This window comes from Somniosus microcephalus, chromosome 3 (assembly GCF_052327205.1).
Source record: "Somniosus microcephalus isolate GS21.2 chromosome 3, FLI_Smic_1.0, whole genome shotgun sequence".
NCBI classification, from domain to species: Eukaryota; Metazoa; Chordata; class Chondrichthyes; order Squaliformes; family Somniosidae; genus Somniosus; species Somniosus microcephalus.
Window position 1 is genome coordinate 22555442 of NC_140989.1, and position 71733 is coordinate 22627174.

Consider the following 71733-nt stretch of genomic DNA (forward strand, 5'->3'; position numbering starts at 1 on the left):
TGGAGTGGAACTTAAACCCACAACCTTCTGACTCAGAGGCGAGAGTGCTACCCAATGAACCACTGGCTGACACAATTCCCTCAAACTACTAACCATCCTGGATGGGTAGTAATTTGAGGGAATGTCCTTTTATTGGCAAGGGGTTGAAGGGGCAATTACAAGTCCTAGCCCTGTCTGGGCTACCCCAGATCTGGCGTATTCCCCAGACGTTCACCTTCAACTTAAGTTAGAGATAGCCGAATTCCATAAGACGCTTATATGGGTCTAAAGGTTCAGGCTATCTCTCCCTAAAGGAAAGGAATGACTGAAGATGTTACCGTCCTCCAGATAGCACTTTTAATAAGTTTAACTAGACTGTAACCTTCCGGATATTATGAGGGTCCGGAATACCCCCCAGAATTCTGCAACTCCTTACAAAAGAGTATACAGAAATTGGGTTTGCGAATTTATACAGAAATACTCTGAGACAATTCTAAAAATATATAGTTTTATTTAAGAGCCAACTTTCAGTTAACAGCTGTTGAATCAGTCGCAACATTAACAATTCAAAATACAAATATCTTACATTTTTTATTTCTCAGAGATCCTTATTCTCGAATCTTTACTTCATTACATTTCTATATTTCTTACTTATTTCTAAATCCAGAACATCCACCAAAATCAATTACTTTGATTACCCGAGACTCAAAGTTAAAAACTTACAGATGGTCTGTGAAGTTGAGAAATGCTTGGCCCGTTCAGCGAGTTCTGACTTTCTATTTGAAAAGCTCTTACTTTTATACCCCTTTTGCAGTGGTTCATTCCTTTGTTGCAGTGGTTTATTCTTTGAAGTTCTCTGCTGATGTCAGCTTATTGTCTTTATTGATACCTCTGTTTTAAATGCTTTCTATCTTACTGTTAATTCAACTATTGCATGCATAATTATGTCTCTACCTTTAGGTGTTTCAAAAACCATCATAATAACAATATGACAGCTAGGGTTTCTATTTGATGCCATTCTTACAAAATGCTTTCATTTAATTCTTAATATTGGCTTTACTGGTTTTTAGCAGACATTGGCCTAGAAATTGAGTTTTGGCGCAGCCAGGGCTTTAGCGCCGGAAGTTAGTGCCGGAGCTAAGTCGCGCTGGTCGGGCCCAAAATTCAATAGTTCTGCGCCCAAACGGCTGCCGGCGCTGCTGAGAGCTGTTTGCGCCTGAAAACTGGCGCTACGCGCTGAATATCGGCGCTATTCCGGCGCTGCGGCGCCCGCTGCGGTGCGGCAGGTTCGGGAAGTGCAGGCCTCCTCCTTCCCTTAAGGAGGAGCTGCCTGCACCCGGCCGCGGCCCGCGAAAATCTTTTTAAAAATGAGCCCGGCACCTCGGACAAGTGCCGGGCTTGCTTCTGTTCCGGGGGGGGGGGAAGTCCGGGGAGGGAGCTGCGGCCAGGCGGCCGGCGGGAAAGCGGCCGGCCGCCGCGGGGCCTTTAATGCGCCGGCGCAAAGTCATGTAAGACTCTGTTGCCAGAGTCTTAGTTGCGGCTGCCACGGGCGAGGCGGCCGCAACTGAATTTCGGCGCTGGGGCCCGTCGGCATGGCAACCGGGACGCTGCGCACACCGATGACGTCATCGGTGCCGGCGCAGCGCTACCGGTCTACCGCGGCGGAAGGGCCCCAGGCAATTTCGGCGCCGGCGCCAATTGCAGCGCTAGGCCCTCTAGCGCCGCAAAATCGCCGCTAAGGGCACTGAATTTCTAGGCCATTGTGACTCCGTGGTGTTCCAAGTTCAATACAAAAACAATGTAATTGCTCGGTGTACCTATTGAAGTTATATCTTCAAAGTGTTCTTGTTGGTATCATATTTACTATGTATATATTAAAGACACTTTGACCAGAGTGTTTCGTGCATTTCTAGCTATCTCAATTGGTTGCATATTTAATCGTGTTTCCTGTCTTCCAAGTTTAACATAAAAACTATTTGACCAGCAGGTGTTTCTTTTACTTGATGTCATCTTTTCAAAGGCACATGCCTCTTTTAATGTTTGTGTTTCTGTTCAACGTGTTAGCTTATAACACCTTAAACTGGGCATTTTCATTGTGTTATTCCCAAACTCCAGACCTTTCGGAAGCGCCAAACTGCCATTTCAATAGGGTAATTGTTTTAGTATATTTAACTAATTCCCATTTCAAAGCTTGTTTGGTTTTTACAACTTTGTTAAACAACTGATCTTTATCTCAGAAGCCTGTATTTCTGTTTGCAGCCTGTGTCTCCGAGGCTTTAGATTTTTAAACCTAGTATATCATGTATTAATAATGTCAGAACTCATAGGATGGTGTATTTTTCTGGATTATGGCTTATTCCCTCACAGGGTCTGGAAGGAGATAAGGTTGTGGTGACTCAGCTGTGATACCTCTCGCAGTGCATGCAGTCCGAGTCCCCTTTGCTCCATCCTGTGGTGCCGCCGCCTGTCCCTGGTAATGATATACAAGAGTTTGCCCATGAGGAAGGCCGTACCTGCTCCTGAGAAGCCTGACTGTAAGTCGGGGGCAGGGGGGGGTCTGAAAATGAGCTGGCGGGCTGCCACTGTGAGAAGCAGTCAGAAGTGCGGCAGTCTGTAGGCAGACTACAACAACAGCAAAAACACGACTAAAAAACGTTTCCTACCTTTGGAAATCAGCAGCCAAAAGCTGCAGACACTTCTGTGTCAGGAGCTCCTCACTTCCGCCAATATCAGCTGCTGCACCTCCTACAGCAACAACCTGTATTTATATAGCGCCTTTAACGTAGTAAAACGTCCCAAGGCGCTGCACAGGAGCGATTATCAAACAAAATTTGACACCGAGCCACATATGAGCTATTAGGACGGGAAAGAGGTAGGTTTTAAGGAGCGTCTTAAAGGAGGAGAGAGAGGTAGCGAGGCGGAGAGGTTTAGGGAGGGAATTCCAGAGTTTAGGGCCTCGGCAGCTGAAGACACGGCTGTCAATGGTGGAGTGATTAAAATCGGGGATGCTCAAGAGGCCAGAATTGGAGGAGTGCAGTGATCTCGGAGGGTTGTAGGGCTGGAGGAGGATTACAGAGACAGGGAAGGGTGAGGCCATGGAGGGATTTCAAAACGAGGATGAGAATATTACAATCGAGGCGTTGCCGGACCGGGAGCCGATGTAGGTCAGTGAGCACAGGGGGTGATGGGGGAACGGGACTTGGCTAGGATACGGGCAACCGAGTTTTTAAAAGGGAACTATCAGCGATTTGGGGGGAGGGTAAAGAGCCCAGAAGTGTCAGACATCATATTCATCATGACAACATGTACGAGCGACGCGACGATGCTTGTGGGATAATTAGGTTTTTGAATGCAAGTTACATCCTCACAACGCAAACTACATAACACATTTTTGAATCAGTGAGATAGGCCTTGCCTGACCAAGAATTTGGGCGATTACTTTGCGCTTTTACAAGGTCCCATTTTCAGATAGAAACGGCAAGTGAAAGGAGATTACAACTGTTCAACAAAACATGTCACATTTGGAACAGGAGTCGGAACATTTTGGAAACAACCCCTATCAACCAAAGTTACATAGAATTAACAGCACAGAAACAGGCCATTCGGCCCAACTGGTCCGTGCCGGTGTTTATGCTCCACACGAGCCTGCTCCCACCCCTCTTCATCTCACCCCATCAACATAACCTTCTATTCCTTCCTCCCTCATGTGTTTATCTAGCTTCCCCCTGAATGCATCTATACTATTCACCTCAACCACTCCCTGTGGTAGTGAGTTCCACATTCTCACCACTCTCTGGGTAAAGAAGTTTCTCCTGAATTCCCTATTGGATTTATTAGTGACTATTTAATATTAATGGCCCCTGGTTCTGGTCTCACCCGCAAGTGGAAACATCTTCTCTATGTCTACCCTATCAAACCCTTTCATAATATTAAATAATCTTACATAGAATTTTACAGCACAGAAACAGGCTATTCGGCCCAACTGGCCCGTGCCGGTGTTTATGCTCCACACGAGCCTCCTCCCACCTACTACATCTCACCCTATCAACATATCCTTCTATTCTTATCTCCCTTGTGTGTTTATCCAGCTTCCCATTAAATGCATCTCTGCTATTCGCCTCAACCACTCCCTGTGGTAGCGAGCTCCACATTCTCACCACTCTTCTGGGTGAAGAAGTTTCTCCTGAATTCCCTATTGGATTTATCAGTGACTATCTTATATTTATGACCCGTAGTTTTGGACTGCCCCTATAAGTTCTGCACTAAGTAGTGCTGGAACGCCTGGTTGGTCATAGACTTCATGGCACAGGAGGTGGCCATTCAGCCCATCACACTGCCAGTCAGTGCTAGCTCTTCATCTATCTACTCTAGTCCTATTTCCTTCTTTTCAAACACTTATCCAATGCCCTTTGAACAGACGTGATAATCTCTGCCTCAGTAGTCACCGATGAAGCATTCCAAGTTCTAAACTGTGTGAAAACATTTCTTCCAGCTGCTGAAATTTTTTCCAGCAAGGAAGCTGATGTGGAAGTCGATTCCAGTGTGCGTGCACCTTTAAAAGGCTTTCCCTTCATTTTTATCGTGCCTCCTGCAGCGTTCTGCCCACTGAGTCGCCATTAGCCTCATTTACACAGGTCACAGGGAGAGCCAGTGGTGTCGCAGCTCCGAGTTTCCTGGATCTCGACGTCTGCTGCTCCTTGGTGCTCCCTGGTGAGTTTAAGTTCCACCTGATCGTTCACCTACATCGGCTCCCGGTTAAGCAACGCCTCGATTTTTAAATTCTCCTCCTTGTTTTCGAATCCCACCATGGCCTCAGCCCCTCCCTATCTCTGTAATCTCCTCCAGCCCTACAACCCCCCGAGATATCTGCGCTCCTCTAATTCATGCCTCTTGAGCATCCCTGATTATAATCGCTCCACCATTGGCGGCCGTGCCTTCAGCTGCCAAGGCCCTATGCTCTGGAATTCCCTCCCTAAACCTCTCCGCCTCGCTACCTCTCTCTCCTCCTTTAAGACGCTCCTTAAAACCTACCTCTCTGACCGAGGGTCATCTGTCCTAATATCTCCTTAAGTTTTACTACGTTAAAGGCGCTATATAATTGCAAGTTGTTGTTGTTAAGAGGATATTCAGCAGCTTCCCTTGGTTGCATTTTGGTCCCTGTGTCAGCTGTGGCTCAGTGGGCAGCACCCTCTAGGTGGGAGGGGCTAGGAGTGAGCCAGGTGTGACTGGTTGCCTAATTGCAGCTGGGTGTTGGAGGGAGTTTTGTAAAAAGTTCGTGGAGGGTTTTGGGGTGTTGTTTTCAGGTTTTAGGGCCTTTTTGGCCCACAAAAAACAGCCAGATGGCTGCTGAGGGGTCCGGAGTGCCGGGCCCCTCAGAGGACAATATTCCCGAGAGGAATTTAATTCGGGAAGAAACTGTGGTGGGAAGGGGAAAAAAAAGGCCCAAAGATTTGGGCTGGGATCTCAGGAGGTTTGGTAAAGAAAATACGGTGGTGGTGCAATGTGAAGATAAGAAGATTTGAGCCTGGGATATAATCCAGGCGGTTCATGAGGACTGTGGTGAGGGAAGCTGTTTTGCCTGCCGACCAAAACCAAATGTGGGATTTGAGGTGACGGTCAGTGGCCGTGAGGAGGTGGAAAAACTGCTGCTCAGTCTGAAAGTTGGGGAGAAATTCTTGGAGGTGACTGCTATATTCAGAGGAGGTGGTAGTTTCATTTTTGAACTTGCCTGTGTACATCGAGGACGAAGTGCTGAGCAAAAAGTTGGAGTCGTGGGACATTAAAATCTGTTCTGAAATAAAGAGGAGGTACTATCCGGGAACATGGGTAGCAAACAGAACCCGGTATGTGAAGGTGCGGTTCCCAGAGGGGGGTGAGGTCTTTGCCGCACAGTATGAAGTTCGAGACACTGGAAGGAGTGCAATACTTTTGTGTGCTGCATGATAACCAAGTAAAGGTGTGTTACTATTGTCTGGGACATGACCATCTCGTAAGAAACTGTCCAGATTTGTATTGTTACAATTTTGGTGAGTCGGGACATATCGCGCGGAGCTGCAAGGCGGAGAGCTGTGGGGTGTGTCGTAAAGGCCCCACCCGCTGTGAGTGTGTGGCAGAAGGGAGCGAAATGAGTGATGAGGAGAGGAGATGGGAGAAGGAGCAGGAGAGGAGTGTGGAACGGCCGGAGGTGCGGTGCAGTCGGAGGACACAGCTGGTAAAATGAAGGAAAAAGGAGCACAGGCAGAGGCAGAGGATGGCGGAGCGGAGATCGAGATGGAGATGGCGGAAAACACGGCGAATGCTGTGGAGGGGAACAAAGACAGCAGCGGGCAGCGAGGGTCGAGTGCAGACTCGAGCCTTAGTGCAGTTCGGCTCCCCCTGGGGAGTCTGGTGTCTGCGGGGGGAGAGGAGGCAGGAGCTGGGTGTGTGGTGGAAGTGAGTGCTCCAGGGAGAGGCGGGGAGTCGGATATTTTGGTGAGCGGGAGGGGGCAGGACGGGGAGAGGGTGCAAGAGGCAGGAGCCTTAAAGGGACAGCAGGATGGGATCGGCGAGATAGAGAAGTCAGAAGGGAACAATTTAGGTGCACCATTGTCCCATGAAGTGAGGGAACAAGGTGCAAGGGTCAGAGGTGGAGACGTGGTCGAAGGGGGCGGCACAGTGGGAGAAACTGCGATAGCAGGAAGACTCTCTGTGGGAGATGAAGTATCTGACGGGGAGCAGGATTATGTATCTGATGGGGAGCAGGCACAGGGGGTTGCAGAAGAGCTTGAGTGTGAGGAATTAGAGGGGGTCAGAGACATGGAAGTCGGGGATGGGGTGGCATCATGTGGAAAGGGAAAGGTTAGTGAGGGGCAGAAGGAGGGAGAAAGGGCAGCTCCTGGGTCCAAACTTAATGCAAGGAAGAGGCTGAAACAGCAGGGAAAGTTTAAACAGGAGGTGAAAAAGAGTCGGAGGCTGCAGGAAAAAGCAACAGCTGCCCGAAAAGTTGAGAAGGAGCATGAGAGGAGGGAAGAGCCAGAGATTAAATGATGGGGAGATTATCAGGCATGCTTCCCTTCTTTGGAGCCATGATTACATTGGTCTCGATTAATGTGAACGGACTGAGGGGTGAGAAGAAATTGCAGCAGTTGTTGCAGGGTTTTAAGGGCACGGACTTGTTGTGTCTGCAAGAAACCTTTTGGGATGAGGATATTCTAGAAAGAGTTCAGAAGGTTTGGAAGGGAGAGGTGTTTGCAAGTTGTGCAAACACTAACCGTAGAGGGGTGGCTGTTTTGGTGAGTCCGTCCATAGAAGAGAACGTTGCCTTGGTGGACAAGGACACTGAGGGGAGATTTTTACGGCTAAGGGTAAAATTGGAGGGATTTAATTGCGATCTCTTTAATATCTATGCACCGAACGACCATTGCAAGCGTCGCGAGTTTTTTCGGGGGTTATTCACTGAAGTGGCAGACGTGGAAAATCCTTGTATAGTGGGGGATTTTAATGTATTTTTATCTTGGATGGACATTTCAGCCCAGATGACCTTTAAAGATGATAACTCCAGAGGGATGATTGTAAAAATGATGGCAAATTTAAATTTGAGAGACTTATGGAGGGACCGGAACCCCATAAAAAGGGAGTTCTCCAGATCAGGTTGGGTGGGTGATGTTTTAAAACAAAGCCGAATAGATTTTGTGTTAATGCGGGAAGGGTTACGTTCGGAGGTGATGGAGATTTATTATAAAAAAGTATTTTTTAGTGATCACTCGGCTTTGGTTCTTAGAATTAGGAACAGCAGAGTTAAGATCGGTTCAGGGGTGTGGATTTTAAACAATCAATACCTGAAAGAACGTGCTTATAAAGAAGGGATTATAAATATAATAAAGAATGCTCGGAAGGAACTTTTGTTCTTGAAAGAAAGAAGAGTTTGGTGGGACAATTTCAAATATGAGGTAAAAGTTTTTTCGGTACGTTATGGGAAAAAGAGGGCGGCAACTAACCGGCATCGAGAAGAGAATATAAACAAAAGGTTTACGGATGTCTGTAAAGCAGTTGACGGAGGGGATAAGGGAGCTGAGACTAAGTTCCGGGTGCTAAAGGAAGAGTGGGAATTATTGCAAGCTGAAAAAATGCAAGGGGGCCATTCTCCGTGCAAAGGCTAGAGATGCATTGGAGGGCGAAAGATGCACTAGATATTTTCTAGAGCAAGAGAAGCTGCGACAGAAATGATCGTTAATTGAGGAGTTGAAGGTTGGGGAGAAGATCATTCATGAAAGTGAGGAGATTTTGGAGGCGGCTAGCAGCTTTTATCAAGAGCTATATACAAAAGAAGACATTTCCAATTTGGAGATGGAGAAGGTTACTGCTTTTATTGAAGAGGGTTTAAAGGAGGATGAGAGAAGCATGTGTGATAAAGAAGTAGGATTAGCGGAAATAAAAATAGCAATAAGTGGAATGAAGGGGGGGAAAGCCCTGGGTCCGATGAACTAAGTGCAGAATTTTATAAGGAATTTTTTGAGATTTTAAGTCCATTGCTCTTAGAAGTTTTTAAGGAAATTAAAATTGAGGGAAGCCTGGCCCCATCTATGAGGAGAGGTGTCATAAGCTTAGCTTATAAAAATAAAGGGGATAGACGGGATCTGAAGAATTGGAGGCCCATCACACTATTAAATGTGGATTATAAGATCTTGGTGAGGGTTATGGCAAATCGTTTGAAGGTGGTGTTACCGGAGATAGTTTGGCCCTTTCAGTCCTATGGAGTCATAGGCCGGGACATCGCAGACTCTGTGGTCTCAATCCGAGATGCGATAGAGCTCATGGAAGAGAGTGGGAGGGAGGCTTATGTATTAAAGATAGATCAAGAAAAAGCCTTTGATAGGGTCTCTCATGAGTTTTTATTGAAGGTTTTGGAAGCATTTGGTTTCAAGGAAAATTTAATTCAGTGGATAAGGATTTTTTATTCAAACATATTTAGCTGTGTTAAATGTAATGGTTTTTTATCTAAGTATTTTCCAATACAGAGATCAGTGAGACAGGGTTGTCCCCTGTCCCCACTGCTGTACACATTGGTAGCAGAACCATTAGGTTACATGATGCGAAAGAAACAAGGTGTAGTTGGGATTATGGTTCCCAGTTCTGGGCTGGTGTCGGTGATTCACCAATATGCAGATGGCACAACCTTAACATTGAGAAATGGGGAGTCGGTGAGGAAAGCTATGGAGGTAGTGGAGGAATATTGTAGAGCTTCAGGAGCCAGAGTGAATTATAGTAAGTCCCAATGCCTGGTTGCAGGGAGGGGTAGGGGGGAATGGTTGGGGGTATGTCCCTTTAAGGTAGTGGAGGTTTTAGAAGTTCTGAGGGTGCATATGGGGTGCAAGAAAGATAGGGAAGAAGTGGATCGATTAAATTGGGAACCGAAGGTTATGAAAATTAAAAAGATTTTGGGAAGATGGGAAAGAAGGTGGTTGAAAGTGCAAGGAAGAGCGACAGTGGTGTCTGCTCTCCTGCTATCTAAGCTATGGTACTTACTGACGGTGGAGGATATTCCTGAGTGGGCAGAAAAGTCCATCCGAGAGGCTTGTGTGAGGTTTTTATGGGAAGGGAAACCAGCCTTGGTGGCTTACAATACCATCATTGGATGGAGAAATCAGGGAGGACTCAATTTCCCAGATATTGATTTGAAGAAAAAATCCTTTAGAATCAAATGGGTGAAGAGATTTCTTCAGAAGTCAAATACAAGTTTTTGGAAAAGTTGTTTTGAGCATTTTTTAAAACGAAGTGGGTTAGGAGGGCAGGGGATATTGTATATGGAATACAATAATATGTTTGTGAAATCGATTACATTTCTTCCTAGGTTTTATAAGGGGGTTGTAGAGACTTGGGCTCAATTTTTAAAAGTGTGCAGTTTATGCCCAAGGGGGCTGAGGAATTTTTAGAACAGCCCTTATTTTTGAATAGGTGGGTCAACATCGAAGGAGAGGTTTTATTTAATCAAGCTTTTATAAAAGCTGGGATTATATCTGTGAAAGATGTATTATACGAGGTGATTCCAGGTTGGTTGCCGGAAGCGATAGTGAGGGACATGGTGTGGGAGGAGGATCAGGAGGTAGAAGGAAAAGCAATAGGAATCATGTATGAGAAGATTATGAGGGCAATGCCATAGGATTGGATGGAAGAAATAAATGCGGAAATCGCCAAAGGAAGTAAAATGCGTCCCGCTTTTCCAAGCTTTGTACTGGAGAAAGGGGGAGAGTTAGTCCAATTTGACAACTGTAATACTCGAGATTTCTATGAGGTATTCAGAGAATGGAGATTCAAGACACCTGCTGGTCAGGAGTTTTGGCAGAGTATATACCCACAGCTGGACTTCAACAGGATTTGGAATGGAGTGTGGGCAAATTTTAAATGCCTAGAATGGATTGAACTGGATTTCAAATTGGCTCATAACCGGATTTTTACCATGACGGTCTTGTGCAAGATTGGACGAGTGGAGGCGGCAACTTGCCTAATGTGTGGGACACAGGATGAGACTCTGTCCCATTTACTGGTGTTATGTCCGCAGTTAAATGACTTTAAGTACTATGTTCGACAGTTGTGTGAAGCTTTTTTGCTGGGTGGGGACCAAAGAGCGAGAATGGGAATCCTGTGGGACTCAATTTTGAGATGGGGATTGCAGGAGAGTCTGCCCGAGTCTAGCGGAGTGGCAATTAATTTAATGTTCAGTTTGGCTAGATTCGTGATTGTGCAAAGAAGGAATGCTCTGTTTTTTAAGGGGAGGAGAATCAATCTAAAAGAGTATTTTAAATATAAGCTAAAAGATCATTATAAGGCTCTGTGGATGTTTTATTCAGAAAGGAATTTAAGGACAGTATTTTACAACCAATTTTTAAAGTACAATCGATTAATATATGTTACAGGTGACAAATTAAACTTCAGGTTTTGATGTTAAAATGTGGTGGCGGAATGGCTGTGCAGGGCGGTGGAATTGATTTGTATCATACAATGTAATGATCACGATGTTGTAAATGTTCTTAATGTTCAATAAAGTATAATAAAAAAATGTAAAAAGTGGGTAGCACACTCGCCTCTGAATCATGAAGGTTGTGGGTTCAAGTCCCACTTCAGGGACTTGAGCACATAAAGCTAGGCTGACACTCCAGCGCAGTGCTGAGGGAGTGCTGCACTGTCGGAGGTGCCATCTTTCGGATGAGGCGTTAAACCGAGGCCCCGTCTGCTCTCTCAGGTGGATGTAAAAGATCCCATGGCACTATTTCAAAGACCAGTATGTTCTTGCCCCAACTAGGAAGGAGGCATTCATTGCTGGATCTGGTGCTGGGGAATGAGGTGGGCCAGGTCGACCAAGTGTCTGTGGGAGAACACTTGGGTACGAGTGATCATCGCATCATAAGATTTAGATTAGCAATGGAGAGGAGCAAGGAACAATCTAGAGTAGAACTTCTAAACTGGAATAGGGCTAACTTCAATGGGATGTGAAAGGATCTAGCCAGGGTAAAATGGAACCAATGATTGACAGGAAAAACTGTAACAGAACAATGGGTGATCTTTAAGGAGGAGATGTTCCAAGTACAGGCTAGGTACATTCCAACAAGAGGGAAGGGTAAGGGAACCAAAGCAAGGGCTCCTTGAATGACGAGGGAGATTGAGAAGATAATGAAACAAAAATAGAGGGTGTATGATGCATGTCAGGTGAATTCTTCAAGGAAGAACCAGACCAAATACAATAAGTTGAGAGGGGAAGTGAAGATGAAAATAAGATGGGCAAAGAGAGAATATGAGAGTACAATGGCAGTTAACATAAAAGGGAACCCAAAAATCTTCTACCGGCATGTAAACAGTAAGCGGGTAGTAAGACAGGGTGGGGCCTATTAGGGACAAAGAAGGTGATATATGCTTAGAGGTGCAGGGCAAGGCTAGAATACTCAATGAGTACTTTGTATCGGTGTTTACTAAGGAGGTGGATGCTGACAAAATATCGGTAGAAGTGGAAAAGGTAGAAGCAATGGAAGGGGTGAAAATTGATAGACAGGATGTACTAGAAAGACTGGGTATGCTTAGAGTGGACAAGTCACCTGGTCCAGATGGCTTGCATCCCAGGTTGCTAAGGGAATTGGGGGAGGAGATAGCAGAAAGGCTTGCCATAATTTTCCAATCTTCCCTAGATGCGGGGGAGATTCCTGAGGATTGGAAAGTGGCAAATGTGACACCATTGTTCAAGAAAGGGTGTAAGGACAATCCTAGTAACCACAGGCCGGTCAGTTTAACATCAGTGGTGGGTAAAGTTTTAGAAACAATAATCAAGGAAAAAAATTAAAGGGCCCTTGGAGAGGTTTAAGCTAATTAAGGAGAGCCAACACGGATTTGTAAAAGACAGATTGTGTTTGTAAGCATCAGCGCAGGCCCCAAGGATTGTTTTTTTTGTGTCGGACATTTTGTATGATTGTTACTGCTGATGGACCAGCAGCCTGTTTGGAGAAGATGGGAGGGGCAAATTGGGGGGATCAATGGGTGTAGTGAGGGCGAAGCTCACAGGCTGTTACTATTTTCCCTGGATGGAAAATTGTACCAGGCCCTGTCCGCAGCCACCAAGCTGGGGCAGGGAACCACATCAGGTTTAAAGGAGGAAAGCCTGAGAGCCATGGGACATACCCAGGGTAGTCCGTTCTCCCGAGTGGAGAGAACGCTGCAGCCGGCTGGCGAAGCACCACGGGCTATGGCCTGTATACGAAAAGACCACGGGTGGGATACTAGACAGGTTACAGCTGCAAGGGGGCCCCAGGAATCACTGGCTCAGGACCCTCGTGGCAAACAGTTTGCCACGAATAAGGGCAAAAGCAGAAGCCTGGTTTGACTCTGGGGACCTCGCCCATACGGAGGCCGACGTGCTCCGTAAGGTGAACCTGGCCTTTAAAACCGGTTCAGGGGAGGAGGTCAAACCCAATAAAGGCAAGCTCCATGAGATAAAGGCCAGTGAGGGTAGCAAGAAGGAATGGCATCAGGAAGGGGTTAGTGCAGAAAAGGCAAGGACATGTTTCGGGTGTGGGAAGGCGGGACACTGGAAGCGAGAGTGCCCGACCCAGAAAAAGGGGCAAGGCCGAGGGGATCCTCCGGTGCAAAAGGCACAGACTGTCGAGGCAAAGGAGGCAACCGGGGAGCCGTTTGACATTCTGGTGGCTGCCCTTCGGACGGTTTTTGTGCAGGAGAAAGGGAGAGTAGACGCTGCCGCGAGCAGTGTGATCCCGACCGTTCCCATATGCCCAACACCCTGACTAGAGCGCGCCCAGCCTGAGTACCTGTGTCCGCTCACGTACGATGAGTGGGGCAGACCTTGTGTGAAGATGGGGGTGGAGACGGTACACGGGAAGTACTTGGTGGACACCGGGGCCTCGAGCACGGTGATCCATTCAAAGGACCCGACCAATTCACCCTGGTCTAGTCGGATCCCATTCAGACTCGTGGGTTTCACAGGGAACGAGCAGGCAGGGGCAGCAGGCAGGGGCAATGTCCAAACCTTTGTCCATAGATTTAGGATTCCTCCACACCAAGTGGAAATGCATCCTAATAAAGTGGGAACAGCCAGGGTCAGGAGTCCTAGGGGCCTACTTTATGTATTTTTAAAATTCGTTTATGGGATCAGGACGTCGCTGGCAATGCTAGCATTTATTGCCCATCCCTAGTTGCCCTTGAGAAGGTGGTGGTGAGCCGCATTCTTGAACCGCTGCAGTCCGTGTGGTGAAGGTACTCCCACAGTGCTGTTAGGGAGGGAGTTCCAGGATTTTGACCCAGCGACGATGAAGGATCGGCGATATACTTCTAAGTCAGAATGGTGTGCGCCTGCTGCCCTTGTCCTTGTAGGTGGTAGAGGTCGCGGGTATGGGAGGTGCTGCCGAAGAAGCCTTGGCAAGTTGCTGCAGTGCATCTTGTAGATGGTGCACACTGCAGCCACGGTGCGCTGGTGGTGGAGGGAGTGAATGTTTAAGGTGGTGGATGGGGTGCCAATCAAGCGGGCTGCTTTGTCCTGGATGGTGTCGAGCTTCTTGAGTGTTGTTGAGGCTGCACTCATCCAGGCAAGTGGAGAGTATTCCATCACACTCCTTACTTGTGCCTTGTAGATGGTGGAAAGGCTTTGGGGAGTCAGGAGGTGAGACGCTCGCCACAGAATACCTAGCCTCTGACCTGCTCTTGTTGCCACAGTATTTATGTGGCTGGTCCAGTTAAGTTTCTGGTTAATGGTGACCCCCAGGATGTTGATAGTGGGGTATTCGGCGATGGTAATGCCGTTGAATATCATGGGGAAGTGGTTAGAGTCTCGCTTGTTGGAGATAGTTATTGCCTGGCACTTCTGTGGCGTGAATGTTACCTGCCACTTATCAGCCCAAGCCTGAACGTCGTCCAGGTCTTGTTGCATGCGGGCATGGACTGCTTCATTATCTGAGGAGTTGTGAATGACACTAAACAATGTGCAGTCAGCAGCGAACATCCGCATTTCTGACCTTATGTTGGAGGGAAGGTCATTGATGAAGCAGCTGAAGATGGTTGGGCCTAGGACACTGCCCTGAGGAACTCCTGCAGCGATGTCCTGGGGCTGTGATGATTGACCTTCAACCGCCACAACCATCTTCCATTGTGCTAGGTATGACTCCAGCCAGTGGAGAGTTTTCCCCCTCATTCCCATTGACTTCAGTTTTACTAGGGCTCCTTGATGCCACACTCAGTCAAATGCTGCCTTGGTGTCAAGGGCAGTCACTCTCACCTCACCTCTGGAATTCAGCTCCTTTGTCCATGTTTGGACCAAGGCTGTAATGAGGTCGGGAGCCGAATGGTCTTGGCGGAACCCAAACTGGGCATCAGTGAGCAGGTTATTGGTGAGTAAGTGCCACTTGATAGCACTGTCGATGACACCTTCCATCACTTTGCTGATGATTGAGAGTAGACTGATGGGCTGGTAATTGGCCGCATTGGATTTGTCCTGCTTTTTGTGGACAGGACATACCTGGGCAGTTTTCTACATTGTTGGATAGATGCCAGTGTTGTAGCTGTACTGGAACAGCTTAGCTAGAGGCACAGCTAGTTCTGGAGCACAAGTCTTCAGGATGTTGTCGGGGCCCACAGCCTTTGCTGTATCCAGTGCACTCAGCCGTTTCTTGATATCACGTGGAGTGAATCAAATTGGCTGAAGACTGGCTTCTGTGGTGGTGGGGACCTCAGGAGGAGGCCGATATGGATCATCCACTTGGCGCCTCTGGCTGAAGATGGTTGCAAACGCTTCAGCCTTGTCTTTTGCACTCACGTGCTGGGCTCCACCATCATTGAGGATGGGGATATTCTTGGAGTCTCTTCCTCCCGTTAGTTGTTTAATGGTCCACCACAATTCATGACTGGATGTGGCAGGACTGCAGAGCTTTGATCTGATCCGTTGATTGTGGGATCGCCTAGCCCTGTCGATAGCATGCTGCTTCCGCTTTTTAGCACGCATGTAGTCCCGTGTTGCAGCTTCCCCAGGTTGGCACCTGGTAGAGTGAGGGATATGCCGGGCCATGAGGTTACAGATTGTGGTGGAATACAATTCTCAGATTCATCTGCGAGAATCACTATATACATAAGGTCAAGGCCCACTCTAAGACAGAGCCCAGAGGGGAAGAATAGCCCATCATATACAGGAAACTCTTTGGTATCCGGCACCGACGGGACCGGCGTGTTGCCGGTTGATCAAAAATTCCGGATGACGGAGAGGGTTATCTACCGAGGCTATTTTTAACAAAGAGAAATAAAAAAATCAAGAAATGTGCAGTTGTAGGAGTCTACGTACTCCTAGCAAAAAATACTGAACTCGGAGAGGTTCAACAGAAAAGGTTTAATTGTTGAGACTGCATATTGAACACAAAAATGGCGTCAGAGACTACACCAAGTCCGACTGCCTTTCATCAGTCCACAGCTTCGACTGCGCCTCCCCCACTCTGGGCTTAACTATGTTGCAGATCGAGTTTCTTAAAGGTGTGATCCTTCTTAAAGGCATGACACCTGATTTATAGTCTACGGACCGAAAAGCAGATTGTGTCCTTTCTGTGATCGGTACGCCACACAGCTCCCCCCAGAATCCGCTAGTAGGGAGTGTACGAACCGGCGTGGCGGCTTGATGGCACGGCCGGAACGGCTCTTGGCGGTTGGTGTCGGGAGCGGGGCGGTCGGACACGGCGGTCTGCCCCGCGGTGGGGGTTGGCCCACTTGAACGGGTTCGTCGGGCTCGAGGTGCGCCAGCTTGAGCCGGTCGACCGACACCTTGTCAGTTCTGCCGCCCACTTCGAGGAGGAAGAACTTGTTCCCCGTCTGGAGTACCTTGTAGGGTCCGTCGTATGGGGGCCGTAGAGGTCCTCGGTGGGCGTCATGGCGCACGAAAACAAATTTGGCCATGTGCAGGCTAGGTGGTACGCGGGTTGCTGGTTCGCCGTGCCGGCCGGTGGGTACCGGAGCGAACTGTTGTGCTCGGTTGGCAAAAGCGCGGCGTTGCTGGTCAGCCGACCAGGGGGTCGTGGCGATGGGCAGGAACTCTCCGGGTACGCGCAGCGGCTGGCCGTACACGAGTTCCGCCGCCGAGGCTTGCAGGTCTTCCTTGACCGTGGAGCGTAGGCCAAGTAGCACCCACGGGAGGCGGTCGATCCAAGCCTCATCCTCGAGGCTGGCGCGGAGGGACACCTTCATGGACCTGTGGAATCGCTCGCACAGTCCGTTGGCTTGGGGTGGTAAGCCATGGTGCGGTGAACAGCCACCCCGAGGTTTCGGGCGATGGCGGCCCACAGATCAGATGTGAACTGCAGGCCTCTATCCGACGTCATGTCGGAGGGGACGCCGAACCGAGCGACCCAGGTACCGATGAACGCCCTCGCAATGTCGGCGGTGGTGGTGGACGTCAGTGAAATGGCCTCGGGCCAGCGGGTGGTACGGTCCACAATTGTCAGCAGGTGCGTGTGACCTTGTGATGGCGGCAGGGGGCCGACGAGGTCGATGTGGACGTGGTCAAACCTTCTTTCTGGCACGGTGAACTCGAGTGGGGCTTTGACGTGCTGGTGGATTTTGGCACGCTGGCAAGCTATGCAGGATCTGGACCAGACGCGCACATCTTTGCGCAGGCCGCGCCAGACAAATCGGTTGGCCACCAGTCTAATGGACGCGCGGGTGCCGGGGTGTGAGAGGCCGTGGACGATGTTGAACACCCGTTTTCGCCAGGACGCCGGGACTACGGGGCGGGGTTGCGCCAAGGAGGTGTCACATTTGACTGTGATGGCGGACGGGCCGCAGGCGACGTCGGTCAGTCGCAGCCCTGGGAGGGTTGTGGGCGCGGAGAGCAGATCGGGGTCGGTGCATTGCTCCGCTGCCAGTTGAGCATAGTCCACTGCCAGGTGGGCGCCATGGACGGCGGGGCGGGATAGGCAGTCAGCCACCACGTTGTCTCGACCGGAGATATGCCGGATGTCCGTGGTGAATTTGGACACCGCAGCGACCTGGCGTTGTTGCCTGGCTGACCACGGGTCCGCAGATTTTGCCATCGCGAATGTCAGGGGTTTGTGTCGACAAACGCGGTGAAGGGGTGGCCCTCCAGAAGAAATCTAAAATGGTGGACTGCCAGGTACAGTGCGAGGAGCTCACGGTCAAAGGCGCTGTATTTGGCCTCCAGGGGGCGCAGTTGGCGGCTGAAAAAGGCCAGCGGTTGCCAGGCCCCGTCGACCCACTGTTCGTACATGGCACCGACAGCGTGGTCGGAGGCGTCCGTGGTGAGGGCCACCCTGGCGTTGGGCTGTGGGTGAGCGAGCATGGTGGCGTCGGCGAGCGCCTTTTTGGTCGAGTCGAAAGCGGTCAACATGTCCGCCGACCACTCAATCGCCATTCTGTCTTTCTTACCCCGGAGGGCTTCGTATAGGGGCCGCATGAGGGAGGCCGCTCCAGGAATGAAGCGGTTGTAAAAGTTGATCATCCCCAAGAACTCCTGGAGGCCTTTGATGGTGGTAGGCCGGGGGAACTGCTGGACGGCTTGCACCTTGGCGGGCAGGGGAATGGCTCCGTCCTGCGTGATGTGGTGGCCGAGGAATTCGATCCTGCTGAGGCCGAATTGGCACTTGGCTGGGCTGATGATGAGCCCGTGCTCACTGAGCCGCTGGAACAGGGTGCGGAGGTGCTCGATGTGTTCTTGCTTGGAGGAACTAGCTACCAGGATGTCATCCAGGTAGACAAAGAGGAACTTCAGGTCCCGGAGGACCGAGTCCATGAGCCGCTGGAAGGCCTGGGCCGCGTTTTTGAGGCCGAAGGGCATTCGGAGGAACTCGAATAGCCCAAAAGGGGCGATTATGGCCGTCTTGGGAACGTCCGTGGGGTGGACTGGCACCTGATGGTAACCGCGCACCAGGTCGACTTTGGAGAAGACTGAGCGGCCGGCCAGTCTAGCCGAGAAGTCTTGAATGTGCGGTATGGGGTACCGATCCGGCGTGGTGGCGTCGTTTAGGCGCCGGTAGTCCCCGCAGGGGCGCCATCCCCCGTCGGGTTTGGTGACGATGTGGAGTGGGGAGGCCCAGGGGCTGTTGGAGCGGCGGATGATGCCGAGCTGTTCCATTGTGGCGAACTTGGCCCGCGCGATCTCCAGCTTGGCCGGGTCCAGCCTGCGGGCGTGGGCATACACCGGTGGGCCTGTGGTGGGGATGAAGTGTTCTACCCCGTGCTTCGCAACTTTCGCGGAGAAGGTCGGGTTGGTGAGGGCTGGGAACTCAGCCAGGAGTGCTGAGTAGTCGTCCGTTGAGCGGGCGCAGCACTGCCACGCCATTTCGGCGGGTTGGGGGGGGGCCATGGCGCCCGGGATAGGTGACATGGTTCATGTCCACGAGGCGGCGCCGAGGCATGTCGACCAACAGGCTGTGGGCGCACAGGAAATCCGCACCGAGGAGTGGGGAGAGCACCTTGGCGGTGATAAACTCCCAGTGGTAGCGGCGGCCTGCGAGGTCAATGGTGACGGTGCGGGTGCCGTACGTCCGGATGTCGGTGCCGTTGGCGGCAGCCAGCGCAGGGCCCCGGCCGCCTCGCTGGATCTCGAGGGCGGACGCGGGGATGATGCTGCGCTGCGCGCCCGTGTCGTATAGGAAACGGCGTCCGGAGGCACTGTCCGTAACGTACAGCAGCGAGCCTGCTTGCCCCACGGCCATCGTGTAGGCCGGTGTGGGGGCGGTTGGAAACGTGCAGGGATGGCTGTAGCAGCGTGCCCGTGCACCGAACCAGGTATGGAAGTAGCAGTAGCCCTGGGTCGGAGGGCTTGGGGGACGTGGGGGCCTGGGGGGCCTCATGGCCGAGCTGTGTGGCCGCGCGATAGAGGGTGGAGCGCGCGCCGACGCTGCGGAGGCCAGGTCGGGGGTGACGGCATGGTTGGAGCCGGCGGACAGGAGCTTATCGGCTTCGTCGGCCAGGGCCTCGAGGTCCGTGAGGCTGGACGCCACGATCGCCGGGCGGATGCTGGGAGGTAGTTGGCGGATAAAGAGCATGCGGAAGAGGGAGCTGGGCGGAAGAGGGAGCTGGGCGGTTTTTCGTCGGTCAGAGCAAGCATGTGTGAGAGCAAGTCTGACGGCGTGGAGTCACCGAGGCCCGGGAGGTCGAGGAGGTGGCAGTTGCACACGAATTGGGAGGCTGTGAATTTTTTAAGGAGCGCAGCCTTGAGATGTGCGTTCTTGCCTTCCTCCGAAGGGTTTTGTAGTGTTGTCCAGACTTTCGTGATTGTGGAGCTGCCCAGGGAGGCGAGGAGGTAGTCGTACATCGTTGCGTCGGCGGTGATGCCGCAGAGTTGGAATTGTGATTCAGCTTGAAGGAACCAGGCGGTGGCTAGGTTCTCCCAGAACTCCGGCAGCTTCACAGAAACTGCGTTTGTGTCAGCCATGGTTACGCTTAGGAGTCGTCCTGAGCGTCGGGGTCACCAATGTAGGAGTCTACGTACTCCTAGCAAAAAATACTGAACTCGGAGAGGTTCAACAGAAAAGGTTTAATTGTTGAGACTGCATGTTGAACACAAAAATGGCGTCAGAGACTACACCAAGTCCGACTGCCTTTCATCAGTCCACAGCTTCGACTGCTCCTCCCCCGCTCTGGGCTTAACTATGTTGCAGATCGAGTTTCTTAAAGGTGTGATCCTTCTTAAAGGCATGACGCCTGATTTATAGTCTACGGACCGAAAAGCGGATTGTGTCCTTTCTGTGATCGGTACACCACACAGTATACAGTAATTGGGTACTCACCTACAGAATGTTGTGTTAAATGGATGGTGGAAGATGCTTGATTAAGTACAGTACTGCCAGTTGAGGGTAATGCAATGCAATGACTACCAGCCGCGTGGGAGACACACAGTACCCCTGTAAAATGGCGGATCAGAAGCGACTACCGGCAGCGCGGGAGAGTCAGACTCCTGTTATTGAGGTGTTCCGACTTCCGACAGCGCCAAGAAGCCGAGTAGTGGCAGTTTGGAGAACTACCCCCACTGACTAACTCGGCCACCACGGGAGACTCGGACTCAGCAACATTGCCGGTTATTGAGGTGTTCTTTTCGGAGTGAGAATTTTGCCGGTTAATAGAGAATTCCGGATATTTAAGTGCCATTTAAACGAGAGTTTCCTGTCATCGTGGATTTGAGGGATCACTGCCTTTGGGGAGCGATGAATTCCGATAAGGAGGGAGAAGTTATAGTAATCCCTAAGGACGGGGAAGAAAGGGGTAGCGTGTGCATGATGAAGCCTAAGGGGAGTTACGACCTGGGGCAATTGGTCAGTAATAGCTCAGCCAAGTATCAGGCCAACGTGAGAGACAATCTCACATCGTTCGCCACGCACAAGCACGACTGTGGCCGGGTGACGGGGGTAGAAGTCCGAGTACACAGGGACCCCACGTCACGGCCACAAAAGCAGTATCATTTCCCCAGAGAGGCAGAAGCCAACTTGGAAACGGCACTGGGATCCCCGGTGGAACAGGAGGTGTTGAGGCCGATAGCCACCCATGTGAACTCACCACTCTGGCCGGTTAGGAAACCCGACCAGTCATGGAGGGCCACCGTGGACTATCGGGTGCTCAATAAAAACATCCCCGCCTGCGCGCCCACAGTCGCAGCTGTTGCCGATCTGATAGGGAACATCCCAGCAACCGCAACCACTTTCACGGTGCTGGATATCTCCAATGGGTTTTGGTCGATTCCTCTAAAAAGGGAAGACCAATACAAGTTTACCTTTACTTTTAAAGGGCAACAGTACACCTAGACATGCCTTCCCCAGGGTTTTCATAACAGCCCTTCCATATTCCACCAGTGTATGGAGGACGCCTTAAAGGGCTTTAGCCGACCTCAGCAGCTAGGACAGTATGTGGACGGCTTGCTTTTGTTCTCCGCCGAGGGGGAGGAGCATGGGCCACTGCTGGCCGAGCTGCTCGAGCTGCTGAGGGAGGCCGGGTTTAATGTAAACCCAAAGAAAGCCCAGATCGGCCGCGAGGAAATCAAATTCCTCAGGCTGACGGTAAGGGCAGGGGAAAGGGCCATAGATGAGGCGAAAAGAAAGGCAGTACAGGAGTTACCAGTCCCCAAGGATGTAACAGGGGTAAGATCCTTCCTGGGACTCACAAGGTACTGCAGGGATTTTATTGACGGTTATGCAGCCACGGCAGTCCCTCTGCTTTGGCTCCTCCGCAAGGGAGTCGGGTAGGAGTGGGACCAGAACTGCCAGGAAGCGTTCACACGCCTCGAGGAGGATTTGCAGACAGCTCCCGCACTGGGGGCCATCAACGGTGGGGAGGAATTCTTCTTAGAGGTAGCAGCCAGCGGGGATAGCTTGAGCGCGGTGTTGCTCCAGGAGCGACACGGCAAGCTACGGCCCGTGGTCTACTCACCTAGGGTTCTCACCGAGGTAGAACGGGGATATTCCAACTGCGAGAGGCATCTCCTGGCCACGCATCGGGCCGTAAAGCGCTCACAGCTCTTTACGGGATCATCCCTGATAGTTCTACTCACCCACCATATCCCCACTCAGATGTTGTTGGACGGGAGAATAAAGGACGGGACAGTGAGCGGTGCTCGCTGGACTTTATTGCTCTCGCAGATGAATCTGAGAGTGCAGGGGTTGACCGAGCCCAAGTTGGCAGCGAATTTGATTTACCCAGGTACGGCCCACACGTATACAGTAGAAGGGGTATGGGACGTGGATGTCGGGTTCCGGGCCGGGCTACACCCGACGGGCTGGGACATTTACGTGGACGGGTCCAGTTCGGTAGCAAAGGGGGAGCGCTTCACCGGGTGCAGGATTTATGACCCCCACGGTTAAGATAGCTAAGGCCCTTAAACGCCCCAGCACCCTGAGCCCTCAGCATGCCAAACTGGCGGCGGTGGTGTATGTGGTCACCCACCCCGACGAGTTCCCCATCCCCGACACCATCTGCTCGGATTCCATGTTCACATATCATTCGTGCACCGAGTACCTGGCCATCTGGGCTCGGCGCGGTTTTAAATCCGCGGATGGGAAGCCCCTAGCAACAGCACCGCTGCTAGGGAGGATTTTGGAGGTCACGGGCACCCAGGGAGATCACTGTATACATACGGTCAAGGCCCACTCTAAGACAGAGCCCAGAGGGGAAGGTAACCAAAAGACTGACGAGTTGGCCAAGCAGGGGGCCAGGGAAGGAGAGTTCTGGGATCCCTATGAAGTAGGCCCGGTAGCAGCAATCCGGGACAAGGGAGGAACACCGGGGGTAACTTTGGCCCCGGACTTAAAACAAGTCCAAGCCCAGGATCCCGTCCTTAAGGCTATCCTGGGGAAGAAGGAAAAGGGCGAACAGGTAGAGGGACCGTTCGGAGCAGCGGACATTACCGTTAAAGAGGGGACGCTATTTAAAGGGGATCGGTGGATAGTTCCCAAGCGGTACCAGAAGGAATTCCTCCAGTTGGCCCATGGGGGCCCAGGAGCGGGACACCCAGGGCTGGAAACTATCTGGCAGAGGGTAGAACAGGCAGGGTGGTGGCCGCAAGTCAGGGAGGATGTCCGTGACTTTTGCCCAGACTGCCTGGTGTGCACAGCAAAGAACCTCGATCCTCAGAGTAGGAAAGTCCCCATAGGACACACAAGGAGGGTAGAGGGGCCATGGCAGTCCCTCCAGGTCGATTACATCGGACCACTACCCACCACATAGGCAGCTAACAAATACTGCCTAGTCCTGGTGGACGTGTTCTCCAAATGGGTGGAAGCCTTCCCTTGCCGAGCAGCCATGGCTTTGGCAATGGCAAGGATCCTGGTAAAGGAAGTGTTCTCCCGGTGGGGACTGCCACAGGTCGTGGAGTCCGACCAAGGGAGTCATGTCACGGGGAAAGTAATGCAGGCCACCTTGAAGCTTTTAGGGATTGAGGGGGAGTGTCATGTGGCTCACAACCCACAGTCATCGGGGGTTGTGGAGCGCCTTAACTGGACGATTGAAGAAAGGCTAAGGAAAGAGACAGGGTCGTCCCCGAAAAAGTGGGATGAGGTCCTGCCGTTAGTTTTAATGGGTGTCCGGGCCAGCCTCGCCAGAAGCACAGGGTATTCCCCGCAGGAGCTCATGACCGGGAGGGTCATGCGCACCCCCACCCACGTTTTGGCACCGGTCCTAACGGAAGCCCAAGTCCGGGAAGTGAACCGGGACAAGTTTGTACAGAATCTGTATGATAAATTAAAACAGATTCCCTGGCAGGCAGCCAGTAACATGGGGAACCAGCACTGGAAACATCAGTTGCTGCTCGAGCCCCAGAAAACCCACGAGTGGAAGGTGCGAGACCAGGTAATGGTATAGAACTAGGCCCGAGTAGGGGCATTAGAGCCACTATACATGGGGCCGTATAGCATAGTGGACAAGGCAAGCCCCATGGTGTACGCGGTTAAACTCCCAAACCGCACAAAGTAGTTCCACATTAACCAGTGCAAGCGGTTTAACCCAGGGGAGAGAACAAAAGTAAAACGACACCAAGGCCCAATAATGAGCATGGTAGACGCGGGACCTCCTCCCATGATTTGGGACGATGATGACCCGGTGGTCGGGACAGTAAGGAGGAGCAGTAGGGTCCCATGGCTGAGGACGCCGTGGACGCCTCCTTACACGCCGACCGTGAGCCACAAAAGGCCCCGGCGAGAAGAGCCTGAGCGGGGGCACCCGGCAACACGGGTAGTGATGTACATGGTCTTAATGTACAGAGTTCTTGTATATAACGAAGCCAGACCTTTGGAGGTAAACCCTCTCACAGAAAGGGATTGTTGCTTTTTATTTCACAGGAAGCCGAGGACGGAATGGAGACAGCCCTGAGACTGAGCGTGATCTTGATTTTGGCCGGAAAGGGGCACAGCAGGAGAGGGGACACCGAATCGTCCCTCCTCTGCGGCTGTACTGGGGAGGACGGACCCACTGTGACTAAGGGAGGTAGGAGGGGGGACACAGACGGGATGGCAGCCTACTTCCATGAGGGAAGATGGCCAGGGTGGCTGGGGTCCAATTCGACAAAATACTCCAGCCACGCCGGGTTCACGTATGGGGAGGCTTCCCTGTCATGTCCCCAACTGAAGATCACAGCCACACGGGTTAGGGTGACTGAGGGCAAGCGCATGTGCTTAAGATGCAAGGGACACATTCCCCTGGGACGTTGGTGCTGGCTTAGGAAGTTGAGTCAGGACAAGGGGAACAGGTCAGCGGACTGGGAAAGACTGGGGAACGACCCGTACCGACAGGTCACGAGGACGAATAGGGGAGTGGAAGTGTACTGGAACAAGTGGTGGAAGAAGGAACAGGGGATTTGTGTGTGTGTGGGGGTCAGAACGGATCTGCCCAGCGGGTGTCGATTGCTTTCACACGGCAATGGCAGGATTCCGGGGTCGGTATGGGATGGGATCGGAGTTTGGATGCTTGCGTAGTCCCAGACCCTCCCAACACAATAAATTCCCCGGAACTGGTAGTGCACGATAGGAAGCCGCTGCCCACAGCCCCACCGGTACAGGAGACAGAAGTTAGGTGTCCCGCCACCACACCAGGCCCAGGGAATGGTTCAGTTCTAGTCCTGACCGGGAAGGTTTTATTCCAGGATGTACATTAAGCGGCCGCGTCGGTCATCTTAAATTTAACCCGGGTGCAGCTGCCCGAATGGTGTCCGAAGGAGACTGAGCAGTTTTACGAAGCCCTTATTAAAGAAATGTTCTGCCAATTTTTCGAACTCAGCTACAGGGATGTGAGTCGGGAGAAACTGTATGGCATGGATAGAGGCAATCCGGGTGGACAAAGGCGAGGGACGGTTAATGACATGGCCACGGCTTTTAGCACGGGCACGTCCCTCACCGATAGTATAGATGATATCCAGCTGCAGATGCAGATTAATAGTTTAAGGGACCAACTGCGAAAGATACTGGGGGAAGGGAACGAGGTGGAAGGTTCGGAGCTAAAAGAAGACTAGGCGATGACCATTCACTTAAAAGAGATTATTGCGGAGCTGGAGACACACGCCAAGATCATCAACGATTTGATACGGGAGGACAGGAATGCCTCGGCACAGGCAGCCAGAAGTGATGCGTGTGTGTTGTACGGTGCGTGGTTGCTAAACGAGGGACGCAGTAATCTGGAGGACCTACAACAAGGTTGCGTCCCGTCGTGGGTTAGCAACCGGCACCTCACAGCGCTCCGCCCGGATCATAATTCGATGAGCCCATGTCAGCTCCGATTAGCTTCCGAAGCCTGCCCAGTCCCGGTTGATGGCGGACGGTCCAACCACACGGTTATGGGGATTGTACTGCGGATGCCGGTAATGGGCGGGTCACCGCAGCCAGTGCTGGTATACCGGGTCGATAACATTGGCGTCTTGAGGGACGGGGTGCATGTGCGGTATCATGGGGCCCCACTGTTTGTTATAAAATGGGAGCACGCCATGACCGGCACTGACCTCAGGGGGTGCCAGAGCAGGGGCGCACACGTGATATTGTGTCCCCAGCACCTGAACGCGTTCGATCGACCAGTGTGTGGGTTTGAATCGGAAAGTGCAGAGCCCATTAATTGCACCATGGAGATGATGGCCCAGAGCCACGCTCCACCCCAGGTAGCATACTCGGGTGATGGGACGTACTGCGTCACGACAAGCGTGGACCAGTATCGGTACACAACGACACTTGGTGCCTGGTCACCGATTCGACTTTCTGCTTCAAACCCCACACAGAAGTTCAGGTGGCGCAAGAGCGCATCCTTCCCATTTCAGAGCCATCCACAGTACATCTCGTGGTAAACAACACAGTACAGCATCTGCAACAGTACGTTACACGAGATACAGCCTCTGCCCGAACAACTCACAAAATTAATAAAACCGCTGAGCTGTCACAAAAACATTTTTACACGCTCGAACAGCGAAACCAGGGCACGGGAGGAAATTAAAGGGATGATTTCCCCGCCCTAGTGGGACATTGGGTTAAGAACATAAGAAATAGGAGCAGGAGTAGGCCATTCGGCCCTTCGAGCCTGCTCCGCCATTCAATGAGATCATGGCTGATCTTCTGCCTCAACTCCATTCACCGGCCCTATCGCCATATCCCTTGATGCCCTCAATGTCGAGATCCCTCTGTGGATCCGGATATATTCGCACACTCTTGTAATTATAGAGTTTGGTGGTATTGTACTTGTTACGGCTCTCCTGTAAAAAGCGAAGCAAGGTGTAGTGTATGTACCTTTAAGAGAGAACTACTTTTACAGCTCCTGTATACTGTAGTACCGGCAGTGACCACACCTGTATATAAGCCTTGAGCATGCCTCTGTACTGTCAGTCTTTAGACTACCCTCCTCCAGTAAACACCTGTTGATTGTTAATTTACAGCCTCCGTGTAGTTATTGGAAAACATCATACTTTAAGAATCATGGATTCAACACAAGGCACTCCGAAGTCATTGGCAGGCCCAGATTAAAGGGTAACCAGGAGTTTTTTTCTCTGTACAAAGTTGTATATAAGTATGTATTTATCCCTCAATCAACGTAACAAAAACAGATTATCTGGTCATTATCACATTGCTGTTTGTGGGAGCTTGCTGTGCGCAAATTGGCTGCCACGTTTCCCATATTACAACAGTGACTGCACTTCAAATAGTACTTCATTGGCTGTAAAGCGCTTTGAGACGTCTGGTGGTCTTGAAAGGCGCTATATAAATGCAGGACTTTCTTTTCCCTTCTATGAGTGTAATAAATACACAGAACATTGTGACAATATTTCACAGCTGTTTATTCATTCACCTACTTTGTACACAGCAAGCATCCCCCTTAGCAACCACAATGCCAGCAAGAACCTGACAGTAACAAATTAAAATGGTCTTTGTACTCGCAGCCATGACAACTATTACAGGTGATGTCATTCGGTCATCTCTTTCATCCACAATCAGACCACCTTCCTGCTTTACAGTTCTCACTCCTTTTCCAGCTCCTATTCCAGGAGAATACATTATTTGGTCAGTCCACCTCTCAGATGAGCATTGCAATCTTCTGCTCCTCAACGAGTGTCTTCCACATTCTTTAATTTGCGTAACCCACATGGATTCATCGAAACCTATAAAATTCTAACAGGACTGGACAGACTAGATGCAGGAAGGATGTTCCCGATGGCGGGGGAGTCCAGAACCAGGGGTCACAGTCTAAGGATAAGGGGTAAGCCATTTAGGACAGAGATGAGGAGGAATTTCTTCACCCAGAGAGTGGTGAACCTGTGGAATTCTCTGCCACAGAAGGCAGTGGAGCTCAATTCATTAAATATATTCAAGAAAGAGTTAGATATATTTCTTAAGGCTAAAGGGATCAAAGGATACGGGGAGAAAGCAGGGACCGGGTACTCAATTTGGATGATCAGCCATGATCTCATTGAATGGCGGAGCAGGCTCGAGGGGCCGAATGGCCTACTCCTGCTCCTATCTTCTATGTTTCTATGGATTCCTAGCAGAATACAACCCACAGCTTCTATTAGAAGGCAGGAGGGTCAAAAGCTTTTCTTTCAGTTGTTCTCTGGATGTGGGCATTGCTGGCAAGGTCCATCTCTATTTGCCCTTAGAAGGTGGTGGGCCTTCTAACTCAGTGCTTGCCAGGACACTTCAGAGGGCATTAAGAGTCAACACATAGTGTGGACTAAAGCCAAGTGTAGGTGGCGCGTTCTTTTAAACATTTGGACTAGGAGAACCTGTGCTTTATTCTCGTCCATTAGGTGGTAAAATAGAAGTAGGGCAACTGCATTAGGGCAGAGGACTTGCAAAACTTTCCCATGTGGTTTCTGAGACATTGCCATGAAACCAACACCATTGGTGGCGGCTAAGAACATAAGATCAGAATTAGGAGCAGGAGTAGGCCTAACGGCCCCCCAAGCCTTCTCCATCATTTAATAAGATCATGGCTGATCTTCGACCTCAACTCCACTTTCCCGCCCGATTCCCCATATCCCTCAAGTCCCTCAGTGTCCAAAAATCTATCTAACTCAGCCTTGAATATACTCAACGACTGAGCATCTACAGCCCTCTGAGGTAGAGAATTCCAAAAATCACAACCCTCTAAGTGAAGAAATTCCTCCTCATCTCAGTCTTAAATGGTCGCCCCTTTACCCTGAGACTATGACGCCTAGTTCTAGACTCCCCAGCCAGGGGAAACAGCCTCTCAGCATCTACCCTGTCAAGCCCTCTAAGAATTTTATATGTTCAATGAGATCACCTCTCATTCTTCTAAACTCCAGAGAATATAGGCCCATTCTACTCAACCTTTCCTCAGAGAGCAACCCTCTCATCCCAAGAATCAACTTAGTGAACTTTCGTTGCAACCTCTCCAAGTATATCCTTGCTTAGGTAAGGAGACCACAACTGTACACAGTACTCCAGGTGCAGCAAGACTTCCTTACTCTTGTACTTCAACCCCCTTACAATAAAGGCCAACATACCATTTGCCTTCCTAATTGCTTGCTGTACCTACATGTTAACTTCCTGTGATTCACGTACAAGGACACCCAAATCCCTCTGCATACTAACATTTACTAGTCTATCACCTTTAAAAAAAACTCTGAACTGAGGGGTCAAAGCTCCAGATGATGACACTGCCTGGAAGAGAAATCCACAGGCAGCAGAAAGGTGTGTCAAACGTCTTTTATAAATGGTATATTAGAGGAATTCTAGATCAATAGAGAACACTGAGGTGCAGCCACAGCGGTCCTGCGATTCTGCTATAAACATAAAACTGGCTTTGGCACCAAAAGAAATAACATCAAAGCGCTTTACAGACAATTAAGTACTTTTGAAATGTGGTCACTATTGTAATGTAGGAAATGCGCCAGCCAATTTACACACCGCTAGGTACCACATAATAACCAGATAACCTGATGTTGGTTGAGGGATAAGTATTGGCCAGGACACCGGGGAGAACTCCCCTGCTCTTCTTCGAAATAGTGCTGAGGTGTTTTACATCCACCAGACGGGGCCTCGGTTTAACATCTCACCTGAAAGACAGCGCCTCCGACAGTGCAGCACTCCCTCAGCACTGCGCTGGAGTGCTCAAGTCTGCGGTGTGGGACTATGAACCCACAACCTTCTGACCTAGCAGCAAGAGCACCGCCACTGAGCCACAGATGACACTAGCTGCTTTACTGGTGCCATTCCAGTAATCCTACACAGAACATCATTTAGGCGTAAATGGGATTTTCAGGCCGAACCCTTTGACACAAAGGATAATAGATATATGGCATAAGTTACCAGATAGGCCTTTGAAGCAAGTAGATTTGTTTCTGGAGGAAGAGGGAAAAGACAATTGTGAGATGACGGGAGAATGAAATAAAAGCAGCGAAGTGGGAATTTTATTGTTCAAAAAATTTGAATGGTTAGAAAATTTGAAGGGAGTGACTCTGAATTAAAGGGAGTAGACTGCATTTCTATAAACAGTTAGGGGTTGGATTTGGTCAATTTTAACAAGTCTCTATGGCAGCGAGGGTTATAGTGCGCAATGGTGGTATAACCAATGGCATGGTTTGAACGACACTATTTCATTGGATGTTGAATGAGATCCCTGGTACGTATTACCTTTTACTCACGGGCATTATTGTGCTATACGGTTCCGATTGGCCCTATCACAGTCATGAGCATCCTATCAATTCTAATTACCCACAAAAGGGATCGGGGAGTACCCTGATCTTTATCGGTATTTACTTAAAAGGTAAATCCAGCGCTAGCTAACCCAGTGATTATGACACTTGAATAAGGAGCTGTGAGTTACTGAGTGCACACACCTCTCCTGTTCTTCTTTAACTAGGACCTTTCCCCACGAGGTTTTCAAATCCTTCCGTGGCCTCGCCCCCTCCCTATCTCTGTCACCTTCTCCAGCTCTACAACCCCCTCTGGGATCTCTGCGCTCCTCCAATTCTGGCCTCTTGTGCTTCCTCGATTTTTATCGCTCCACTATTGCCGACTGCGCCTTCCGCTGCCTTGGCCCTAAGCTCTGGAATTATCTCCCTAAACTGCTCCCCCTCTCTCCTCCTTTAAGACGCTCCGTAAAACCCACTTCTTTGACGTGACCAACTTGTCCTAATATCCCCGTATCTGGCTCGGAGTCAAATTCTGTTTGATAACGCTTCTGTGAAGCACCTTTGGACGTTTTACTACGTTAAAAGTCGCTATATAAATGCAAGTTACTGTTGTTCCTTCAACGTGCAATCCCGCACCTTGAGACATCGGGAAAAAGGGACTACCCAGAGGGTTCAGGGCAGAGAAAAAAAACATTTTTTTTTGTTCTGCTGTGAGGCTGCCAAGTAATGTAATTGGCCCAGAAATTCAGGTCGGGGGCTTCCCACGGGTGCAAGCCCCCGACCTGCACTTACCTTGCGCGCCGGCCGTTGAGCTGTGGGTCCGCGTGGGATTCCGATCCTGGGCCTGCTCCAACTGCCGGCGTGCAGTGCTTGCGTATCCCAGGGGCGCAGTTAGTTCGATGCGTCCCCTGGGATCACGTGGGCCATGGAGAGCCAATCGGAGCAGGGAATGCTTCATTCATAAGTTTGACAGGAAGGGCTGTCAAACCTATAAATACTATAATCCCCAAAAACATCACTAAATCCTCAAATAATTTTTTTAAAAACATCACTTTTTAAAATAAACTATAAATTACATGAAATAACTATTTTAAACAATAATTTAAATTTTTGAAAAAAATAATTTTATTTTCTAACGGGGCTAAAAATAAACTTACCTTTCTTTAAAGTATTTAAAAATAATAAACCTGTGGAAAAAATGTTTTAATTTTAATTAATTCACCACTTACCATGTAAAAAGCGTACATGTCTAACTTCTGGAGACTTACCTTCCCGGGAAAACCTGGAAAAAAAACGTAAGTTGGATGCGCACGCGCAGCCTCTCCCGTGCACACGTTTGAACCCTGAACCCCTTCTTTCAGGGGAACGGAAGTGCCGGTTTCCCGCGCATGCGCAGTGCATGCACGAAGCCGGCACTTCCATTGGGCTTACGGGTGAGTATCCCGTGCGTACTCACCCGTGGGGACCCGAATTTCTGGGCCAATATATTTTTGCAAAATAACAACAGAAAATGCTGGAAAAACTCAGCAGGTCAGGCAACATCCGTGGAGAGAAATTTGAGTTGACGTTTCGGGTCGAACCCTTCTTCAAAACCGGAAAGAAAAGAAACTAGATCGAAGGCAGGGCTGTGATCGGACAAAAGAATAAAAGAAACAAAAGAAGTAAAAGAGATTAGAAGCTAGACGAGATGGTAATAGGCTGAGATTAGGTGTAAAGTGTACTGGCAGGGCAAGAGATAGCTGCCAGGTGTGAGAGAGAAACAAAAGGAAAGGGGGGGGGGGGAAAGGAGTGGAAAAATTACAAGAAAAAATGAAATAGGGGCCGAGCTTATGGTCTGAAATTGTTGAACTCGATATTGAGTCCGGAAGGCTGCAGAGTGCCTAATCGGAAGATGAGGTGCTGTTCCTCGAGTTTACGTTGAGCTTCCATGGAACAATACAAGAGGCCAAGGATGGTGAGGTCCGAGTGGGAATGGAGCAGTGAATTAAAATGACAGGCAACCGGAAGCTCGGGGTCACCCTTATGGACTGAACGGAGGTGTTCCGCAAAGCGGTCACCCAATCTGCGTTTGGTCTCCCCAATGTAGAGGAGACCGCGTCGTGAGCAGCGAATACAGTATACTAGATTGCGAGAAGTACAAGTAAATTGCTGTTTCACCTGGAAGGGGTGTTTGGGGCCCTGGACAGTGGGAAGGGGGGAGGTATAGGGGCAGGTGTTACATCTCCTCCGCTTGCACGGGAAGGTGCCAGGCGAAGGGGAAGGGCTGTTTGGGGTGATAGAGGAGTGGACTAGGGTGTCTCGGAGGGAGCGGTCCCTGCGGAATGCTGAAAGGGGAGGGGAAGATACATTTGGTGGTGGGATCACTTTGGAGGTAGCGGAAATGCCGGAGGATGATCCGTTGAATGTGGAGGCTGGTGGGGTGAAAGGTGAGGACAAGGGGAACCCTATCGTGGCTAGGCAACTGCACTTGAAATGAGAATTACAGTGCAAACATTATCTCTTTATAACAAAATCTCTTTATGTGGCTCGGTGTCAAATTTTGTGACATGCCTCGGGATGTTTTACTGCGTTAAGGGCGCTATATAAATGCAAGTTGTTATTGTTGTTGAGGTGTTAGTATTAAATCTACTAGATCACTGGCCGCCTCATAGATGTTAATCCAGCAAAACAACTGCATCTAGTGGCAGGAAGCAGCTTCTGCACCTCGGGGGTGGTTTCATCTCCACTTTATGAACTGGGTTATCATTTTTAAGTGTTATCCTGCAATCCTCTCCCCTCCATCAAATTCACCACCCTCGGGTCCACCCACCAGCTGTCACCCGGGGGTTGCAACTTATCCCGTTTCCTCTGCCAATTCCACTGTGAACGCTCTGCAGGGAGCGGCACAAGGCTGGGGAGAACCCTCCCTCTGCCTGTAAGCAATGGCCTGGCCGACACTTGATGCCTCCCCCTAGAGCAGCTCAGTGCGAACTTGTGTTGTGCTTCTCCCCCTGGCCTGGCCCAGGAGTGCGAATTATCTTAAAAACAAACGCAATGTCATCTTAATAAACTGCGTAGCAAGATTTGTAACTGAAAGGGGCCACGATGACTTTCTGTGTGCCTGTGGTACAATATAATTCTTTGTCTGAGTGGAGTTTTTTTTGGAGGGTGGGATTTAATTTGGATGCAGGCATTTCTCCCTCACCATTGCTCATGGTGGGTCAGACAATATTCTGCTTTATAATAATATAGGGTTAACACAGGGTGGCAGCAAAAGTGTTACAGGAAATAGGTGTGACACCTACAGCAGATCACGGCACCACGGCACCCCAACACCACGGCACCCCGACACCACCGTACCCCGACACCACCGCACCCCGACACCCGATCTCCCCAACACCACGGCACCACGGCACCCCAACACCACGGCACCTCAACACCACGGCACCTCAACACCACGGCACCCCAACACCACAGCACCTCAACACCACGGCACCTCAACACCACGGCACCTCAACACCACGGCACCCCAACACCACGGCACCCAAACACCACGGCACCCCAACACCACGGCACCCCAACACCACGGCACCTCAACACCACGGCACCCCAACACCACGGCACCTCAACACCACGGCACCTCAACACCACGGCACCCCAACTCCACGGCACCCCAACTCCACGGCACCCCAACACCACAGCACCAGGGTTGTTTCCGGTCCTGTTTGGCTGTAACCAGTCAAAGTGTATGTGGTGAAAATTTTTTAAACCACCAAGCCCTGGGCTACAGAACTCCTGGGCTACAGTACTGCGAGAGTTAAACAAACCTTAAATTAAGAGGTTCGTCACTTCAGTATTTCAATAGAGGTTTAATTGAACAGCAGGGGTCGTGCTCTTGAACTATGTCTCCAGCATGGATGACTTCTCCTCCAGATTCTGTTCAGTAAATAAAGGTCCATTATTTTCCTCTCTGAAGCTGCCGACACACGCTAGCGCTGGCGACTGTCTTCTAACTCACTTAAGAGCCCGTTCTTTATGTCCTAGAAAGTGCACACAGGCTATCCCACCTTGGAAGGCATCACAATCCAGCCTGATCCTGTCCTTCACCCGAATACCACATACTTACTTCCAGCAGATGTCACTGGACAGCGAGCAAGAGCCAGTTCTTTTCCTCTCTCTTTCTCTTTGCCCTACGCCCAACCACATGCACAATGATTTGATTTGTAGCCAGCTTGACCATCACACTACACATTAGCGGAGCTTCGCTCCCCACCCCTGGTCCCATGGTGGCTCAGAGTTAATGCTGAGAATTGCATAGAATTACATAGATTGTACAGCTCGGAAACAGGCCATTCAGCCCAGCTGGTCTATACCAGTGTTTATGCTTCACACGAGCCTCCTCCCAACCCTCTTCATCTAAATTCCATCAGTATATCCTTCTGTTCCTTTCTCTGTCATGTATTTATCCAGCTTCCCCCTTAAATGCATCTATGTTACTCACCTCAAATGTTCCTTGTGATAACGAGTTCCACATTCTAACCACTGTCTGAATAAAGAGATTTCTCCTGAATTCCCTATTGGATTTACTGGTGATTATCTTATATTTATGCCCTTAGTTTTAGTCTCCCCCTGCACATCCATCTCTACATCTACCCTGTCAACCCCTTTCATAATCTTAAGGACCTCTATCAGGTCATGCCTTCACCCTTGTCTTTTATATAGAAAAGAGCCCCCAGCCTGTCTAGTCTTTCCTGATAGTTATAACCGCTCAGTTCTAGAATGTGAAGCTGTTTACATGTTTTAACAGTGTCACCGCAGAACACTGCTCTATTGTAGTGTCACCACTTCACATTCCAAACCCACGAGACAACCCCCGAGTCACCAGGCAAAATGTCATCAGCTATATGATGAATAATAATTGCAATGTTTAGGAGCTGAATTCCTCCACAACTCAGGATAGCACGCACACACTTCAGAGCAGGAGTGTCCTGGCTGTTTATTTCGCGGGCTGCTCGAGTGGCGAGAGTCACTGTCGGATGGGAGATGGCTGACTGTGCCTCCATGGGAGGATCTTGGTGCAATTTATGTTAAAAATGCTTGCTATTGTTAAACGTAGCTCTCAAGCGCTTACATTCACAGAATATCACAGCTGAGAAATAGAAAGAAAGAGCCTGCATTTATCTAGCGCCTTTCACGACCTCCGGACATCCCAAAGCGCTTTACAGCCAGAGCAAGCAGAAGTGTTTCCCGCCTATCTATCAGGCTGGCTGTCCGGCGGGAGATCTGCAGAAAAAAGATTAAAAGACCTCCTGCAGTTAATATTTGCAGGATGTCCGGGAAACCCATGCTCCTCGGTTTCCCGTCCAGAACTCCGACACCCCACACCCCCCCTACAAATATCAGGGCTCTGGTCTATAACCTTAATCTATAATCCTATAGATTAGGATTGAGACAAAGTGACTGAACAAGACAATGGAATCTAGTTTAGGCACCCCCATGAACATGCAGACTTTTCATTATTCATTTGAGCCCAGCATGAAGTCTCTGTCGCATATCCACCTGTTGCACTGAGGGGTGGGGGCGGAAGGGCGGGGGTGGGTGGGGAAGGTAGCCAGCTTTATTGCAAGGCCTACTGGTGAATCACTGACTGGGGAGAAAGTCGGAGGGACAGCCCCCCCACTTCTCGCGGTCAAAACAGAAAGGAGAAAAATCCGTGTTCAAGTTCAGTCATGCCAGTTAGGTCTGGGGAAGAAATCTTGCAAAGCCAAACTCATCTGAAGCCCTTAAAGCCGGCAGAAAGAAGACTTCACTCTTTGTTGGCGCTCAAGTGAAATGTCAGAGATTTAGAAGGGAGGGCAGGAGAAATTCCTCACACAGAGTTCTGAGGCTGTGGAATTAATTTGAACCGTTGGTGACTGAGGCAGAAACTGTGTCAACTGTCAAGACTAGATTGGATAGGTGGATGTGTAGTGTATGTACCTTTAAGGGGAGAACTACTTTTTACAGCTCCTGTATACTGTAGTACCGGCAGTGACCACACCTGTATATAAACCCTGAGTAGGGATCTGTACGCTTAGTTTTAGAGTAACCCTCATCCAGTAAATACCTGTTGATTGTTCCTGCAGTCTCGTGTCTAGTTATTGAAGGACACACAACATCAAAAATACACGGATCTAACAGTGGCGACGAGGCAGATTCGAACCTACCTGCAACTCTGCATTACCTCCCAGGGATTCGCTCCTGGAGAACAGTGGAAGAAAGTTGAGGCCAGAAGCACGGGCGTCGACCACGAGCAACCGCCCAGTCATCCAGCAGAGATTTGAGCATCGCAGGGGAGGCTGTTGAGAGCTGGGCTTGGTTCTCCAGTCACGGTGGTCCAGCGAAATGGGCTGGCAACAGGTACGGCGCAGACCCTTCCCGGACAGCGGCGGCTAGAGTCGACCGACGGCACAGAAAAGGCCGAGCAGTGTCGACGGGAGAAGAGAGAGGGTAGAGCGCACAGGGCACAGCCGGTGTTCAGGACCGAGCGGCGTCGACGGGAGAAGAGAGAGGGTAGAGCGCACAGGGCGCAGCCGGTGTTCAGGACCGAACGGCGTTGACGGGAGAAGAGAAAGAGGCGCGAAGGAAAACGCGCAGAGCGCAGCCGGTGTTCAAGGGACGAGCGGCGTCAGCGGGGAAGAAAGGGAAACGCGCAGAGCGCAGCCAGTATTCAAGGGACGAGCAGCCGCAGCGAAGAAGGGAGAGCGAGGGAAACGCCATTTTGAGCTGCAGCGGAGAAGAAGGGAGAGCGCGGGAAAACGCCATTTTGAGCCGCAGCGGAGAAGAAGGGAGAGCGCAGGAAAACGCCATTTTGAGCCGCAAGAAGGGAAAGCGCGGGAAAACGCCATTTTGAGCCAGTCTAACCACACCCAGGGATGCCGAAGAGTGGCAGTATCACAGCGTTCGACAATGAAGTCGAAGATTGGACGACATATGTCGAACGCATAGAAGTGTACTGCAAGGCGAATGAAGTGCCAGATGAGAGGAAAGTGCTGGTATTTATTGTTGAATTCCATGGGTGCAAAAACGTATGGCTTACTGCGAAAACCTAGTAACCCCAGAAAAGCAAGTGGACAAGGATTTTGGAAACATAGTGTCAATCCTACAGAACCACTTAAACCCCACACCGCTGCTGATAGCAGAAAGATTTAAGTTTCACAAAAGGAACCAGCATAAAGATGAAAGTAATGCTGAGTATTTAACGGAACTGCGCAAGCTATCGAAACACTGCCAGTTTGGAACGGGACTAGCAGATACTTTAAGGGACAAGTTTGTGTGTGGGCTTCAAAGTGAAGGAACCCAGAAACGGCTTCTATCAGAAAAGGATCTTACGCTGGACAAGGCTTTCAGCATGGCAGTATCACACGAAGCAGCCGCACGGGGCGCTGCAGAGATACAACGGAGACCACAAGAATATGGCACAAATTAAATGTCATACGGAACAGTGAAGTGCTATCGCTGTGGCAGAACAACACCTGACCATAATGATTGCTGGTTTAAGGACAAAGTGTGCAGACAGTGTGGAAAAGTAGGACACATAGCAAGAGTCTGCAGGTCGGGAAAGAAAACCAGCAGCAAGAAATCTCCACAGGAGAAGTACAAGAAGGTACATAAGGTGACGGAGAGTAGTTCAGACGAACAGAAAAGTGATACAGACTCCGGAAGCAAGGAGCTGGGTTGTCTGAAACTACATAAGGTGATCCAAATGGAGGATCATCAAACTATTTGGGTCACGCTCAAGATAGACGGAGTCCAAGTGAAAATGGAATTGGACACAGGATCAGCCCTAACAGTCATAAACCGAAGGGACTACAAGCGGCTATTCTCACATATACCCTTGAGAGATACAGAGATTGTCTTGAAGACGGACACGGGGCAAAAAGTCTACCCCAAAGGAAAAATAAGGGTGAACGTTGTATATAACGGTAAGGAAACACCAAAAATGGACCTATATGTATTGCCAGATGGAGGACCACCACTATTGGACGTGAATGGATCCGGAAGATACAGCTAGATTGGCATTCCATACAAGCACTGACTGTAGATGCCAAAAAGGATGACGACGCCACACCTGGACGACTGTCAAAACTGCTAACTGACGCACAAGAAGTGTTCCAGGAGGGACTTGGAACACTAAAAGGCATAACAGCGATGATCAAAAGAGAGGAAAATGCAAGCCCAAAGTTTTTTAAGGCCAGACCGGTACCTTATGCGATCCGCCCAGCTGTCGAAGCAGAGCTGGAAGGTTTGGAACGTTCAGGAGTACTGTCCAAAGTGGACTGGAGCGAGTGGGCCACACCCGTCGTTCCTGTAATGAAGAGGTCATTGAGTAATACGCCTGGGGAACCAAAGAAAGTTCGCATCTTTGGGGACTTTAAAGTGACAGTGAACCCAATCCTTCACACTGTACAATATCCGCTTCCGCGGATTGAAGATATTTTCGCCTCGCTATCTGGAGGGAAACGCTTCACTAAGATTGATCTGGCCCAGGCGTACCTGCAAATGGAGGTAGAAGAAGCCTCGAAACAGTACCTCACGATCAACACTCATAAAGGTCTCTACCAATACAACCGGCTGGTGTTCAGGGTAGCATCAGCTCCGGCTATTTGGCAAAGGGCAATGGATCAAGTCCTGCAAGGGATTCCAGGGACCCAGTGTTATTTGGACGACATCCTGGTCACGGGCGAAAATGACAGTGCTCACCTCGCCAACCTGGAGCAGGTGCTCACTAGATTGAAGGAATATGGGCTCCGAGCAAATCGCCACAAATGCGAGTTTTTCCAGAAGCAGATCTCTTATTGTGGCCACGTTATTGATGAAGAGGGGTTACATAAGTCCCCTGAAAAGATTGAGGCAGTAGCCAAGGCTCCTGCACCAGAAAATGTGTCATAACTGAGGTCGTTCCTCGGGCTGGTGAACTACTACCATAACTTCTTGCCGAATTTGTCTACAGTACTACACCCACTGAACACCCTACTACAAACGGGGGTACCATGGAAGTGGAATGACGAATGTAAACAAGCTTTCCAGAAGTGCAAAGAATTGATCACATCAAAAGAGGTGTTGGCTCATTTCAACCCAGCACTACCAATTCGGTTGGCGTGTGATGCATCACCCTATGGCATTGGAGCGGTGCTGCCATACAAGTTCCCGGACGGCTCGGAGAGGCCGGTAGCCTTTGCGTCTCGGTCACTAACCTCAGCCGAGCATAACTACGCCCAGATTGACAGGGAGGCCCTCAGCCTAGTGTGGGGAGTGAAAAAGTTCAACCACTATCTGCACGGGCAGAAGTTCACCTTGCTGACGGACCACCAACCACTTGTCTCCATCTTTAATCCAAAGAAGGGCGTGCCGGTGATGACTGCGCAACGGCTACAAAGATGGTCGCTTTTTCTAGGGGCGAACCAATATGAAATCGAGTATAAGGGCACGAAACAGCATGGAAACGCTGATGGGCTATCACGCCTGCCACTGCCTACTGTGGAGGAAGCACCAGCAGTGGACCCTGTCGAAATATTTCATTCGACTATAATTGAACGCTTGCCAGTAACTAACGCTGATATAGAGAAGGAGACCCGAAATGACCCGACACTGTCTCGGGTATATGATTTAACGGTGAGGGGATGGCCAACACATGGCGACTCACTGTTGCCAGCATTCTCATCCAGAAGAGAACAGCTGTCAGTATGCCAGGGGACCTTGATGTGTGGATCCCGAGTGGTAATTCCACCCAAGTTAAGGGAGAGAGTGCTCAATGAGCTTCACGAAGGCCATCTGGGAGGGGTGAAAATGAAAAGCCTTGCTAGGGCTTATGTGTGGTGGCCGGGGATCGATCAGCAAATCGAGGACCTGACAAAGAGCTGCTCAGGATGCCAGAAGGTCCAAAATGCACCACCACATGCCCCTCTACACCCATGGGGTGGCCCTCATCTCCATGGCAACGGGTGCATATTGATTTTGCTGGTCCATTCATGGACTCAATGTTTCTAATAGCCGTGGATGCACACTCGAAATGGCCTGAGGTGATCAAAATGTCGTCCACCACCACGGAGAAAACTATTGCAGTCCTACGGACCATATTTGCCAGGAACGGCTTGCCAGAGCAGATTTGCTCTGATAACGGACCACAGTTTGTGTCCGAAGAGTTTCGAAGATTCATGAAAAGGAATGGGGTAAGGCATTACACAGCCGCCCCGTATCATCCAGCCACAAATGGATTGGCTGAGAGGTTCGTACAAACCTTTAAGAAAGCAGTAAGGGCCATGTGCGATGATGACATTCCACTGCAGCATAAGGTGGACAATTTCCTGTTAGCCTACAGAAATGCGACACATGCAGTCACCAACCAGACCCCGGCCATGATGTTCTTTAACCGAAGGTTGAGATCTCGTCTGGATTTGCTCAGACCAAATGTACGAAGAGATGTTGAGAATAAGCAATTCCAACACATCAATGAGAAGCCGACAAGGAGCTTCAATGTAGGGCAACCAGTCTTGGCCCGCGACTACTGAACGGAGAAATGGCAACCAGGAACGATATACACACGGCAGGGGCCACTAATGTACACAGTGGATGTTGGGGGGAACATTGTGAGACGCCATGTCGACCAGATCCTAGAGTCACAGGAACGAGTCAACCCCATGTCTCGCGCACCTGGTGATGAACCCGACATACAGGTAGCATCTACCCCAGAAACAGTAGCATCGGAAGCTGATGAACCAACTGACGACAAGGGGCCAGAATCGCCTCCGCACCAAGAGCAAGACACTCAGGAAAGGCGCTATCCAGAAAGGATCAGGAAGCCGCCCCAAAGACTGAATTTATAAATGGACTATTTTCAGTTAATGTGCATGTTAAAAGTGTTAATTGTTAAATGAATGTTATGGTACTGTCAATCTAAAAGGGGAGGAATTGTAGTGTATGTACCTTAAGGGGAGAACTACTTTTTACAGCTCCTGTATACTGTCGTACCGGCAGTGACCACACCTGTATATAAACCCTGAGTAGGGATCTGTACGCTTAGTTTTAGAGTAACCCTCATCCAGTAAATACCTGTTGATTGTTCCTGCAGTCTCGTGTCTAGTTATTGAAGGACACACAACATCAAAAATACACGGATCTAACAGGATGAGGAAAATGGGGATAAAGGGATATGGGAACAGGGAGGGTAAATGTGAATAGGACTATTTGCTCACATGGCAGGGGGGTAAACGGCGACAGAGATTGGATGGGCTGAATGGCCTGTTTCCGTGTTGTAACTTCTGTGTATGTCTATGAAGTGAGGTAAAGTTTCAATGCATGGGTGGAAGAGAGATTAAATAAAACCACAGCCAGCAGGCAGACTGATTTTACTTTATTGCTGTGGTTTCCAATTTCAAACCATCCAAGTACACAAGTTCAAAATCCAAAATTTCAATATTGCTACAAATTACATATAAAAAATGTCCACCGTGTGGGTCCAAAGCACACTCATGTTTACAGTGGTATCACAAACCTATCCCAGAGACTCTAGACGTTGCTAGTATTGCTGCTGCAATCTGGAATCATCAACCTGTCTTCAATCCACTTCTAAGACGATGTCAACGTTGTCGTGAACCCCTTGAAGTAGCAGTTCTTCAGTGAAGCTGATCTTCTTCCTCTTTTTCGCGGCTTTCAGAGTCCCCACCAGGGCCTCAAAAAGATTGGCACATTTATCGTCGGTGAACAGCACGCCAAACTTCACCCTGATTTTACCATCCGCACCTGGCCATGGTACAAGGATAGCAGAACATCAGTGTCAGCCCGCACCACGTGCTCTACTCTACACCCAATACTACAGTGCTTTCTGCAGCTTAATGTTAGCAAGCCTGAACCCACCCCCACCAGAAACGTCACATCTTAGGAACAGGCGTAGGCCATTCAGCCCCTCGAGCCTGTTCCGCCATTCAATGATCTGTATCTTAACTCCATCTACCCGCCTTGGTTCTGTATCCCTCATTACCCCTGCCTAACAAAAATCTATCAATCTCAGATTTTACATTTTCATTGACCCTCCGACCTCAACAGCTTTTTGGGGGCGAGAGTTCCCGATTTCCACCACCCTTTGTGTGAAGAAGTGCTTCCTGACATCACCCCTGAACGGCCTAGCACTAATTTTAAAGTTATGCCTCCCTTGTTCTCTCTATCTACCCTATCAACTCCTTGAATTATCTTAAATACCTCAATTACAGGAAACTCTCGATTTACCGGCACCTAAATAACCGGAAACCTCTGTTAACCGGCAAAATTCAGGAGTAGGTTCAGGTAAGTTTTACTTCATATTAGTGGCAGTTCCTGGATCTGTGGCTGTGTAACTGGGGTTCGTGCACTTGTTGCTAAGCAACAGGGACGCTTGGTCTGTGGCCGGAGTTCCTGCACATGTTGCTAAGCAACAGGGAAGCCTGGATTTGTTGCTGTGTACGGAGCTCTCGTACCTTTTAAACTATACCTCTCTGTAATCCGGACTTTTTGATAAACCGGCACTGCGCCGGTCCCGTTGGTGCCGGATAATCAAGAGTTTCCTGTAGATCATCGCTTAATCTTCTATACTCTAGGGAATACGTTAAGAAAACAATCATATACTGTGGGACTGGAGTCATATGTGGGCCAGGCTGGGGATAGGGTGGCAGATTCCAGTCCCTGAAGGACAGTAGTGAATCAGTTGGGTTTTTACAACTATCTGGCAGATTTCATGGTCTTTTTTTTCCCCGGGTGCTTGCCCACAGATCACTAGATCTATTGAATTCAGTTTCACAAAGTTGAACTCTCAACTTCTAGCTTGCTTGGCCAGTGCCATAACAACTCGGCTGCCGTATTCAATGCAAGTTATTGGCAAAAGGAATGAAATAAAGCTTTAGCATTAATCCAGGGGAGTTTTTTTTTAAACTGTCTCTGATATCCTGCGAGGTGCAGTTTCAGCTCCAATATCTGAGTGCAATGGGAAACGTCAAGCGTAATACTAGTATTTGAAGTGTGCCAAGAGTTTGGGGGGGGGGGGTGGGGGGAGAGCAATGGTTGTACCTGCACTATATATTGTAAGTTGAGTTACTGTCACGTAGGTTTCTTAATACACTGAGTTCTTCTGTAAGTCAAGTCTCCACAGGGTCCAAGAGGCCTCAACTACAAATCTGGATAAGCCTCCTAACTTAAGAAAATTACAGTACTAGGCACTTGGTCTAAGCGTTAAACAAAGCTTTAATCAACTGTTTTACAACATGGAGGTCTCGTTGTGTCCTTCACTAGTTCCTGTTAAGAATGTCCTGCGCAAGCTGGGCCCGTGCCCGAGTATTTATACTCTCCCTGGACAGCGCCACTCGCAGGCCGCTCAGTATTATTTCATAAGTCTTTCTTTCATGAATGACTGATTCATGTCACCTTCCTTTCCTTCCTGTTAGCTGGGAGTCTTGATAAACCTTCCTTTCCACCCACCACCTGGCTTCCATAGGTTCTACCACACTGCTGCTGTTATTCTTTAGGCTTCTGCCCCTCATCGTTTGGCTACTTTCAGTAGTAAGAAGTCACACAACACCAGGTTATAGTCCAACAGTTTTATTTGAAATCACAAGCTTTCGGAGCGCTGCTCCTTCGTCAGGTGAAGTGGAGAGATGCATAAAGACACAGCTTATATCGTCAGAGAATAATGCCAGATGATTACAGGTAATCTTTCTAACTGCCATTTATCACACCTCGGCAGAGAGATAATCACAGCAATCAAAGGTGCCGAGGTGTGATAAATGGCAGTTAGAAAGATTACCTGTAATCATCTGGCATTATTCTCTGACTATATAAGCTGTGTCTTTATGCATCTCTCCACTTCACCTGACGAAGGAGCAGCGCTCCGAAAGCTTGTGATTTCAAATAAAACTGTTGGACTATAACCTGGTGTTGTGTGACTTCTTACATTTGTCCACCCCAGTCCAACTCCGGCATCTCCACACCATACTTTCAGTAGAGGAGGAGGCCACTTGGCCCATTGTGCCCATGCTAGCCCATCATTGGAACTATTTACTTTAATGCCATTTCCTTTGGCATACTTCTCCGAGATGTCCCCCCCCCCCCCCGCCCCACCCCCCACCCCAGGCATTCCATTCCAAGAAGAAACCAAAAATGGTCCCACCCGCTGTGTATTTTTTAAATTTCAGATACTGGCCGATTTGTTGTGCACTTTCACTACTCTTTTGTTCTTATCCCAGGTAGGAACTACTTTGTCATGTCCCAGAAGTACATAAAATGAAGCTCGACACCAGCAATTTTACAACTTCCTCAGGAATTAACTTTGCTCTGCAATTCACTGACCTGGAGATCCAAGGCGACGAATCTCTTCAATTAGAAGACCGACCTCATGCTCAGTATTCATTCTCACCTGAACGGGATGAATCATTCTCATTAATATGTTGAAGACAATGGCCAACAGTTTTGTACCAAACGAGCAGCATGCAACTGAACTGTCCTGTGGATCTGTGCAGGACTTCGAGCGGAGAAGGTTAAAGGGAAATTCGATAAAGGAGTTCAAAATGTTGAGGGGTTTTGATAGAATAGGTGGGGAGAAACTGATTCCGCCGGTAGGAGGGTCGGTTACCAGAGGACACAGATTTAAAATAATTGGCAAGGTGAGATTTTTAAAAATTCAGCGAGTTGTTATGAAGTGGATATATACTTGAAAAGGAAAAATTTGATGGGGTATGGGGAAAGAGCAGGGGAGTGGGACTAATTGGAGAGCTCTTTCAAAGAGCCGGCACAGGCACAACGGGCCGAATGGCCTCCTTCTGTGCTGTATGATTCTAGAAGACTTGTACGAATGAAGATAATCCAGCATTCAAGTCTCCGAAGATGAGAATTACAATACCAAAACACTTGTAAAATGTAAGCTCATGGGGAGAGGAAGAGAAAGAGAGCCATTACTTTTAGCTTGCATTGTGGTAGGGAGAACGAGGGGATAACGAGGAGGTCTCCTCCCACGCCACCCAAGCACACCTCTAGCAGGTCAGCTGGATGCGTCCATTGAGAACCGTAGGGCGGGGATTTAACGTAGTGCTTCACTGAGGCAAAATGGAAACCTTTTCTATTTTCCCCCCAGAGTATCACCTCAAGCACAGCAATGTTTAGATGGAGTGTAAAGTTCTCTCTGTTTCTGCCAGTGCTTGAAATCTCTCCATCACCCCACAGTCCCGACCCACACACAAAATAAAAATAGAAAAATCTTGGAAGCCTACCAGCCCCACCTTATAGCGGAGCCAGTGTTAGCTTGACTCAGTTGACTCTGCAGCAGGAGGTTGTGGGTTCGCACCCCACTATGACACTCCGTCGCCTCCAGCCCAGATCCAGGGTCGTCCCATCCTCTGTCGTCGAATTACAGTATGCAGACGACGCTTGCGTCTGCGCTCACTCAGAGGTCAAACTCCAAACCATCGTCAACACCTTCACCGAAGTGTACTAGAGCATGGGCCTTACACTAAACATCCGTAAGACAAAGGTCCTCCACCAACCTGCCTCCGCCACACAGTACTACCCCCGATTATCAAAATCCACGACGAGGCCTTGGACAACGTGGACCACTTTCCATACCTCGGGAGCCTACTGTCAACAAGGGCAGACGTCAACGAAGTCCAACACCGCCTTCAGTGTGCCAGTGCAGCCTTCGGTCGCCTGAGGAAGAGAGTGTTTGAAGACCAGGACCTCAAACCCGGCACCAAGCTCACGGTCTACAGAGCAGCAGTGATACCCACCCTGCTGTATGCCTGAGAGACATGGACCATGTACAGCAGGCACCTCAAAGCACTGGAGAGGTACCGCCAACGTTGCCTCCGCAAGATCCTGCAAATCCATTTGCAGGATAGCCGCACCAAGATCAGTGTTCTTGCTCGGGCCAACATCCCCAGCATCGAAGCTTTGACCACGCTCAATCAGCTCCAATGGACGGGTCACATTGTCCGCATGCCCGATACGAAACTCCCAAAACAAGTGCTCTACTGGGAGCTCCGGCACGGCAAGAGAGCCCCAGGTGGGCAGAGGAAACGCTTCAAGGACACCCTCAAAGCCTCCTTGAAAAAGTGTAACATCCCCACTGACACCTGGGAATCCCTGGCCCAAGACCGCACAAAGTGGAGGAGAAGCATCCGGGAAGGCGCCGAACACCTCGAGTCTCTTCGCCGGGAGCAAGCGGAAGCCAAGCGCAGGCAGCGCACGTCAACCCAAGCACCCCACCCACCCGCCCCTTCAACCACCGTCTGCCCCACCTGTGACGGAGACTGTAGGTCCCGCATTGGACTCATCAGTCACCTGAGAACTCATTTTTAATGTGGAAGCAAGTCATCCTCGGTTCCGAGGGACTGCCTAAGAAGAAGATGGCAGTTGGGAACCTAAGTTAGGCTGACACTCCTGAGGGAGCGTTATATTTTCAAAGATGCTGTCTTTAACATGAGATATTGAACTAAGGCCTCCTCTGCCTGTTCCGGTGCGCATAAAAAGTTTCATAGAAATTTCCTGTCTCAGGACACGACCCTAAGCGACTTACGGGCTGTGCGAGTAACTCTGCAATATAAATGGCAGGGAAGTGGAGTAATGTATTCAGTAAAGTGGATACTGATGATAACAGGAGCAGAATTGGGACCTTTAGACTTTGAAGCAGACTGTGAATTTCAGTATTAAATAATTAAGTAGGAGGTGGAGCATAAACACTAGCACGGACCAGTTGAGCCGAGTGGTCTGTTTCGGTTCTGTACAGTCTATGTAATAAAAGGTTCCTCAGCCTTCATTCTTCAGAAGTAAATTGATGAGCATAATGCTGGAGAATGTAGAGAGTTTCTGAGGTGGTTTTTATTTTAAATTACAGGAAACTCTTGTTTAAACGGCACCTAAATATCCAGAATTCTCTATTAACCGGCAAAATTCATACTCTGAAAACAACACCTCAATAACCGTAAATGTTGCCGAGTCCGAGTTAGTCAGTGGGGGTAGTTCCCCAAACTGCCACTTCTCGGCTTCTTGGCGCTGTCGGAAGTCCGAACACCTCAATAACAGGAGTCTGACTCTCCCACACTGCCGGTAGTCTCTTCCCGATCCACCATTTTTCTGTGTGTCTCTCCATCCTTATCGTGAATTATCTCCCCCATCTTGCATTATTAAAGTAATTAAGATTACCCTCAACTGGCAGTACTGTACGCAATCAAGCATCTTCCACCATCCATTTAACACCACATTCTGTAGGTGAGTACCCAATTACTGGATACTGCACATTTCTTGATTTTTTTAATTTTTGTTTGTTAAAAATAGCCTTGGTAGATAACCCTCTCCGTCATCCGGAATTTTTAATCAACCGGCACCATCCCGGTCCCGTCGGTGCCGGGTACCAAAGAGTTTCCTGTATAATTTTTGGCAGAGTTAGGAAATGCTCCACTTGCTGTGGTGTTGCACAAGAGACCAACAAGGCTCCACACTTGATGTCTGGTCTACATCGGGTTTGCCAGGACAGCAGTGGGATCTGAGGTAATTGGACTTGTGTGTTCTCAGGTGGGGGGGTAGAAGGAAAAAAGAGGCAATACGAGCAGGGCTTCCTTTTCCTGCTTATCCAATGTCTCCTACAGGAGATGTACAAGTGAACATCAGACAAGGATAGGATCAGGCTCATCTTTAACATCCTGCACTGCCCATCCCTCTACCATCCAGACTGCTGACACTCACTGTCATAACTCATCATTCATGAAGAAATGACTCATGAAACAACACCAGGCGGCCAGCTGGTGGCGCCGTCCAAGGAGTATAAATACTCGGCGTGGGCCCAGCTTGCCCAGGGTGTTTTTGTAACCAGGAACTAGTGAAGTAACTAGAATCTCATGGTTGTGAAACAGTTGATTAAAGCCTTGTTTCATACTCAACCAAGTGCTTAGTGAGTTTTTTTACGTCACTCACTTGCTAGGTCCCAAGTTTGATCGCTGGGTATCGTGGAGTTTGCCAATCTCAGTCAGAACAGCAGTGTGAAGCAGAATGTTTCAGGGGGAGGGACAATGTGGTCATGTGTCCCCATCTAGTGAACCCACCCACCACCCACCACCCCCACACACTGCTGGATATGCACATGTTGGTCCGCAACTCTTGGCTCACACACAATGAACAGTCACTCAGGTGAGGTACCAGAAGGCTCTCTGCAACAAGGCAAGAGTCAGTAACGGAAGAGTGAAGGGGAAAAAGTTGAATTTTATTTTTGGCAAATGTTGACGCTCTTCGTAGTGAGGGAGGTTAGCATTGGGTAATGAAGACTGCCACTTTGGGCACTGCGTGAGATGGTCAAGCTATCCAAGGTCAGATGTTGCCTATCTTGATGCAGACTAGAGCTCAGCGATTCAAAGAATAGTATATTGATCCAACACCGCCTTCAGTGTGCCAGTGCAGCCTTCGGTCGCCTGAGGAAGAGTGTTTTTGAAGTCCAGGACCTCAAACCCGGCACCAAGCTCATGGTCTACAGAGCAGCAGTGATACCCGCCCTGCTGTACGCCTCAGAGACATGGACCATGTACAGCAGGCACCTCAAAACACTGGAGAGGTACCACCAACGCTGCCTCCGCAAGATCCTGCAAATCCATTGGCAGGATAGGCGCACCAACGTCAGTGTTCTTGCTCAGGCCAACATCCCCAGCATCGAAGCTTTGACCACGCTCAGTCGGCTCCGATGGACGGGTCACATTGTCCGCATGCCCGATACGAGACTCCCAAAGCAAGCGCTCTACTTGGAGCTCCGGCACGGCAACAGAGCCCCAGGTGGGCAGAGGAAACGCTTCAAGGACACCCTCAAAGCCTCCTTGAGAAAGTGTAACATCCCCACCAACACCTGGGAATCCCTGGCCCAAGACCACACAAAGTGGAGGAGAAGCATCCGGGAAGACGCCGAACACCTCGAGTCTCTTCACCGGGAGCAAGCGGAAGCCAAGCGCAGGCAGCGCACGTCAACCCAAGCACCCCACCCACCCGCCCCTTCAACCACCACCTGCCCCACCTGTGACAGAGACTGTAGGTCCCGCATTGGACTCATCAGTCACCTGAGAACTCATTTTTAATGTGGAAGCAATTCATCCTCGGTTCCGAGGGACTGCCTAAGAGAGTATATTGATTGAAATTGAGAATAAGTCAACTTACTTGGAGTATGGCACGCCTATTCAATAACTACATCTGTACATCAGTTTTCTAAAACTTCAGGGAGGTAGGCAGGTCTTACAACAGCAACAGGAATTGTATAAAGAACAAGAACAAGGCGGCAGGTTTTGTTTAAACAAGTTCTACTTAAAAGGAATGCAGCGATTGCTTCAGGGGATGTTTTCTAGCAGAAACACAGCCAGCTAGCCCAAAATGCTCCTCACATGATGCAGACGTACAACTTTAGGAGACATTTCTGAATTAACTCATCCTAACCGCCTGACATCTATACACGCACACCCGCAGAGAGTCACTGCGAAACGGACCCCGATCAGCCCCACTACCTCCTTCACTTACTTCTTCAAGTTTTAAAGATACAAGAGGGGTGGTGAAATTAATGGGGGTGAATGGGGGAGGGGGTGTGTGATGGGAGGAGGAGGGAAAAGGAGTAGGGGGGTGAAGGAAGTGAAAAAAGACAGACTTGCATTTCTATAGTGCCTTTCATGACGACCGTACGTCCCAAAGCGCTTTACAGCCAATGTACTACTTTCTGAAGTGCAGGCACTGTTGTAATGTAGAAAACGCAGCAGCCAGTTTGCACACAGCAAGCTCCCACAAACAGCAATGTGAAAATGACCAGATAATCGGTTTGTGATGTTGAGTGAGGGATAAATATTGGCCCCAGGACACCGAGGAGAGCTCTTCTTCAAAATAGTGCCATGGTACGTCCACCTGAGAGTGCAAACGGGGCCTCGGTTTTAACATCTCATCCAAAAGCCGGCACCTCCGACAGTGTAGCACTCCCTCAGCACTGCACTGGGAGTGTCAGCCTAGATTTTTGTGCTCAAGTCTCTGGAGTGGGACTTAAATCCATAACCTTCTGACTCAGAGGCAAGGGTGCTGCCCACTGAGTCACAGCTGGCATACCACGTTAAGTGAAGGGAGTGGGGGGGGGGGGGGGGTGAAATATACAGGCAAAGCTGCTTTGGAGATTTAATAAAAAAATTAACAAGCTGGAAATACACGGCAGCTCTGCTCCCAGCTGTTGCATCAGCCACTGGAATGTACAGGAGGGGACCTCAGGTCCCGCTGACTCTGCCCAGTGTGGGGGAACCTCCTTTCCGCTCCCTGTGGGATATCATCCTGCATTCCCTGGGGACTTGAAACTCAGCCTTGCTACGTGCAGCATCAATGGCATGGATCTAGGTAGATGTTGTCACTCTGTTAGCACAGTTTTTTTTACACCGATTAGCCTGCACTCCAACAGCCTGGTAACAAGATTAGGTGTAATGTAGTAACGTCCTTCAGCTCAGCTATTGAGAGCTATTTAATTACAGAAATTTTGACAGGTGAAGGGAGCAGGGGAAAGGATGAAGCAAGTGGGGGGGGAGAGGGACGGAGGGAGGGGGAGAGGGCGGAGGGAGGGAGAGGGCGGAGGGAGGGGGCGGAGGGAGGGAGGGGGAGAGGGCGGAGGGAGGGGGAGAGGGCGGAGGGAGGGAGGGGGAGAGGGCGGAGGGAGGGAGGGGGAGAGGGCGGAGGGAGGGAGGGGGAGAGGGCGGAGGGAGGGAGGGGGAGAGGGCGGAGGGAGGGAGGGGGAGAGGGCGGAGGGAGGGAGGGGGAGAGGGCGGAGGGAGGGAGGGGGAGAGGGCGGAGGGAGGGAGGGGGAGAGGGCGGAGGGAGGGAGGGGGAGAGGGCGGAGGGAGGGAGGGGGAGAGGGCGGAGGGAGGGAGGGGGAGAGGGCGGAGGGAGGGAGGGGGAGAGGGCGGAGGGAGGGAGGGGGAGAGGGCGGAGGGAGGGAGGGGGAGAGGGCGGAGGGAGGGAGGGGGAGAGGGCGGAGGGAGGGAGGGGGAGAGGGCGGAGGGAGGGGGAGAGGGCGGAGGGAGGGAGGGGGAGAGGGCTGAGGGAGGGAGGGGGAGAGGGCGGAGGGAGGGAGGGGGAGAGGGCGGAGGGAGGGAGGGGGAGAGGGCGGAGGGAGGGAGGGGGAGAGGGCGGAGGGAGGGAGGGGGAGAGGGCGGAGGGAGGGAGGGGGAGAGGGCGGAGGGAGGGAGGGGGAGAGGGCGGAGGGAGGGAGGGGGAGAGGGCGGAGGGAGGGAGGGGGAGAGGGCGGAGGGAGGGAGGGGGAGAGGGCGGAGGGAGGGAGGGGGAGAGGGCGGAGGGAGGGAGGGGGAGAGGGCGGAGGGAGGGGGGGAGAGGGCGGAGGGAGGGGGGGAGAGGGCGGAGGGAGGGGGGGAGAGGGCGGAGGGAGGGGGGGGAGAGGGCGGAGGGAGGGGGGGAGAGGGCGGAGGGAGGGGGGGAGAGGGCGGAGGGGGGGGGAGAGGGCGGAGGGAGGGGGGGAGAGGGCGGAGGGGGGGGAGAGGGCGGAGGGGGAGAGGGCGGAGGGAGGGGGGGGAGAGGGCGGAGGGAGGGGGGGGGAGAGGGCGGAGGGAGGGGGGGGAGAGGGCGGAGGGAGGGGGGGGAGAGGGCGGAGGGAGGGGGGGAGAGGGCGGAGGGAGGGGGGGGAGAGGGCGGAGGGAGGGAGGGGGAGAGGGCGGAGGGAGGGGGAGAGGGCGGAGGGAGGGAGGGGGAGAGGGCGGAGGGAGGGAGGGGGAGAGGGCGGAGGGAGGGAGGGGGAGAGGGCGGAGGGAGGGAGGGGGAGAGGGCGGAGGGAGGGAGGGGGAGAGGGCGGAGGGAGGGAGGGGGAGAGGGCGGAGGGAGGGAGGGGGAGAGGGCGGAGGGAGGGAGGGGGAGAGGGCGGAGGGAGGGAGGGGGAGAGGGCGGAGGGAGGGAGGGGGAGAGGGCGGAGGGAGGGGGAGAGGGCGGAGGGAGGGGGAGAGGGCGGAGGGAGGGAGGGGGAGAGGGCGGAGGGAGGGAGGGGGAGAGGGCGGAGGGAGGGAGGGGGAGAGGGCGGAGGGAGGGAGGGGGAGAGGGCGGAGGGAGGGAGGGGGAGAGGGCGGAGGGAGGGAGGGGGAGAGGGCGGAGGGAGGGAGGGGGAGAGGGCGGAGGGAGGGAGGGGGAGAGGGCGGAGGGAGGGAGGGGGAGAGGGCGGAGGGAGGGAGGGGGAGAGGGCGGAGGGAGGGAGGGGGAGAGGGCGGGAGGGGGAGAGGGCGGAGGGCGGAGGGCGGGAGGGGGAGAGGGCGGAGGGAGGGAGGGGGAGAGGGCGGAGGGAGGGAGGGGGAGAGGGCGGAGGGAGGGAGGGGGAGAGGGCGGAGGGGGGAGGGCGGAGGGAGGGAGGGCGGAGGGCGGGAGGGGGGAGGGAGGGAGGGGGGGAGGGCGGAGGGAGGGGGGGAGGGCGGGAGGGCGGAGGGCGGGAGGGAGGGAGGGGGGAGGGAGGGAGGGAGGGAGGGGGGAGGGAGGGAGGGGGGGAGGGCGGAGGGAGGGAGGGGGAGAGGGGGGGAGAGGGGGGGAGAGGGGGGAGGGAGGGGGAGAGGGGGGAGGGAGGGAGGGGGAGAGGGCGGAGGGAGGGAGGGAGGGAGAGAGGGCGGAGGGAGGGAGGGAGGGGGAGAGGGCGGAGGGAGGGAGGGGGAGAGGGGGGAGGGAGGGGGAGAGGGGGGAGGGAGGGAGGGGGAGAGGGCGGAGGGAGGGAGGGAGGGAGGGGGGGAGGGCGGAGGGAGGGAGGGGGAGAGGGAGGGAGGGGGAGAGGGGGAGAGGGAGGGAGGGGGAGAGGGCGGAGGGAGGGGGAGAGGGCGGAGGGAGGGAGGGGGAGAGGGCGGACGGAGGGAGGGAGGGGGAGAGGGCGGACGGAGGGAGGGAGGGGGAGAGGGCGGAGGGAGGGAGGGGGAGATGGCGGAGGGAGGGAGGGGGAGATGGCGGAGGGAGGGAGGGGGAGATGGCGGAGGGAGGGAGGGGGAGATGGCGGAGGGAGGGAGGGGGAGATGGCGGAGGGAGGGAGGGGGAGAGGGCGGAGGGGGGGAGAGGGCGGAGGGAGGGAGGGGGAGAGGGCGGAGGGAGGGAGGGGGAGAGGGCGGAGGGAGGGAGGGGGAGAGGGCGGAGGGAGGGAGGGGGAGAGGGCGGAGGGAGGGAGGGGGAGAGGGCGGAGGGGGAGAGGGCGGAGGGAGGGAGGGGGAGAGGGCGGAGGGAGGGAGGGGGAGAGGGCGGAGGGAGGGAGGGGGAGGGGGAGAGGGCGGAGGGAGGGAGGGCGGAGGGAGGGAGGGGGGGAGGGCGGAGGGAGGGAGGCGGAGGGAGGGAGGGGGAGAGGGCGGAGGGAGGGAGGGAGGGAGGGAGAGTGAAAGTGTCTAAAGGGGCAGAAGGTTGATGGGGTCTAAAGTAACTGTGGTGGAGAAGCTGAAAGGCGATGGGGTGGAGAGAGGAGAGATGGGCGCTGGTGCAATACAACACATCACACTGAAAAGCAAAATGTGAAAGAGTTAAAACTGTAACTGGAGCAGCGCTGGACTCCCCGCAGACCCCGGGAACTGGGGCGCTGCAACATTTAGAAGCGGCGCAGTTTTCCAATCATTCCTCGATACACGTGATGCCATGTAACCGGCACGGAAGTAACCTGCCTTACCAACGCCCAGCAGAACCGGACATGTATTGCACACACAACAAAACACGTCCCCTGGACTGTGGGATCAGCCAGAAACAGCCTCGGTCACTGAGCCGAAAGGTCCACTTCAATAAAAAAACACACGCGCTCCCACTCGTGTTAGAATTAAGAGTCAAACCTGGTGGCTTGCTGCATAATCCAGGAACCCCCTCATGCATTTGTTAATAACAGCAGCTGTTGGCGCTTTCTCTGCTTAAAGTCCAATTCAGTTGCTCCAACCCAAATCCAGCTACCTACCCCACTGCGGCGCGTTCAGTTATCAAATATACATACGGCTGCTTCCGTCTCTCTTCTGTTAAATTGCTTTCGGTGGGTTATCACAAGTAATCCAACTAGCAACGGCACAAGTACAGGAAGTGTTAAAGACGAGGAAGTTCAGAAAAAGACTGTGGGCTGACGTCAGGCAGCTCTTTCTGCGAGTTTCATCGGATTTCCACCAGGGTGTTATTCACATCCTCCCGGAGAGCCAAGTGGGAACGGTGCTGGACTGGATGTGGTTCCTGTGTTGGGACTCCATCTGGGTTCTGTGTGGGTCCCCGACTGTTATTTTTCTCTAATGCACGGAAATGAAGTCTGGGATAATTGATGTAAATTGTGTTGGGGAGCCTCCACCACCTATTGACACACTCCCAGGGGTCCCCTGTAATTATTGACACACTCCCAGGGACCCCCTGTAATTATTGACACACTCCCAGGGATCCCCTGTAATTATTGACACACTCCCAGGGATCCCCTGTAATTATTGACGCCTAGAGATACCCTGTAATTATTGACACACTCCTAGAGATACCCTGTAATTATTGACACACTCCCAGGGATCCCCTGTAATTATTGACATGCTCCCAGGGGTCCCCTGTAATTATTGACACACTCCCAGGGATCCCCTGTAATTATTGACACACTCCCGGGGATCCCCTGTAATTATTGACACACTCCCAGGGATCCCCTGTAATTATTGACACACTCCCAGGGATCCCCTGTAATTATTGACACACTCCCAGGGATCCCCTGTAATTATTGACATACTCCCAGGGATCCCCTGTAATCATTGACACACTCCCAGGGATCCCCTGTAATTATTGACACCTAGAGATACCCTGCAAATATTGACACACTCCTAGAGATACCCTGCAAATATTGACACACTCCTAGAGATACCCTGTAATTATTGACACACTCCTAGAGATACCCTGTAATTATTGACACACTCCTAGAGATACCTGTAATTATTGACACACGCCTAGAGATACCCTGTAATTATTGACACACTCCTAGAGATACCCTGTAATTATTGACACACTCCTAGAGATACCCTGTTATTATTGACACACTCCTAGAGATACCCTGTAATTATTGACACACTCCTAGAGATACCCTGTAATTATTGACACATTCCTAGAGATACCCTGTAATTATTGACACACTCCTAGAGATACCCTGTAATTATTGACACACTCCTAGAGATACCCTGTAATTATTGACACACTCCTAGAGATACCCTGTAATTATTGACACACTCCTAGAGATACCCTGTAATTATTGACACACTCCTAGAGATACCCTGTAATTATTGACACACTCCTAGAGATACCCTGTAATTATTGACACACTCCTAGAGATACCCTGTAATTATTGACACACTCCTAGAGATACCCTGTAATTATTGACACACTCCTAGAGATCCCCTGTAATCATTGACACACTCCCAGGGATCCCCTGTAATCATTGACACATTCCGAGGGATCCCCTGTAAATATTGACACACTCCTAGAGATACCCTGTAATTATTGACACACTCCTAGAGATCCCCTGTAATCATTGACACACTCCCAGGGATCCCCTGTAATCATTGACACATTCCGAGGGATCCCCTGTAAATATTGACACATTCCGAGGGATCCTCTGTAAATATTGACACATTCCGAGGGATCTCCTGTAAATATTGACACATTCCGAGGGATCCCCTGTAAATATTGACACATTCCGAGGGATCCTCTGTAAATATTGACACATTCCGAGGGATCTCCTGTAAATATTGACACGCTCCCAGGGATCCCCTCTAATCATTGACATGCTCCCAGGGATCCCCTCTAATCATTGACACGTTCCCAGGGATCCCCTCTAATCATTGACACGCTCCCAGGGATCCCCTCTAATCATTGACACGCTCCCAGGGATCCCCTGTAAATATTGACACATTCCGAGGGATCCCCTGTAAATATTGACACACTCCCAGAGATCCTCTTAAGAGACTGTTAGGTAAAGGTGAAGCTCATGGAATTGAAAGCAAATTATTGACCTGGTTAGGAAATTAGCTGAGACCACACCTGGAGCACTGTGAGCAGTTCTGGGCACCACACTGTAGGAAGGATATATTGGCCTTGGAGGGAGGGCAGTTTATGTTTACCAGAATGATACCCGGACTTCAAGGGTTAAGTTACGAGGAGAGATTACACAAATTAGGGTTGTATTCCCTGGAATTTAGAAGGTTAAGGAGTGATTTGATCGAAGTTTTCAAGATATTAAGGGGAACAGACAGGGTAGATAGAGAGAAACTATTTCCGTTGGTTGGCGATTCTAGGACTAGGGAGCATCGTCTAAAATTAGAGCCAGACCTTTCAGGAGTGAAATTAGGAAACACTTAAAGGGTGGTAGGCATTTGGAACTCTCTTCTACAAACGGCAACTGATGCTAGATCAATTGTTAATTTTAAATCTAAGATTGATAGATTTTTGTCAACCAAAGGTAATAAGGATTAGGGCAAAGGCAGATATATGGAGTTAGGTCACAGATCATTCATGATCTCATTGAATGGCGGAACAGGCTCAAGGGGCTAAATGGCCTCCTCCTGTTCCTATGTTCCTAAATAATAACATATACTTTGTCATGAATCTTATCGTGACTCATGAAGTAAAACTGGGCAGCCAGCTGGTGGCGCCGTCCAAGGAGTATAAATACTCGGGCGTGGGCCCAGCTTGCTCAGGATGTTTCTGAAACCAGGAACTAGTGATGTAACTAGAATCTCATGGTTTTGAAACAGTTGATTAAAGCCTTGTTTTATATTCAAACCAAGTGCTTAGTAGTCTTTTTACATCATACTTTCCATACCAGTGTTTCCGACATGTCTTCCTTTTTCCTCAACCGAGGATTCTCCTCTACTGTGGTTGACACGGCCCTTGACCGTGTCCGTTCTATCTCCCACACTTCTGCTCTCACCCCTTCCCCTCCCTCCCAGAACCACGATAGGGTTCACCTGGTCCTCACCTTTCACCCCACCAGCCTCCACATTCAACGGATCATCCTCCGCCATTTCCGCCACCTTCAGCGTGATCCCACCACCAAACACATCTTCCCCTCACCTCCCCTTTCAGCATTTCGAAGGGACTGCTCCCTCTGCGACACTCTGGTCCACTCCTCTATCACCCCCAACACCTCTTCCCTTTCACCCAGCACCTTCCCATGCAAGCGCAGGAGATGCAACACCTGCCCTTATAGCTCCCCACTTCCCACTGTCCAGGGCCCCAAACACTCTTTCCAGGTGAAATTGCGATTTACGTGTACTTCTTGCAATCTAGTATACTGTATTCGCTGCTCACGATGCGGTCTCCTCTACATTGGGGAGAGCAAACGCAGATTGGGTGACCGCTTTGCGGAACACCTCCGTTCAGTCCGTAAGGGTGACCCCGAGCTTCCGGTCGTCTGTCATTTTAATTCACCGCTCCACTCCCACTCGGACCTCACCGTCCTTGGCCTCTTGCATTGTTCCAACGAAGCTCAGCGTAAGCTCGAGGAACAGCACCTCATCTTTCGATTAGGCACTTTATAGGCTTCCGGACTCAACATAGAGTTCAACAATTTCAGATCTCAACCTTTGCCCCAATCTTTTTTTCCATATTTTTTTCTCTCTCACATGGCAGCTGTCTTTCATTCTGCCAGTGTCATTTACACTTTATCTAGAGCCATCTTTTGTTTCTTTACTTGTCCCATTACCATCTCCTTTTGCCTTGCACCATCATTCCTTTTGTCTCTTAATCTCTCCTGCCTTCCATCCTATCACAGACCTTCCCTTCTGTTCTTTCCTCCCCTCCCCCCTTTCCCTGCCGCTGCTCTTGATTAAAAACCTGTTCCATCTCCAGCTTTTTCCAGTTCTGACGAAGGGTCATCGACCTGAAACGTTAACTCTGTTTCTCTCTCCACGGATGCTGCCTGGCCCGTTGAGTATTTCCAGCATTTTGTTTTTATTTCAGATTTCTGCAGTATTTTGCTTTTGTATAACATAAACTGCAGTCAAGGTATGCATTAGCACCTAGCTGGTAACATATTTTCTTGGGTCTCAAGGCTCCACAAGAGTTCCCAGTGCAGTTTGAAGTAACGCCACGATTGAATTCAATGGGACTGATTGAGGACACCTCCTCATTAGTGGCAGTGCGGAGGGACCTAGCTGTGAAGAGACCTAATGTAGCAAGTCTGTATAGAAGTGAGAAACATAGAAGATAGGAGCAGGAGTAGGCCATTCGGCCCCTCGAGCCTGCTCCACCATTCAATGAGATCATGGCTGATCATCCAAATTCAGTACCCGGTCCCTGCCTACTCTCCATATCCCTTGATCCCTTTAGCCTTAAGAAATATATCTAACTCCTTCTTGAATATATTTAATGAATTGGCCTCTACTGCCTTCTGTGGTAGAGAATTCCACAGGTTCACCACTCTCTGGGTGAAGAAATTCCTCCTCATCTCTGTCCTAAATGGCTTACCCCTTATCCTTAGACTGTGACCCCTGGTTCTGGACTCCCCGACCATCGGGAACATCCTTCCAGCATCTAGTCTGTCTAGTCCTGTTAGAATTTTATAAGTTTCAATGAGATCCCCTCTCATTCTTCTAAACTCCAGCGAGTACAAACCCAATCGACCCAATCTCTCCTCATACGTCATTCCTGCCATCCCAGGTATCAGCCTGGTGAATCTTCGCTGCACTCCTTCCATGGCAAGAACATCCTTCCTCAGATAAGGCGACCAAAACTGCACACAATACTCAAGATGTGGTCTCACCAAGGCCCTGTACAACTGCAGCAAGACATCCTTGTTCCTGTACTCAAACCCTCTCGCTACAAAGGCCAACATTCCATTTGCCTTCTTAACTGCCTGCTGCACCTGCATGCTTACCTTCAGCGACTGCTGCGCAAGAACACCCAGGTCTCGTTGCACTTCCCCTTCTCCCAATCTAATAATAATAATAATAATCAACTTTATTGTCATTGTTAGTGCACAAGTGCAGTACAACGAAATGTAGGCTTGCGGCTCCCGAGAGTGTACATTTAGATTAAGACATTTAAACATTCAACATTCATTTGGCTTGTAATATATTAACATATAAACATAACCATAATAAAGTGCATTGGCAGATCTGCAGGCTTTAGAGTTTATTTGTGGAGTTCAGTAGGATGACAGCCCTGGGAAAGAAGCTGTTCCTAAATCTGGTCGTTCGGGTGCGAATGCATCTGTAGCGTCTCCCAGATGACAGGAGGGCGAACAGACTGTGGCTGGGGTGGGTAGGGTCTTTGATGATGGTCTGTGACCTCTGTAAACAGCGTTTCTGGTGTATGTGCTCTATGGTCGGTAGCCGGGTGCCGGTAATGCGTTGGGCAGTTTTGACTACCCGCTGCAGAGCTTTCCGGTCATAGTAGCTACAGCTGCCATACCATACTGTGATACAGTTCGTCAGGATGCTCTCTATTGTGCAGCGGTAAAAGTTAGAGAGGATCAGTGGTGACAGGTTACATCCCTTCAGCCTCCTTAGGAAATATAGGCGCTGCTGGGCCTTCTTCACCAGAGAGGAGGTATTGAGGGACCAGGAGAGGTCTTCCGTGATGTGGACTCCGAGGAACTTAAAGCTGTCCACCCTTTCCACCACAGCCCCATGGATGTGGATGGGGGTGTGACTTCTGCCTTTAGACTTCCTGAAGTCCACAATGATTTCTTTGGTTTTCTTGATGTTAAGGGCCAGGTTGTTATCGGCGCACCACTTCACGAGATGCTGGACCTCCTCCCTGTAGGCTGACTCATCGTTGTTGGTGATCTGGCCTACTACCGTGGTATCATCCGCAAACTTGATGATGGTGTTGGAATCATGAACAGCCACACAGTCGTGGGTGAAGAGGGAGTAGAGGAGGGGGCTCAGCACACTATTGCCATTCAGATAATAATCTGCCTTCCTGTTTTTGACACCAAAGTGGATAACCTCGCATTTATCCACGTTATATTGCATCTGCCATGCTTCTGCCCAATCACCCAACCTATCCAAATCATACTGGAGTTTCTCGGCATCCTCCTCACAGCACACACGCCCACCCAGCTTTGTGTCGTCTGCGAACTTGGAGATATTACATCTAGTTCCCTCATCCAGATCATTAATATATATTGTGAATAGCTGGGGTCCAAGGACCGATCCCTGCGGTACCCCACTAGTCACTGCCTGCCACTCGGAAAAAGACCCGTTTATTCCAACTCTTTGCTTTCTGTCTGCCAACCAGTTCTCTATCCAAGTCAATACCTTGCCCCCAATCCCATGTGCCTTAATTTTACACGCTAATCTCTTATGCGGGACCTTATCGAAAGCCTTCTGAAAGTCCTAATACACCACATCCACTGGTTCGCCCTTATCTATTTTACCAGTTAAATCCTCAAAAAATTCCAGTAGATTAGTCAAGCACGATTTACCTTTTGTAAATCCGTATTGACTTTGTCCGATCCTGTCACTGTTTTCCAAGTGCTCTGCTATTACATCCTTTATAATAATGGACTCTAGCATTTTCCCCACTACCAATGTCAGGCTTGAAACGTGGTACTTCCCTCCCCCTCCCCCACCCCCACACCAGCAGAGAAAACAGTTCCCCCAATTTTACATCACTCCCTTCCCCTGTGGGCATTGAGTCCTTGCTGGCAAACCTACACAAGATGGGCGTTACAGAGAATTACAAAGAATGTACCGCACAGAAACAGGCCATTTGGCCCAACTGGTCTATGCCAGTGTTTATGTTCCACCCGAGCCTCCTCCCGCCCCTCTTCATCTCACCCTATAAGCATATCCTATTTTTTTCTCCCTCGTATTTATCCAGCATCCTCTTAAATGCATCTTTTTTTAAATTTGTTTATGGGATGTGGGCGTCGCTGGCGAGGCCAGCATTTATTGCCCATCCCTAATTGCCCTTGAGAAGATGGTGGTGAGCCGCATTCTTGAACCGCTGCAGTCCGTGTCGTGAAGGTACGCCCACAGTGCTGTTAGGGAGGGAGTTTGGGGATTTTGACCCAATGACGATGAAGGAACGGCGATATATTTCCAAGTCAGGATGGTGTGTGACTTGGAGGGGAACTTGGAGGTGGTGGTGTTCCCATGTGTCTGCTGCCCTTGTCCTTTTAGGTGGAAGAGGTCGCGGGTTTGGGAGGTGCTGCCAAAGAAGCCTTGGCGAGTTGCTGCAGTGCATCTTGTAGATGGTACACACTGCAGCCACGGTACGCCGGTGGTGGAGGGAGTGAATGTTTAAGGTGGTGGATGGGGTGCCAATCAAACGGGCTGCTTTGTCCTGGATGGTGTCGAGCTTCTTGAGTGTTGTTGGAGCTGCGCTCATCCAGGCAAGTGGAGAATATTCCATCAGATTCCTTACTTGTGCCTTGTAGATGGTGGAAAGGTTTTGGAGAGTCAGGAGGTGAGACACTCGCCGCAGAATACCCAGCCTCTGACCTGCTCTTGTTGTCACAGTATTTATGTGGCTGGTCCAGTTAAGTTTCTGGTTAATGGTGACCCCCCAGGATGTTGATGGTGGGGGATTCGGCAATGGTAATGCCGTTGAATGTCAAGGAGGTGGTTAGACTCTCACTTGTTGGAGATGGTCATTGCCTGGCACTTCTGTGGCAGGAATGTTACCTGCCACTTATCAGCCCAAGCCTGAACGTCGTCCAAGTCTTGTTGCATGCGGGCATGGACTGCTTCATTATCTGAGGAATTGTGAATGGCGCTGTGCAGTCATCAGCGAACATCCCCATTTCTGACCTTAAGTTGGAGTAAACCTGAGGATTGGGAGCAGTTTAGGATCCAACAAAGGAGGACAAAGGGATTAATTAAGAGGGGGAAAATAGAGTATGAGAGTAAGCTTTCAGGGAACATAAAAACTGACTGTAAAAGCTTTTATAGATATGTGAAGAGAAAAAGATTTGTGAAGTCAAGCGTAGGTCCCTTACACTCAGAATCAGGGGAATTTATAGTGGGGAACAAAGAAATGGCAGACCAATTAAATACATACTTTGGTTCTGTCTTCACAAAGGAGGACACAAATAACCTCCCAAAGATGTCGGGGAACATAGGGTCTAATGAGAGGGAGGAACTGATAGAAATCAGTATTTGTAGGGAAATGGTGTTAGGGAAATTGATGGGATTGAGGGCTGATAAATCCCCAGGGCCTGATAATCTACATCCTAGGGTACTTAAGGAAGTGGCCCTAGAAATAGTAGATGCATTGCTGGTCATCTTCCAAAATTCGATAGACTCTGGAACAGTACCCATGGATTGGAGGGTAGCTAATGTTACCCCACTATTCAAAAAGGGTGGTAGAGAGAAAACGGGGAATTACAGACCGGTAAGCCTGACATCAGTAGTGGGGAAAATGCTAGAGTCCATTATAAAGGATGTAATAGCAGAGCTCTTGGAAAACAGTGACAGGATCTGACAAAGTCAACATGGATTTACAAAAGGTAAATCATGCTTGACTAATCTACTGGAATTTTTTGAGGATTTAACCGGTAAAATAGATAAGGGAGAACCAGTGGATGTGGTGTATTTGGATTTTCAAAAGGCTTTCGATAAGGTCCCGCATAAGAGATTAGCGTGTAAAATTAAGGCACATGGGATTGGGGGCAAGGTATTGACTTGGATAGAGAACTGGTTGGCAGACAGAAAGCAAAGAGTTGGAATAAACGGGTCTTTTTCCGAGTGGCAGGCAGTGACTAGTGGGGTACCGCAGGGATCGGTCCTTGGACCCCAGCTATTCACAATATATATTAATGATCTGGACGAGGGAACTAGATGTAATATCTCCAAGTTCGCAGACGACACAAAGCTGGGTGGGCGTGTGTGCTGTGAGGAGGATGCTGAGAAACTCCAGTATGATTTGGACAGGTTGGGTGATTGGGCAGAAGCATGGCAGATGCAATATAACGTGGATAAATGCGAGGTTATCCACTTTGGTGTCAAAAAACAGAAAGGCAGATTATTATCTAAATGGCAATAGATTGGGAGAAGGGGAAGTGCAACGAGACCTGGGCGTCCTTGTGCACCAGTCGCTGAAAGTAAGCATGCAGGTGCAGCAGGCGGTTAAGAAGGCAAATGGTATGTTGGCCTTCGTAGCGAGAGGGTTTGAGTACAGGAACAAGGATGTCTTGCTGCAGTTGTACAGGGCCTTGGTGAGACCACATCTTGAGTATTGTGTGCAGTTTTGGTCGCCTTATCTGAGGAAGGATGTTCTTGCCATGGAAGGAGTGCAGCGAAGATTCACCAGGCTGATACCTGGGATGGCAGGAATGACGTATGAGGAGAGATTGGGTCGATTGGGCTTGTACTCGCTGGAGTTTAGAAGAATGAGAGGGGATCTCATCGAAATGTATAAAATTCTAACAGGACTAGACAGACTAGATGCTGGAAGGATGTTCCCGATGGTCGGGGAGTCCAGAACCAGGGGTCACAGTCTAAGGATAAGGGGTAAGCCATTTAGGACAGAGATGAGGAGGAATTTCTTCACCCAGAGAGTGGTGAACCTGTGGAATTCTCTGCCAAAGAAGGCAGTAGAGGCCAATTCATTAAGTATATTCTTCAAGAAGGAGTTGGATATATTTCTTAAGGCTAAAGGGATCAAGGGATATGGAGAGAAGGCAGGAACAGAGTACTGAATTTGGATGATCAGCCATGATCTCATTGAATGGCGGAGCAGGCTCAAGGGGCCGAATGGCCTACTCCTGCTCCTATCTTCTATGTTTCTATATTTCTATGAGGGAAGGTCATTGATAAAACAGCTGAAGATGGTTGGGCCTAGGACACTGCCCTGAGGAACTCCTGCAGCAATGTCCTGGGGCTGTGATGATTGACCATCAACCACCACAACCAGCTTCCTTTGTGCTAGGTATGACTCCAGCCAGTGGAGAGTTTTCCACCCGATTCCCATTGACTTCAGTTTTACTAGGGCTCCTTGATGCCACACTCGGTCAAATGCTGCCTTGATTTCAAGGGCAGTCACTCTCACCTCACCTCTGGAATTCAGCTCCTTTGTCCATGTTTGGACCAAGGCTGTAATGAGGCCAGGAGCCGAGTGGTCTTGGCGGAACCCAAACTTGTCATCAGTGAGCAGGTTTTTGGTGAGTAAGTGCCGCTTGATACCACTGTTGATGACACCTTCCATCACTTTGCTGATGATTGAGAGTAGACTGATGGAGCAGTAATTGGCCGGATTGGATTTGGCCATGCTTTTTGTGGACAGGACGTACCTGGGCAGTTTTCCACATTGTCGGATAGATGCCAGTGTTGTAGCTGTATTGGAACAGCTTGGCTAGAGGTGCGGCTAGTTCTAGAGCACAAGTCTTCAGCACAATAGCAGGGATGTTGTTGGGGCCCATAGCCTTTGCTGTATCCAGTGCGCTCAACCATTTCTTGATACCATGTGGAGTGAATCGAATTGGCAGCAGACTGGCTTCTGTGATGGTGGGGACCTCAGAAGTAGGCCGAAATGGATCATCCACTCGGCACTTCTGGCTGAAGATGGTTGCAAACACTTCAGCCTTCTCTTTTGCACTCACGTGCTGGGCTCCACCATCATTGAGGATGGAGATATTCATGGAGCCTCCTCCTCCTGTTAGTTATTTAATGGTCCACCACCATTCACGACTGGATGTGGCAGGACTGCAGAGCTTTGATCTGATCCGTTGATTGTGGGATCGCTTAGCTCTATCTATAGCATGCAGCTTCTGCTTTTTAGCATGCATTTAGTCCTGTGTTGCAGCTTCCCCAGGTTGGCAGCTCATTTTTAGGTACACCTGGTGCTGCTCTTGGCATGCTCTTCTACACTCCTTATTGAACCAGGGTTGGTCCCCTGGCTTGATGGCAATGGTAGAGTGAGGGATATGCCGGGCCATGAGGTTACAGATTCTGGTGGAATACAATTCTGCTGCTGCTGTTGGCCCACAGCGCCTCATGGATGCCCAGTTTTGAGCTGCTAGATCTGTTCTGAATCTATCCCATTTAGCATGGTGGTAGTGCCACACAACACGATGGAGGGTGTCCTCAGTGTGAATACGGGACTTCGTCTCTACGGTGACTGTGCGGTGGTCACTGACGTAATAAAGACTCACTACGCACTTGGTTGTACATAAAGCTAGGCTTTAATCGACTTGTAACAAAACATGGAGGTCTAGTTAGTAGTCACTAGCTTCCTGTTTCCAGATCGTCTCAGGTCAAGGTGGGCCCGCGCCCGAATATTTATACTCCTCGGACGGCGCCCTCAGCTGGCCGTTCAGTAGTACTTCCTGAGTTACTTCTTGCAGAAGTTGCGATTTATGACAGTCACTGCTACCAATACTGTCATTTTTAAAATTTGTTTATGGAAATGTGGGCGTTGCTGGCAAGGCCAGCATTTATTGCCCTTGAGAAGGTGGTGGTGAGCCGCCTTCTTGAACCGCTGCAGTCTGTGTGGTGAAGGTACTCCCACAGTGCTTTTAGGGAGGGAGTTCCAGGATTTTGACCCAGCAACGATGAAGGATCAGCGATATGTTTCTAAGTCAGGCTGGTGTGTGACTTGGAGGGGAACTTGGAGGTGGTAGTGTTCCCATGCGCCTGCTACCCTTGTCCTTCTAAGTGGAAGAGGTCGCGGGTTTGGGAGGTGCTGCCGAAGAAGCCTTGGCCAGTTGCTGCTTTGCATCTTGTAGATGGTACACACTGCAGCCACAGTAGTGGAGGGAGTGAATGTTTAAGGTGGTGGATGGGGTGCCAATCAAGTGGGCTGCTTTGTCCTGGATGGTGTCGAGCTTCTTGAGTGTTGTCGGAGCTGCACTCATCCAGGCAAGTGGAGAGTATTCCATCACACTCCTGACTTGTGCCTTGTCGATGGTGAAAAGGCTTTGGGGAGACAGGAGGTGAGACACTCGCCGCAGAATACCTAGGCTCTGACCTGCTCTTGTTGCCACAGTATTTATGCTGCTGGTCCAGTTAAGTTTCTGGTCAATGGTGACCCCCAGGATGTTGATGGTGTGGGATTTGGCAATTGTAATGCCGTTGAATGTCAAGGGATGTTGGTTAGACTCTCGCTTGTTGGAGATAGTCATTGCCTGGCACTTCTGTGGCGCGAATGTTACCTGCCGCTTATCAGCCCAAGCCTGAATGTCGTCCTGGTCTGCTTCATTATCTGAGGAGTTGTGAGTGGCACTGAACACTGTGCAGTCACCAACGAACATCCCCATTTCTGACCTTATGTGGGAGGAAGGTCATTGATGAAGCAGCTGAAGATGGTTGGGCCTAGGACACTGCCCTGAGGAACTCCTGGGGCTGAGATGATTGACCTTCAACCACCACAATCATGTCATGGACAGATACACCTGCGACAGGTAGATCGGTGAGGACAAGGTCAAGTAGGTTTTTCCCTCGTGTTGGTTCTCTCACCACCTGTCTCAGGCCCAGACTGGGCAGTTATGTCCTTCAGGACTCGGCCAGCTCGGTCAGTAGTGGTGCAACCGAGCCACTCTTGGTGATGGATATTGAAGTCCCCCACCCAGAGTACATTCTGCCCTTGCTACTCTCAGTGCTTCTTCCAAGTAGTGTTCAACATGGAGGAGTACTGATTCATCTGAGGGTGTGAAGGAATAAGCCATATAACCTATTCAGAAAAATACACCATTCTATGAAAGAATTCTGACCTTATTAAAACATGACAAACTGGGTTTGGAAATCTAGAAACCTAACTATGAAAAAGCTGTGAAAGCATTCTGGCTATAGAGATAAGATAGGTTGTTGACACTGAATCAGTAACCTTATTGAAACAGAAGGTTAAAGGCTCCATTAGGCTGAACCTTTTGGAATGGGAAGAATGGTTCAGCCTGGACAAGGTGTTCTAATTTACACTTCGTAAAGAAGCACATAAAAGTAAGAAACATCTGCCTTCATAAAAATGACATCAAGTAAAACACACCTGCCGTTACACCATTTTTTATGGTAAACTCAGAACACCTAGAGAGGAAACATGATTCTGTAATGCTACCAGCTGAGGTGACTGTAAGAATTGCAGAGGTCAGCAGAAAAATGACTAGAGATAATTAGCTTACATCAGCAGAAAACCTTAAAGGAAATACCACTGGAAAAGGATATAAATATTGAACTCTCAAATGGGATAGTAGACTCACTTTAAAGGGGCAAAGCGATTCTCGGCTTCAGAGGCGGCTCTGTAAGTCTGCAACTCTTTGTACCTCGGGGCTCAAAGGTATTTGATTTTGGTGGATATCCTGAATAGAACTTTAAGAACTGTAAAACTGTAACAAAGTTAAGATTTGAGAGTAAGGTACTCTGATAATAGATTTGTAAGCTTTCTCTTTTTGGAACTGTTAATGTTGCGATTGACTCACCAACTGTAAATTACATGTCGGTTCTTTAATAAATCTATATATTTTTAGAATTGTCTCATATAGGACTTCTGCATCAAACCCGCAAACTCAATTTCTGTACACTCTTTGGTGAGGAGTTACAGAATTCTGGGGGAGTTTTCCAGACCCTCATAATATCTGGAACGTTACAGTCTAGCTAAACTTATTGAAAGTGCTATCTGGAGGATGGTAACATTTTCAGGTTATTCCTTTCCTTTAGGGAGAGATTGTCCAGACCTTTAGACCCAATTAAGCGTCTTTAGGATTCGGCTAAACATCTGAGCAATACACCTGATCCAGGGTAGCCCTAAAGGGGCTAGGACTAGTAATTATCCCTTCAAGGGAGGGCGGTAGGTGGTAATCAGCAGGAGGTTTCCTTGCCCATGCGCCATGAGCATTCATGGGGTTCGGAGTCCATGTTGAAGACTCCCCGGGTCACTCCTTCCCGACTGTATACCACTGTGCCGCCACCCTGGTCATGTTCTGCCAGTGGGAACAGGACATACCCAGGGATGGTGATGGAGGAGTTTGGGACATTGGCTGTATGTGAGTATGACTATGTCTGTGGGACAGCTCTCCCAATTTTGGCACAAGTCCCCCAGTGTTGGCGAGGAGGACTTTGCAGGGTCAATTGGGCTGGGTGTGCCGTTGCCATGTCCGTAGCCAGTGCTGAGGTCGATGCCGGGTGGTCCCATTCTTATTATTGTGTTTTGTAGTGTAGTTACAACTGAGTGGCTAGCTAGGCCATTTCAAAGTCAACCACATTGCTGTGGGTCTGGAGTCACATATAGGCCAGACCAGCAGATTTCCTTTCCTAAAGGACATTAGTGAACCAGCTGGGTTTTTACAACAATCTGATAGTTTCATGATCACCATTGCTGATACTAGCTTTTTATTCCAGATTTATTTAATTAACTGAATTTAAATTCCCCAGCTGCCCATGGTGGGATTTGAACTCACGTCCCTGGATTACTAGCCCAGTGACATTACCACTATGCTACTGTTCTCTAACCTATGCTATTTGCCTTGACTACTCCCTGTGGCAGCAAGTTCCACATTCTCACCACTCTCTGGGTAAAGAAGTTTCTTTTGAATTCCCGATTGGATTTATTGGTGACTAGCTTACATTTACGTCCTCTAGTTTTGTTCTCCCCCACAGGTGGAAACATCTAGTGGATGAGGGGGCTACAACCTAAAACTGTCCTAATTGGTGATCTCAGTCAGACAGGCCAAAGGATAGTTGTTATGGGAAATAGAAAAATATCCCACTGGTTGAGTATGAGGTTGAGCCTGAAGCACATTGTTGCAGCAGAGTAGAGGGAGCTTAATTCTACATCTGGCAGACTGAGTGTCTGAAATGTAAAGTGTTCTATTCCCCAGCACTAACATCCTTCACCGTGAAACATAGAAACATAGAAGATAGGAGCAGGAATAGGCCATTCGGCCCCTCGAGCCCGCTCCGCCATTTAATGAGATCATAGCTGATCATCCAAATTCAGTACCGTGTCCCTGCTTTCTCCCCATATCCCTTGATCCCTTTAGCCTTAAGAAATATATCTAACTCCTTCTTGAATATATTTAATGAATTGGCCTCAACTGCCCTGTGTGGCAGAGAATTTCACAGGTTCACCACTCTCTGGGTGAAGAAATTCCTCCTCATCTCTGTCCTAAATGACTTACCCCTTATCCTTAGACTGTGACCCCTGGTTCTGGACTCCCCGACCATCGGGAACATCCTTCCTGCATGTAGTCTGTCCAGTCCTGTCAGAATTTTATAAGTTTCAATGAGACAAGCAGAAGATGGAAGAAAAATCTATAAAAACTTCCCAATCTCAATACAGAGGAGGTTATTTTGGAAGTTTGACAATTTAAATAATTAATGCGAGCTCGCTGCCAAACTTGTACCCGCTGACAGGAGCTCGCCAACGGAGGAGTGGGTGGAGGAGATTTTAACTGGATTTAAAGGGATGTGGGGGCAAATAATGTTTCAGCCTTCGTAAAGCCTGACACCTGATTTTAACACTTTGGCAGTTTTTTTTTTCAAAGATGGTATGGAGAGGAGAAGAGGCAGCAAAAATTACAGGAAAGAATAACCAATGTGGTAGCACGAAACAGATTCTTTGAGCAGGTGACAGAGTGCTGCAGAACTCAACTCCCTGTTTAATGGCAAGCAACGTGGAGGTGCGACTGCATGATGTGAGTTTGAACAAGGTGTCAGCCTGTGGCTCAGTGGGTAGCACCCTCGCCTCTGAGCCAGAAGGTTGTGGATTCAAGTACCTACTCCAGAGGCTTGAGCACCAAATCTAGGCTAACACTCCAGTGCAGCGCTGAGGGAGCGCTGCACTGTCGGAGGTGCCGTCTTTCGGATGAGACGTTAAACAGATACTCTCTCAGGTGGATGTGAAAGATCCCACGGCACTATTTCAAAGAAGAGCAGGGGAGTTATCCCCGGTGTCCTGGCCAATATTTATCTCTCAATCAACATCACTAAAACAGATTGTTTGGTCATTATCACATTGCTGTTTGTGGGAGCTTACTGTGCTTAAAATTGGCTGCCGCGTTTCCTACATTACAACTGTGACTTCACTTCAAAAAGTACTTAATTAGCTGTGAAAGCACTTTGGAACATCCAGTGGTCGTGAAAGACGCTATATAAATGCAAATCTTTCTTTCTTAAGGTTACCTTGTTTGGCACTTCAATGTGCCTTCTCTGGATATCAACAAAATAACATAGCTGCCAGGAGGTGGATGGTGGCTCTTGTCACTGCTGGGTACCTGCAACACCTAGAAACAGACCTGGGAGAAGATAGCACACATTAAGGCATAGCAAGACTATCTAACAACAGCTTACATTTATATAGCATCTTTAACGTAGGAAAACATCCCAAGGTGCGCCACAAAAGGCGACACCTGGGCTGGGTTCAGATCCTCTATCACTCTGCAATACCTGGGCTGGGTTCAGATCCTCTATCACTCTGCGGTACCTGGGCTAGGTTCAGATCCTCTATCACTCTGTGGTACCTGGGCTGGGTTCAGATCCTCTATCACTCTGCAATACCTGGGCTGGGTTCAGATCCTCTATCACTCTGCAATACCTGGGCTGGGTTCAGATCCTCTATCACTCTGCAATACCTGGGCTGGGTTCAGATCCTCTATCACTCTGTGGTACCTGGGCTGGGTTCAGAGCCTCTATCACTCTGCAATACCTGGGCTGGGTTCAGATCCTCTATCACTCTGCAATACCTGGGCTGGGTTCAGATCCTCTATCACTCTGCAATACCTGGGCTGGGTTCAGATCCTCTATCACTCTGCGGTACCTGGGCTGGGTTCAGATCCTCTATCACTCTGCAATACCTGGGCTGGGTTCAGATCCTCTATCACTCTGTGTTACCTGGGCTGGGTTCAGAGCCTCTATCTCTCTGTGGTACCTGGGCTGGGTTCAGAGCCTCTATCTCTCTGTGGTACCTGGGCTGGGTTCAGATCCTCTATCACTCTGCAATACCTGGGCTGGGTTCAGATCCTCTATCACTCTGTGTTACCTGGGCTGGGTTCAGAGCCTCTATCTCTCTGTGGTACCTGGGCTGGGTTCAGATCCTCTATCACTCTGCAATACCTGGGCTGGGTTCAGATCCTCTATCTCTCTGCAATACCTGGGCTGGGTTCAGATCCTCTATCACTCTGCAATACCTGGGCTGGGTTCAGATCCTCTATCACTCTGCAATACCTGGGCTGGGTTCAGATCCTCTATCACTCTGCAATACCTGGGCTGGGTTCAGATCCTCTATCACTCTGCAATACCTGGGCTGGCTTCAGATCCTCTATCACTCTGCAATACCTGGGCTGGGGTCAGATCCTCTATCTCTCTGTGTTACCTGGGCTGGGGTCAGATCCTCTATCACTCTGCAATACCTGGGTTGGGTTCAGATCCTCTATCTCTCTGTGTTACCTGGGCTGGGGTCAGATCCTCTATCTCTCTGTGTTACCTGGGCTGGGTTCAGATCCTCTATCACTCTGCAATACCTGGGCTGGGTTCAGAGCCTCTATCACTCTGCAACACCTGGGCTGGGTTCAGATCCTCTGTCACTCTGTATTACCTGGGCTGGGTTCAGATCCTCTATCACTCTGCAATACCTGGGCTGGGTTCAGATCCTCTATCACTCTGCAACACCTGGGCTGGGTTCAGATCCTCTATCACTCTGTGTTACCTGGGCTGGGTTCAGAGCCTCTATCACTCTGCAATACCTGGGCTGGGTTCAGATCCTCTATCACTCTGCAATACCTGGGCTGGGATCAGAGCCTCTATCACTCTGCAAAAACTGGGCTGGGTTCAGAT

At 50.2% G+C, this 71733-nt stretch overlaps 1 protein-coding gene across 2 annotated transcripts; it reads right to left on the reverse strand.

Annotated features, from left to right (window-relative positions):
* Window positions 1–41405: 41405 nt before the first annotated feature.
* On the reverse strand, window positions 41406–54240 carry abracl (ABRA C-terminal like). 2 transcript variants are annotated; one of them, XM_085979259.1, is made up of 3 exons: window positions 53973–54240; window positions 44381–44447; window positions 41406–41809 (listed from the first exon to the last, which is right to left on the reverse strand). In XM_085979259.1, the coding sequence occupies exons 2-3, from the start codon at window positions 44439–44441 to the stop codon at window positions 41625–41627; spliced, it is 246 nt and encodes an 81-aa protein (XP_085835385.1). In that variant the 5' UTR covers window positions 44442–44447; window positions 53973–54240; the 3' UTR covers window positions 41406–41624. The 2 variants fall into 2 exon arrangements, with proteins under 2 accessions (XP_085835385.1, XP_085835384.1); XM_085979258.1 differs by having other exon boundaries at window positions 54009–54235.
* Between the last annotated feature and the right edge of the window lie 17493 nt (window positions 54241–71733).

What these genes read in the sequence shown, in the direction of transcription:
- abracl (XM_085979259.1), bottom strand. Translation starts at nt 44,441, where the DNA reads ATGAATACTGAGCATGAGGTCGGTCTTCTAATTGAAGAGATTCGTCGC. An exon ending in TCGTCGCCTTGGATCTCCAG is followed by an intron (nt 41,810 to 44,380) that starts GTCAGTGAATTG and finishes TACCATGGCCAG; the next exon opens with GTGCGGATGGTAAAATCAGG.